This window comes from Ornithorhynchus anatinus, chromosome 2 (genome assembly GCF_004115215.2).
Source record: "Ornithorhynchus anatinus isolate Pmale09 chromosome 2, mOrnAna1.pri.v4, whole genome shotgun sequence".
In the NCBI taxonomy this organism is placed as follows: domain Eukaryota; kingdom Metazoa; phylum Chordata; class Mammalia; order Monotremata; family Ornithorhynchidae; genus Ornithorhynchus; species Ornithorhynchus anatinus.
The window spans coordinates 54,079,568-54,151,656 of NC_041729.1; the positions used below are offsets into that span (position 1 = coordinate 54,079,568).

Consider the following 72,089-nt stretch of genomic DNA (forward strand, 5'->3'; position numbering starts at 1 on the left):
GGGTGATTAAAAAAAAAAGAGAGGCCATGTGATAAAGAGGGGACCTGGATCCTAATCCCGGCTCTGCTATTTGTCTGCCGTGTGACCTTGGGTAAATCACTATTCTGTGCCTCAGTTTCCTCATATGTAAAATGGTGATTAAGGCTGTGAGGAAGCAGCGTGGCTCAGTGGAAGGAGCCTGGGCTTCGGAGTCAGAGGTCATGAGTTCGACTCCCGGCTCTGCCACTTGTCAGCTGTGTGACTGTGGGCAAGTCACTTGGCTTCTCTGTGCCTCAGTTACCTCATCTGTAAAATGGGGATTAACTGTGAGCCTCACGTGGGACAACCTGATTACCCTGTATCTCCCCCAGCGCTTAAAACAGTGCTGTGCACATAGTAAGCGCTTAACAAGTACCACCATTATTATTATTATTATGTGGGATAGGGACTGTGTCCAACCCGATCAACGTGTATCTACTCCAGCGCTTAGAATAACGCCTGGCGCCTAGTAAGACTTTAACAAATGCCACAATAGTTTTTGTTGTTGTTCTTCTTCTTATTATTATTATATCCAAATGGGCCCAACCACAGAAAAGTGCGGCAAAGAGAGCATTTTTCTCCCCCTGAAGTATTCTCTCTCCCCAGCATGTCAACTTTACAACTTTGTGCATCCCTGAAGTCTTTGCATCTTGCACTTCTTCAAGCAAATGGGGCCCTCTAATGGCAAACAGCAATACTTCCTTTCTCACTATCTCCCAGAAATCAGTGATATCGATCGCGCGCTTAGTGTGCGCGAAGCACTGTGCTATCCTCTTGGGAGAGGACCCAATCCCCCCTCCCCTCATGGCCCTGACCTCACTTTTCCCTGTGGGGTTCCCTTCCGCTGTAGAACGTGAGCCCCAGGATGGACAGAGACCGTGTTTAATTCCCACCTCTGGATTTTCTCTCAGTGCTTAGGACAGTGCTCCGCACACAGTAAGAGTTTAACTGACACTATTACTACTGCTACTGAATTTGTTAAATAATGCCACCCACTCTTGAGTAGAGTGGCACGATGCCATTTATTTGGGGTCTGAGTAGGTAAAATTCACTCTTCTGAACAGTTTAAAGCTCCCCAGCAGGAAATGTAAAACTCACAAGTCTATGGATATGATCTGATATCAGCTGTCTCCTCCCTCACCAATCAATCAATTAATCATTTTTTTATGGTATTTAAGTGCTTACTCTGTGCCAGGCACTGTTCTAAGCACTGGGGTAGATACAAGCTAATCAGGTTGGACACAGTCCCTGTCCCACATGGAGTTCACAGTCTCATCTCCATTTTACAGATGAGGAAGCTGAGGCCCAGGAAAGTTAAATGGCATGCCCAAGGTCATACGGCAGGCTGTGGCAGAGCCGGAATTAGAACTCAGGTCCTTCTGTATGTATCTGTGCATATCTGTATATCTATATATAGAGAAGCAGCGTGGCTCAGTGGAAAGAACCCGGGTTTGGGAGTCAGAGGACATGGGTTTGAATCCCGGCTCTGCCACCTGTCAGCTGTGTGACTGTGGGCAAGTCACTTCACTTCTCTGTGCCTCAGTTACCTCATCTGTAACAATGGGATTAAGAGTGTGAGCCTCATGTGGGACATCCTGATGACCCTGTATCTACTGCAGAGCTTAGAACAGTGTTCTGCAACATAGTAAGCGCTTAACAAATACCGACATTATTATATAGGTATATATCTATGTAGATAGATAGATATCTTTTATTTATATTAATGTTCATCTCCATGGCTCAGTGGAAAGAGCACAGGCTTTGGAGTCAGAGGTCATGGGTTCGATTCTCGGCTCTGCCGCTTGTCAGCTGTGTGACTGTGGGCAAGTCACTTAACTTCTCTGTGCCTCAGTTATCTCATCTGTAAAGTGGGGATTAACTGTGAGCCTCACGTGGGACAAACTCATTACCCTGTATCTACCCCAGCGCTTAGAACAGTGCTCTGCACATAGTAAATGCTTAACAAATAGCAATATTATTATTATTATTATTATCCCCCAAGAGTTAACGGTGCATTTTGGAAAGGAGAAAGACTCTGAAATGGGTGTCCTTTCCTGTGGGGATGTTGTTAAAGGACGTTCAGTCAGGGTCCTGTCAGTGCCTCTGACCCCTACCCCAGGGACCTCTCAACTCCAGGGAAAGGAGAATCTCACTCTTCACTGTCAACAGCTGGTCCGATGGTGAGATTCGGCATTGGGCATCCATTCTCCTGACATACAACCCGGCCTAGAGGAAAGAATGTGGGCTTGGAAGCAGCGAGAAGCTGCTCGAGAAGCAGTGTGGCCTAATAGAAAGAGCACGGGCCTAGGAGTCACATGACCTATGTTCTAATCCCGTCTGTTGTGTGACCTGGGGCGAGTCACTTGGCTTCTCTGCGCCTCAGATCCCGCATCTGCAAAATGGGGATTAATTCTGTGAGTCCCATGTGGGACTGTGTCCAACCTGATTAACTGGATGCGCTTAGTACAGTGCCTGGCAAATAGGAATCACTTAACAAATACCATAAATAAAAAAGAGGCCTGGGTTCTAATCCCAGCTCCAATCCTTGCCCGTTCTGTGACCTTGGGCAAGACACTTCACTTACCTGGGCCTCAGTCTCCTCATCTGCAAAATGGGGACTAAATATCCATTGTCCCTCCCGACTTGGACTGTGAGCCCCATTCGGGATGGGGGTTGTGTTCAATTAGAATGCATCTACCATGTAAGCACTTAACCAATGCCACTATCATTATGATTATTATTATTGTTGTTATTAGACGATTATTATGCTGCCTTCCCTCTAGCCGTGGTGGGACTTGCTTCTGGGAGGAGGCTAAGCCTTGTGCCTAGTGCAGAGTCGAGGCTCACCCCTCAGGAACCGGGCCCAGGTAACAAGGAAGCTACTTCACCCTGCCCCTGCTCCTTCCGAGAATATCAGGGACAACGGCCGTCCCAGCCTCGGGGCCTAGGGAAGAGGGCCGGCTGTCCACCTAACCCCCTCCCTTCATCCTTCATCCCCCAGGCCGCCCTGAGCCCGAGGGGATCTGTTGCCTACAGCGGCGGGGGTCTCTGTTGTTCCCCCGATTCTGAGGTAACAGCGGGCAGCTTTCCCAGATGCCCAGCTGACAACTACAGACCGACCGGGGCTTCGGCAGGGAGGCCCACGGAAGGCCCTTCCTCAGTCACTTGAGCCTCCTGAATCCTTCTGCTGGCTTTGGAGAGGGCGAAGGACACGGGGGGACTGCAGCCAGAGGGGTAGGGACGGGACCGGCGTGGGCCGAAGCAGCGTGGCCTACTGGAGAGAGCAAGGTCCTAGGAGTCAAAAGGACCCGGGTCCTAATCCCGTTTCCATCACTCGCCGGCAAGTGGTTTCACTTCTCTGTGCTTCAGACCCCTCATCTGTAAAATGGGGACTGTGACCCCCATGTGGGACAGGTACCGTGTCCAACTCAATTAGCTTGTATCTACCCCAGTGCTTAGAACAGCGTTTGATACCTAATGAGCACTTAACAAATGGCATTATTATTATTATAATCTGGGGCGTCCCGACCTCCAGGTCTCACCCGACGCTGGAACTGGGCAGCGGGGGAACAGTGAGCTGCCCGGAGAGGGAACCTGCCCCGGGGAATCCCGGGTTGAGAATCACACCAGGTCACGGTTGACGGCCGGCCGAGCCCGGGCAGGGTTGGGTGGGAAGCAGGGCCAGGTGGCAGAGGCTTGAATGGGGCAGGGCCTGGCAGGATCCCGCCATGCCAAGCAGGAGATGGAATTCCGCTGCCCTCTGCTGCACAAGACGAGGAGGAACAGGACCCCTCTCCAAGGCCCTCCTGCAGCAGAGATCTCCCCCATCCCGCTGCGGAGATCTCCCCATCCCACTGCAGAGACCTCCCCCCTCCTGCCCTACCTCCCCATCCCGGCTCGGAGCTCGTTTCTGGAAGGAGCGGACGTCTCCGCCATCCTCATCTACAGGACCGACACGGTCGGGGAAGACCAGAGGGCCTGGGAGACCCGTGGTAATAATGTTAATAATGTTGGTATTTGTTAAGCGCTTACTATGTGCAGAGCACTGTTCTAAGCGCTGGGGTAGATACAGGGTAATCGGGTTGTCTCACGTGAGGCTCACAGTCAATCCCCATTTTACAGATGAGGTAACTGAGGCACAGAGAAGTGAAGTGACTTGCCCACAGTCACACAGCTGACAAGTGGCAGAGCTGGGAGTCAAACTCATGACCTATGACTCCCAAGCCCAGGCTCTTTCCACTGAGTCTGGAGCTTCCCTTCCCCTTCAAGGGTCTTAGTGGTTAGAACAGTGTTCTGCATGTCGTAAGTGCTCAATAAATACCACAGTTTGATTAACTGATTGACAGAGACCCAGCCCCTAAAAACACACTCCCCTTGCATTGGCATGGCCTTTTGCTCTCTCTTTTTTTTTAAGGTATTTGTAAAGCATTTACTATGTGCCAGGCACTGTCCTAAGCACTAAGGTAGGTAAAGCTAATCGGGTTGGACACAGTCCACGTCCCACATGAGGCTCATGCTTTTTTTCCCCATTTTAGAGACGAGATGACTGAGGCCCAGAGAAGTGAAGTGAATTACCCAAGGTGTTGCAGCTGACAAGTGGCAGAGCCAAGATTAGAAACCGGGTCCTTCTGACTCCCAGGCCCGTGATCTATCCACCAGGCCACAGGGCTTCTTGGGCCCAGTGGATCTTAGGGCAGAGGCAGCTCATGCTTTGGAAAAGGCTCGGCCTCAAAGTCGGTTTCCCATTTGCAGCCTTCCAGAGCGGGACTCAGAGTTAGGGCCCAAGCTCCCGGATACACAGAGGCCCAGCCCCAAGCCCCATCTGGCCTGGGAAACCCCAGATCCCATGCGAGGCTCCCGTCTTTCCAGGGACCCGAGAAAGGTCAAGGACATATCCCGGTTCCACTCCCCTCATTGCTTTGCAAAGTAACACCAATAAGAGTATCAATCCTTAGGCCCTCTGCAGATCTTTGACCTTCCGATGTCCCTAAGAAAAAGTTGACCGCTTTTCTGTTCCGTGTGCTGTTTGCTCACAGTGTAACACGGTGATGTCATAGAGAAGCCAGTCAAACCTCTGTCAGTCAATCATATTTATTGAGAGCTTACTGCATGCAGAGCACTGTACTAAGCACTTGGGAGAGTACAATATAACAATAAAGAGATATATTCTGGGCTCACAGTGAGCTTACAGTCTAGAGGGGAAGACAGACATTAATATAAATAAATACATTACAGTGCTGTGGGGCTGAGAGGGGCGATGAATAAATAGAGCAAGTCAGGGTGACACAGAAGGGACTCAGAAAAGAGGAAAGGAGAGCTTAGTTGGGAAAGGCCTCTTGGAGGGGATGTGCCTTCAATAAGGCTTTGAAGGTGGGGAGAGTGATTGTCTGTTGGACGCGAGGAGGGAGGGCATTCCTGGTGAGAGGCAGGACTTGGGCGAGAGGTCGGCAGCGAGATAGATGAGATGGAGGTACAGTGCTTAGGTTGGCATTATAGGAGAGAAGTGTGTAGACTTGTAGAAGAAGAATCTGGACCTCGAGGAGAACCTGGACACTCTGGACCTTGGGGGTCTTTCCAGGGGATTCCTGCCCCGCTCCGCCCCCGACCCCCTCACAACCTCTCCTGAACAGTTCATCCTGAAGAAGAGATAGCTTTGCTCACTCCCCCCGTGAAGTCAGCCCCCTCCCTAGAGGAGACCTCAAACTCCGAGTCGCCAAACACCACCCACCCCCGTTACCGTGGACCAGCCCTTCTCCTCCTATTCCTTTGCTTCTCCTCCTCCCCTCCAGCTCCAGGACTCTTCAGCCCAACTCAACTGATCAATCAATAGCACTTACTGAGTGCTTACTATGTGCAGAGCACTGTATTAAGCACTTGGGAGAATACACAAGAACAGAGCTGGTAGTCACGTAGACACTCCTGGCCAGGTCTGCTCTGTTTCCCTTCCCCACCACCTCATCTGGATGCGCAGGATTGAACCCCGCAGGACCCGATGGGTGCAGGGAAGGAAGGGTCACTGTTCTATAACACCCACCACTTCTTCCCCACGATAGGGGGACCTGAACTACCAGAAGAGCCCATGTTGGACTCAGGGAAGAGAGGTCAGGCAGCCTGAATTTCAGGAACTCCTCCCCTCGGGGACAAATCCTGCAACCAAAATAATTTCCTGATTCATTTGTTCGTTCATTCAATTGTATTTATTGAGTGCTTACTGTGTGCGAAGCACTGTACTTGAAAGACAGACCACACTGGTTTCGCAGCCAGGAAATCATTTCTGAAGAGAAAGGGGGAATTCCGGTCCCCAGTAGGTGTCCAGAGTGAAGGATGGACATGTCTCCCCCGGCCCAAGCCTGGATGAGCCAGCTCCCTCACTGCAGTGGGAGACTTCTCCTCAGCACAGATCTCCTTAAACTTACCTCACATCACAGTCACTGGGAAGACTAATTCCCAAGGGACAATCATTTTTGTCTATATCTATAATTCATTTATTTCTATTAATATCTGTCCCCCGCCCTCTACACTGTAAGCTCATTGTGGGCAGGAAATGTGTTCATTATACTGTTAAAATTTGTACTCTCCCAAGTGGTTAGTACAGTACTCTGCATACAGTAAGCGTGCAGTAAATGTGATTCACTGACAGACTGAGATGGAGCTCACAGTTTAAGTAGGAGGGAGGACAGGTATTGAACCTCCACTTTGCAGATGAGGGAGCTGAGGCCCAAGAGAAGTTAAGGGACTTGCCAAAGGTCATACAGCAGGTTCAAGGTAAGTATTCTGATTCCCAGGCCTGGGCTCTTTCCATTAGGCCACACTGCTTCTCATTCAACAATAGACTTAGTGAGAGCTTCACCCCACAACAGTGTACAACAGGATCCAGGCAACGGAAGGGCAATAAGCCATTTCTCGGTTTATGCATCCTTCCATTGGCCCAACCCAGAAAGGAAGCATGATTGAATTTCCAGGGTCCAAGAGTGCCAGAGTTTCTCTCTCAGAGACAACTAAGCTAGACTTTAAGCTTGTGGGCAGGGAATGTGTCTGGTCTGTTGTTACACTGTACTCTCACAAGCTCTTAGTACAATATTCTGCACACAGCAAGCGCTCAATAAATACGATTGAATGAATGAATTGTGAATGAATGAACATGGATTGTGTCCAACCTGATTAACTTGTATCTTTGTATCTACCCCAGCATTTAGTAGTGCCTGGCACATAGATCACACATCCTCTCGGCAGCGGAGGTGAAATTAAGAACCAAAAGTAACTGAAACACACAAATCCTTCCCCAAAAGGCAGTGATAACGGGAAGGTACATGGCCATCTGGGAAGGAGCTTGCAAAACAATCCCCAGGCGAGAGAGCTCCAGCCAAAGCAGATCACATCTTCTACTTACTTATGGTATTTGTCAAGCACTTACTATGTGCCAAGTACTGTTCTAAGCACTGGAGTAGACAACGTATTCAGGTTTTTGGAGACAGTTCCTGTCCCATGTGGGGCTCACAGTCTTAATCCCCATTTTAAAGATAAGGTAACTGAGGCAGAGAAGTGAAGTGACTTGCCCAAGCTCACAGAGCAGACAAGTGGCAGGGCCGGAATTGGAACACATGACCTTTTGACTTCCAGCCCCACGCTCCACCCACTAGACCATGCTGCTCTACATGCCCAAGAATATAATAGAATCCATCAATCAATGGTCTTTAATGAGCATTTACTGTATGCAGAGCAGTAAGCCCTAAGGAGATTACAATACAAAAGAGTTAGGAAAAGTCACAGTACTTCTCAAGCACCCACTTGGTGCAGTGTGTCCTGAACTAGGCACTTAGCAAGTACAAAATCAAGTCCTGATGCTTTCTGTGCCCATAAGCAACTGACAAACAAAAATATTTTCAGAGTGGACAGTGATGTTCTCTTTGCAGTGGGCACTTTAATGTTGATAATGAATGAAGCTAAGGAGTATGTGTGTGTGTGTGCGTTTCTGTGTGTGTGTGTGTACACATTGGGGGGTGGGGGGGGGGGGGGACTGGAGAAGAGTGGAGAGTGGAGGGAGTGGCCTCCATTGAAGAGCAGAAATCAACTTAGAGACTGGGAACTGTCAGGACATCTGCACAGTCTGTGTTCCTTCTCACAGAACTCAGCTTGCCTTCCACCTCAGGGCTCACTCTTATTTCCCAGGAATTTAAATTAGAAGATTAAAACTAATTGCACCAAAACCCATCCCTAAAGTCATAGAATCGGTTGCAAAGCTGCCAAAAGAGCAGGAGGTAGAAAGCTAGACAGCCAGAAATGACCCACTTGTAAACTCCTCCAGAGGCCATGTGCTCTCCTGCCTCCAGACTGGACTACTGACCTGCTGACCCAGCCAGAAAAATGGAGTGGCAGCAATGGGCCCCTGTTCCAGGGGATCTTGGGGACCCAGGATTTCCAACCAGACTCCCTCATCCCACTATCTCACCAACCTCAGCCTCAGGACAAGCTCAGCCTGCTGGCCAACTTGTATTTTCTCCAGCAGAATTAAGGTGGATTCCTCTACGGAGTTGAAGAGCGAGCTGGTCAGCCGATAGGATAAAGGAATTGGAGCTGGGAAGGGTCATCTGGTCCATCCCCCTGCTGCTGGGCACGAGAAAGACTAACTCATTCAGGAAATATTTTTTTCCTTAAAAAAGGTCTCCAGAGAAGAAGAGTAGAGAAGGAGACTCCACAAACTCTATTGGTGGCCAAGAAAGCAGCATAGCCTAGTGGATAGAGCACTGCCCTGGGAGACTGAAGGACCTGGGTACTAATTCTGACCCTACCACTTTCATTCATTCATTCATTCAATACTATTTATTGAGCACTTACTATGTGGAGAGCACTGTACTAAACTCTTGGAATGTACAATTCAGCAACAGATAGAGACAATCCCTGCCCAATGACAGGCTCACAGTCTAAACGGGGGAGACGGACAGCAAAGCTAAATAGAACAAAACAAAAACAAGAGAACATCATCAAGATAAATAGAATCAAGGGGATGCACACCTCATTAACAAAATAAATAGGATAATAAATAATATATACAAATGAGCACGAGCTGAGGGGAGGGGAAGGGGGAGGAGCAGAGGGTGGGGGGAGGCAAGGGGGAGCAGTGGCAAAGGGGGGCTTAGTGTGGGAAGGCCTCTTGGAGGAGTTGAGCTCTCAATAGGGCTTTGAAGAGGGGAAGAGAGTTAGTTTGGCGAATGTGAGGAAGGAGGGCATTCCAGGACAGCGGTAGGACACGGGCCAGGGTCGACGGCGGGATAGGCGTGAACAGGGGACGGTGAGGAGGTGAGTGGCAGAGGAGCGGAGTGTACAGGGTGGGCAATAGAAAGAGAGAAGGGAGGTGAGGTAGGAGGGGGCAAGGGGATGTAGAGCTTTGAAGTTAAGAGTGAGGAGTTTTTGTTTCACGTGAAGGTTGATAGGCAACCACTGGAGGTTTTTAAGGAGGGGAATGACATGCCCAGAGCGTTTCTGTAGGAAGATGATCCAAGCAGCGGAATGAAGAATAGATTGGAGTGGGGAGAGACAGGAGGAAGGGAGATCTGAGAAGAGGCTGACACAATAACCCAGTAGGGATATTATGAGAGCCTGTACCAGCACGATAGCCGTTTGGACGGAGAGGAAAGGGCGGAACTTGGCAATACTGTGCAGGTGAGACCGGCAGGTGTTGGTGACGGATTGGGTGTGTGGGGTGAATGAGAGAGCAGAGTAGAGGATGACACCAAGGTTGCAGGCTTGTGAGACGGGAAGGATGGTCATGCTATCCACAGTGACAGGGAAGTCAGGGAGAGGACAGGGTTTGGGAGGGAAGATAAGGAACTCAGTTTTAGACATGTCTACTTGTCTGCTGAGTGACCTCGGGAAAGTCACTTCACTTTTCTATGCCTCAGTTATCTGTAAAATGGGGGTTAAGACTGTAAACCCTATGTGGGACATGTACTGTGTCTAAACTGATTAGCTTGTGTCTACCCCAGCACTTAGTACAGTGCCTGTAACATAGTAAGTGCTTAACACTATATATGTATAGTATTATATAACGTGTGTGTGTGTGTGTGTGTGTGTGTGTGTAGTTGAGCACTCACTGTATATATATATATATATATATATAGTTGAGCACTGTATATATATATATAGTTGAGCACTATATCTATCTATCTAGTTGTGCACTTACTCCCAATATGAAGTTGAGCACTTACTCTATATGTAGTTGAGCACTTACTTTCTATAGAGTGTATAGTATTATATAATATGTGTGTGTGTGTGTGTGTGTGTAGTTGAGCACTCACTGTATATATATATATATATATATATATATATATATATATATATATATATATATATGTATATATATATATATAGTTGTGCACTTACTCTCAATATGGAGTTGAGCACTTACTCTATATGTAGTTGAGCACTGACTTTCTATAGAGTTGAGCACTTTCTATATGTATATATACATAGTTTTAGATATATATAGTTGAGCATTTTCTCTCTATAGAACTATATATAACTATATATATACATATATATATACAGAGAAGCAGCGTGGCTCAGTGGAAAGAGCCCGGGCTTGGGAGTCAGAGGTCATGGGTTTGAATCCCGGCTCTGCCATTTCTCAGCTGTGTGACTGTGGGCAAGTCACTTTACTTCTCTGTGCCTCATTTACCTCATCTGTAAAAACGGGGGTTGACTGTGAGCCTCACGTGGGACAACCTAATTACCCTGTATCTACCCCAGAGCTTAGAACAATGCTCTACACATTGTAAGTGCTTAACAAATACCAACATTATTATATATAGTACATTTCTATACATACTACATATATAGAGAAAGTGCTCAACTCATGTATGTGTGTATATATATATATATGAGAAAGAGAGAGGGAGAAAGTATTCAACAAATACAATTATTAGTATTGTCCAACCAAATTCACCTTGGCTTCAAGGGAAAGAGAGTGGGCAGGCTCACTGTGGCCTGATGATACAAACCTGAGCTCTCCCAAATGGGAAAGAATGATGTGGGCCAGCCTCTCTATAAGCATTCAAGGTCATACTAGGCCAGAGAATGCAGGAGGACAGGGATAAGATAGTGTCTTTGTCCTCCCAGCTGAGGGCTCAGACTTCTTGGGGACAGGCCAAAAGGGTCACTGAGGAGATAAATCCTTGGCTGGAGCAAACTAGAGGAAATGAGCCAGTGGTGGCCCATTAGTGTCAATCAACGGTATTCACTGAGTGCTTACTGTGTGTAGAGCATTGTACCTGAGAGAATCCACTACAACAGAGTAAGTAGACCCGATCTCTACCTTCAAGGAGAAGCGGTGTGGCCAAATGGATAGGGTGTTGGCTGGGAATTGGGAGGACCTGGGTTCAAATCCCCACTCCACTTATAATAATAATGGTAGTATTTGTTAAGTGCTTACTATGTGCAAAGCACTGTTCTAAGCGCTGGGGTTGATACAAGGTAATCAGGTTTTCCCACATGGGGCTCACAGTTTTAATCCCCATTTCACAGATGAGGTAACTGAGGCACAGAGAAGTTAAATGACTTGCCCAAAGTCACACAGCTGGCAAGTGGCAGAGCCAAAATTCAAACCCATGACCTCTGACTCCCAAGCCTGGGCCCTTTACACTGAGCCACAAAGTGTTACTGTGATGAGCCCACAACAAGCAGCCTTTCTAGTGACTGTTTGTGATCCCGTGAACAACCAGGGAGAGATTTTGCAAAGGCGCTGATGGGCTTTACTTGAGGGCAGATGACTGTGGACCTGTGGGGGCAGAGCTTGGAGGGAGGAGTGGCTTTCTCTCCCTGTTCTACCTGGTAATGGGCCTGGATCAATCAATGATTGCCATTTAAAGCCCCAGCTGTGGTGCCTAAGCCAGATAAAAGGTGGTTGCTTTGAATTATTAAGGGAGGCACACCTGAGGGGGTCAAGCGGAAGCAGACAGAGGGATGTAGACAAGCAGCACTGAGGTGGGCTGATGTGTAGAGAGATGTAAGCAGTGGAGCAGCAGAAGCAGGAGAGCAGCAAGCATTGGAGCAGCAGAAGTAGAAGGTACCAGACCTTGGAAGCCGAAAGAAGCATTGGCAGAATGGGCTCCTTTGACCACAGATTGGTACTGGGCCCTTGGAGTGTATGTATGTGTCACTCCCTTGCATGCTGGTATAGCTAAGTAAAAAACTTTACACTCCCTTGGTGATCAGAGGTGTGGTTTGAACTCTACTATGTGTCACTGAGGCTTCCCTGATCCAGGAAGGTCCTGGTTGGTAAGAACTGGGGGCTTGTAACAGCTACCTTGGACACGTCATTTCTCTGGGCCTCAGTTACCACATCTGTAAAATGGGGATTAAGACTGGGAGCCTCATGTGGGAGAGGGACTGTGTCCAACCTGATTATCATATATCTATCTCAGTGTTTAGTACAGGCCCTGGCACTTAACCAATTCCATTTAAAAAATGCTCACAATCTAGGGTATAAGTCCTGGGCCCAGTCTTCATCACTGTTCTATGTAACCTCCATAAAGGCAGAGAACCTGTGAGCCCTATGTAGAAACAGCATGGCATAATAGAGCACAGGCCTGGAAGTCAGAAGATCATGAGTTCTAATTCTGGCTCCACTATGTGTCTGCTGTGTGACCTTGGGCAAGTCACTTCACTTGTCTGGGCCTCACTTACCTCATCCACAAAATAAGGAGTGAGACTGTGAGCTCCACATGGAATAGGGATAGTGTCCACCCAGGTTTCCTTGTATCTGCCCTGGTGCTTAGTACAGTGCCTGGCACATAGTGCTTAATGAATACCACTATTATTATTATGTAGGACATGGACTGTGCCCAACCTAATTAGCTTGAATCTTACCCCAGTACTTAGTCCAGTGCCTGGCACAGAGTAAGCATTTAACAAATGCCATTATAAAAAAAAAAAAGTTGGGGGACACTGGCTATGAAAAAACAAAGTCAACATAAAAATAAGATTAAAAAGTTGTAGGGTATTGTGGCTAAAAGAGCAGTTTGGGGCTTCTGGGAAAGGTCCAGAAGTTTTTTTTTTTTAGAGGAGGGAGAGGTCTACTGTTACTCCTAATGTTATGGGTGTCTTGCCTTAAAGAATGGCTGGAAATGTCACAATCACAACCTCAGACCCCAAACAGACTGAGAAGGCGAAGAAACAAAGTAGTCCCCAAGAGGCACGTTTTCCAGTGGTCGCTGTTAATGAGGCAGCTCCGGGGAGCTTTGAGATCGGAAGCTCCCTCCTATATTAGGATGCCACTATGAATATTGGACCGCTCAATCAATTGTATTTGAGTGCTTACTGTAATTAGACCACTGTACTAAGCACTTGGAACAGTACAATAGAAGAGGGTTGGTAGACACATTCCCTGCCCACAAACACTTGGCAGTCTAGACGGAATGTTCCCTTTCCAACCTGGAAGAAACAGATAAATGCTAAACACTCTATTGCAGGTTACAGAGAAGTGTGGCTTAATGGACAGAGCATCGGTCTGGGAGTCAGAAGGATGTAGGTTCTAATCCCTGCTCTGCCACATGTCTGCTGTGTGACTTTGGGCAAATCATGTAACTTTTCTGTCCTTCAGTTATCTCTCATCTATAAAATGAGGATTAAGAATGTGAGCTCCATGTGGGACAGGGACTGTTTGTGATTAAATTGTATCTACCCCAGAGCTAAGTACAGGGCTTGGCACATAAGAAGCACTCAACCATCGATTCTGGGTTCTCCTAAAGACTGACCTCATCTCTCTCAAGGACCCAAGGACAAAAGAGAGAGAGACCCAGGGAGAGGAGAGAGAGAAGAGAGGAGAAATGAGAGGGGGGAGAGAGAAGAGGAGAAATGAGAAGAGAGTGGAGAGGAGAGAGAGAGAAGGCAAAGCAGGAAGGTGTTTGAATGTGAACTCCAGCATCACTGCCTCTCCTGGAGTCAGAGATAGGCACTAAAGGATTGTGGATCTGAATTAGCTAAGTCCTAGGGCTCCCTCTGACTCTCACTGGCGAGGGGGCTCCTTCCTCTACTAAGAACCAGGAAACCCCCCAGGAATCACCCTAGATGCTCTGCCCTCAACCTTCCCGGGACGTCACTCCGACAGTCTGCCAGCCAGGGCCACAGAGTCACAAACGTTATGCAGGGAGAGCCTTGGCAGTTTCAGGGCCACCAGTGGGCTTGGTGAAACTCCTAGATCATGCTGATCGGCTGTCTGCTGAGGCAGGGCTACCAAATGTCAAAAGCCAGGAGACAGGAAGCTCGTTCTCTAAACTTTAAGCTTGTGGACAGGGCCTGTGTCAGTTTATTGTTGATTTGTACTTTACCAAATGCTTAGTATAGAGCTCTGCACACAGTAAGGGCTCGGAAAATATGATTGACTGACTTTCAGTGTCCCTGGCAGGATTTCCAGCCAGTTGGAGGTGGTCCCAGCCTGCCCAAGTTCTGGGCAATTATTTTGTATCTACCCCAGTGCTCAGTATGGTGCCTGGCACATAGTAAGCACTTAACAAATACCATCATTATTATTTGGGGTCCAGCTGAGTGGAAATACAAGTTTTGTTGATGTTGTTATTGTTTTAAAGGTATTGTTTTAAACACTTACTCTATACCAGGCACTGTACTAAGCATTGGGGTAGATACAAGGTAGTCAGATTGGACACAGTAAATTCATTGTGGGAAGGAAATGTGTCTGTTTATTGTTATATTCTACTCTCCCAAGTACTTAGTACAGTGCTCTGCACACAGTAAGCGCTTAATAAATACTATCGAATGAAGTCCCACTTAGGCCTTACAGTCTTAATCCCCATTTTAACAGATGAGGTAACTGAGGCACAAAAGTGAAGTGACTTGCACAAGGGTGGGGAGTCAGGATTAGAATCCAGGTCCTTCTCCCAGGCCCATGGTCTATCCACTAGGCCATGTGGCTTCTTTAAGTTTGTGGCCTCTTTCTCAGCTGTGAAGTTTCCCCAGCCCAATATCATCTTCCCCATCCCCACTGCCAACTGGGGCAGGGTATGGGCAGAGAAGGCAAAGTGTGGGTGAGACATGGCCACTCTGTTCTTCAACTGGGAGTTGCCGTCTCATTAATCATTCCAAGCTACCCCTAGGAGAGGCGCAAGGCACAACGTGGGCACAGCGTAGGCACTGAAAGCCAGCTGAGCCAACCCAACTATGAAGTGCCACAGTCCCATAATGAAATCACTGGGTAATCCAAGCTCGGTTCATTCGAAATATGATCTTTCCAGACCTCCTGCTTGAACCAACAGGGATTTTCTTGTTTTGTTGTTGCTTCACGAGAAGTTCTCACACACCCCTCCCCTCCCAGGAGGGCAGAAGCACTGTCGCTATATAACCAAGCTTAAAGGGGTCCAGTAACAGTTTTCCTCCTATGTGTGAGAAAACTATGTGGGAAGCTAAATGGGGGAAACTGAACATGTAAAATAATTGTGGCATTTAAAAATTGATAGTTGTTAAGCACTTACTATGTGCCAAGCACTGTTCTAAGTGTTAGGATAGAGTCCCAGTCCCAAATGGGGCTCACACTCTTAATACCCATTTTACAGATGAGGTAAATGAGGCACAGAGAAGTTAAGTGACTTGTCTAAGGTCACAGAGCAGACAAGCGGAGGAGCCAAATTAGAACCCAGGTCCTTCTGACTCCCGTGCTCTATCCTCGTTGCTTCCTAGCAGTGTGGCTTAAGTGCTTGTGCTTAAGTGCTTACCACATGTCAGACACTGTTCTAAGCTCTGGAGTAAATACAAGTTAATCAGGTCTTACATGTGACTCACAGTCTAAGTAGGAGGGAGACCACTGCGGATGAAGGAACTGCTTAGAGAAGTGACTTGCCCGAGGTCACACAGCAGGTAAATGGGGGAGCTGGCATTAGAACCCGGGTCCTCTGACTCCCAGCCCCGTGCTCTTTCCACTAGGTCATGCTGCTTTGTGGCTCAGTGCAAAGAGCCTGGGCTTCGGAGTCAGAGGTCATGAGTTCGACTCCCAGCTCTGCTACTTGTCAGCTGTGTGACTGTGGGCAAGTCACTTAACTTCTCTGTGCCTCAGTTACCTCATCTGTAAAATGGGGATTAACTGTGAGCCTCATGTGGGAAGACCTGATTACCCTGTATCTCCCCCAGTGCTTAGAACAGTGCTCTGCACATAGTAAGCGCTTAACAAATACCAACATCATTATTATTATTACCAATAGCAGACATAGAGACTTCCAGGGCTGAATCAGTTTCAGCCAAGGACAGACCAGCTGAACACGGGACAGATGGCCACTGTCCCTATAAACTAGGCAAGAACACACATTCCCTCCATTCTTTACATGGTGACATTACCAAAATAGTTTCCCAATCCACTTAAACAGCAAACAGACTCCCCCCACCCAATCATTTCCAGAGAACTGCCATCATAAACTTCCCGGACCTGGGTTTTTGGCCACAGACACTGTTTGCTTTCTGACTCAACATTCGACTGGGCAAACAAACAAACTGGTCTGGCCACTCCGGTTTTCATGCATCACTGCAGGGCACGGTAGCGGGGTGCCAAGCAGGAAAGTTCAATACGCACCACAGTATCCTCCTCCTTTCCCAGTGTTGCCCCAGATTTCAGTGAAGCTGCCCTCCACCTAACAGCTGAGGTGTCGCTTTTGGACAAATCCAATGAATGCGTCATAAGGCACAGCGACCAGAGTAATTAATTACCATATCTCTGTGTGTATATGTGCGCAGGGCCATCAGCCTTTGCAATATGACTGGGCAAACCATATGTTGAAAAGATGATTCAGAGTGTCGTCAGCGGGCAGAGCGCAAAGCCGCCAGCCTGCCTCATCAACAGCTGCTTCCTGGGAGTGTGCGTGATTTCCGCCGAGGGTTAGACTTTACCCTGTGTAGATTCTAGACGTGAGCAGTTTTTCCCCGGAAGATCCTTTCAAAAGCTCATTATGTGCAGGGAATGTGTCTAATAATTATAATAATGATGGTATTTGTTAAGCGCTTACTATGTGCAAAGCACTGTTCTAAGCGCCGGGGGGATACAAGGTGATCAGGTTGTCCCACGTGGGGCTCACAGTTTTAATCCCCATTTTACAGATGAGGGAACTGAGGCACAGAGAAGTTAAGTGACTTGCCCAAAGTCACACAGCTGGCGAGCGGCAGAGCCGGGATTAGAACCCATGACCTCTGACTCCCAAGCCCGGTCTCTTTCCACTGAACCACACTGCTTCTTGCTGTCTACCGACTCTGGGGCTCCCACTCTTAATCCCCATTTTACAGATGAGGTAACTGAGACACCACTCAGTAATTTCTGAATTTACTAACTTTTCAGTAACTGAGAAGTGACTTCTCCCAAGCACTCAGTAGAGTGATCTAGACTGTAGCTTACAGTAGTCTAGACTGTAAGCTCGTTGGGGCAGGGAATGTGTCTGTTATGCTGTTGCGTTCTACTCTCCCAAGCACTTAGTACAATGCTCTGCACACAGTAAGCACTCAATAAATACCATTGATTGATTGCTTTGCCAACAGTAAGTGTTCAAATGCAATTTTTGTTGTATTTTACTTTCCCAAGAGCTTAGTACAGTGCTCTGCACACAATAAGCACTCAATAAATATGAATGAATTAATTGAATGAATGAATGAATGGATTGCCATCTTGCCCATCAGTGATCCAGCCTATTTCTTTGGTTTCAGATGCTGTGCTTAAGCAACTATTTCAAAGCCAAAGCCCCTAGAATAGTGGCCGATAATCACACAGGTATACTACAGGTAAGTGTTTATTCATCCGTTTAATTGTATTTGAGCACTTACTGTGTGAAGCAGCATGGCTTAGTGGGTAGAGTCTGGCCCTGGGAATCAGAAAGACCATGGGTTCTAATCCTGACTCTGCCACTTGTCTGCTGTGTGACCTTGGGCAAGTCGCTTCACTTCTGTGGCCTCAAATTACCTCATCTCTAAAATGGGGATTGATCTTGTGAGCCCCATGTGGGACGGGGAATGTGTCCAACCCGATTTACTTGTATCCACCCCAGTGCTTAGTAACGGTGCCTGGCACATAGAAACCGCTTAACAAATACCATAATTATTTATGAGAAGCAGCGTGGCTTAGTGGAAAGAACACGGGCTTGAGAGTCAGAGGTCGTGGGTTTTAATCCCGTCTCCACCACTTGTCCCATGTGACTTTGGGCAAGTCACTTAACTTCTCTGTCCCTCAGTTACCTCATCTGTAAAATGGGGATTAAGACTGTGAGCCCCACGTGGGATAACTCTGTATCTACCCTAGTGCTTAGAACAGTACTTGGCACATAGTAAGTGCTTAACAAATACCGTCATCATTATTATTACTAAGCACTTGGGAGAGTACAAAATAGCAATAAATGGACACATTCCCTGCTCAGAACGATCTTATAGTCTAGAGATAACTATCCCACCTGCAACCTTTCCTCCTATGTGGAATTCTATCCCTGCTTCAAGGCCACTGACCCTCAGCTCTCTCCATCTTCTAATGCGAACCTCGCTGTACCTCGATCTCGTCTATCTCGCCACCGACCTCTCACCCATATCCTAATCTCTGACCTGGAATGCCCTCCCTCCTCATATTGGACTTAGATAACTGCTCCCTCCCACTTCAAAACCTTATTGAAGGCACATCTCCTCCAAGAAGCCTTCCCTGACTAAGCCCTCCTCTCCCAATCCCTTCTGCACCACTCTTAGTTGCTCCTTCATTCATCCTCCTTCCCAACCCCACAGCACATATGTATGTATCTGTAATTTTTTATTCTTTTATTTATATTATTGTGTGTCTCCCTAAACTATGAGCTCATTGTGGGCAGAAATGTGTCTGTTATTCTGTACTCTCTCAAGCGTTTAGTACAGTGCTTTGCACACAGTAGGCGTTCAGTAAATAAGATTGAATCAATCAATCAATCTTCAAGACCCTTCTGAAATCCCACTTGTACTTGGATCTGTGACCTTTGGGCATTTGCTCTTCACCCCACCCTCAACCCCACAGCACTTATGTACTTATCTTTAAATTATGTATTGTGAATTACTTCCTCATATTAATGGCTGTGTGCCCCACTAGACTACAAGCTCATTATGATTGGGGAATGTGTCTGTTTATTCTGCTGTACTGTACCATAGTCTGGAGGTTTTTTATGGTATTTGTTAAGCGCTTACTACGGGGCATGCCACAGTACTAAGCCCTGGCACTGGGCTCTGCTCATAAAATGCTCAATAAATACCATTGACTGATTGACCCCACCCACTGCAGGCTTTCCCAAAAGTGTTTTTTCTTTTAATATAGTATTTGCCAAGCACTGTTTTAAGTGCTAGGGGAGACCCAAGTTAATTAGGTTGGCTATAATCCTTGTCCCACATAGGGCTCACAGTGTTCCTGGGTTCATAATGTCCCAACTACTTCTTCAGCAATTTATGCACTCCACCCTCCATATGGATTTATGGAGTCTTTTTCAGCACTTGTTCTTCCATCTTTCTTTTTCCTCCAATTTGTAATTTATTCTACGTTTGTCTCCCACTTTAGATTGTACAGAAACGGCTTGGCCCGTGAATCAGTCATTGATCGAGTGCTTACTGTGTGCAGAGCATTTTATTAAGCACTTATTGAGTACAGTGTAACAGTTGGTATATCCCCTACCCACGAGTTTAGTCTAGAGAGTCTGATGGTTAGAGCACGGGCCTGGGAGTCAGAAGGATCTGGGTTCTAATCCCAGCTCTGCCCCTTGCCTGCTATATGACCTCAGGCAAGCCACAACTTCTCTGTACCTCAGTTTCTTCTGTTCTCTCTCCCTTAGGCTGGGAGCCCCATGTGGGACAGGGACTTTGTCCAACCTGATTATCTTCTGTCTACCCCATGCTTAGAACAGTGCTTGCCATATAATAAGCACTTAACACAAATGATCAGTATCATCTCCCTGAGGGAGAAGCAGCGCAGAGAGTGGATAGAGGATAACTCTGGCTCCATCACTGGTCTGATGTGCAACCTTGGGCAAGTCACTTCACCTCTCTGGGCCTCAGGTCCCTCATCTAAATTAAAATTGTGAGCCCCATGTGGGACAGGGACTGTGTCCAACCTGATTTTCTTCTATCTTTCTCAGCACTTAGAACAGTGCCTGGCACATAGTAAGTGCTTAATAAATACCACAATTAGTATTATTATAAAATGAGGATCAAGATTGTGAGCTCCATGTGGGACATGGACTGTGTCCAACCTGCTTAACTTGTATCTACCCCACCCCTTAGTATACAGTGCCTGGCAGATAGAAAGTGTTTAAATACCATTAAAAAAGAAGGCAAGAGCCATGGGTTTTACCTTTATTATACTCAGGTGTGCTTAGTTTTCTGCACAGAATAACTGTCCAATTAATAATATTGATTGAGCATGCATTAGGGTGGGCACCTTTGATGAAATGCAGAAGAACAAGGCTCAGGAAAAGTTGACCCTCCTGCTTGAGTGCTTTGAGAGAGAGGGTTTCACGTTGGGTCCTGTCCCCTGGTGGAAAAGCAGCCCTGAAGATCAGCTCCTCCTACGGCCTGTCCACCAGGAGTTACGAGCAAAGGTAAACCAAGTATGCAATTTCCAGCAGGCTCAGCTGAGTCTTCCCCTGTCCCCAACCCTGGTGATAAACCCAGCCCTGCCTGATAAGGGGAAGCGCATTGCACAGCTCTTACAGCACCCTCCAAAAAAAAAAAGAGAGAGAAGCACAGTGTCAAAATGTCTAAATGGCTAAGGAAATTCTCAGCCAGGGTTTCTGGACCAAGTCACCGGGCATCCTGGAATGAAAATAAAGGAGCGTTCCTCAGACTGACGCTGGCCACGGTGAAGCAGCCCCGTTCTGGAGACAGCTCAGCAGGCGAGGCAGCAAAGAGGTCCAAGAGATCACACCTGGGTAATAAATGCAACTTGAATCATACCCCAACCTGGAAGATATTGAGCAAGGTCACCTAACCACTTGGCCTGCTTATCATAACTGACCAATCAAAAAAAGTCCAGGTTAACAGCCAGTTTGATGCTAATGCAAATATCACTGTGCTTGTTTAAGTGGCCAGGTAGTTGGAAAGACTTGTGTTTCTAATCCTGGCTCTATGCCTGTCTGCTGTGTGACCTTGGGCAAGTCACTTCAGTTCTCTATGCCTCAGTTACCTCATCTGTTCAACAGTGCAATAGGGTAGTTCAGGCTATTAGTCCAAAGAAAATTTTAAACTATATCCAGGAATGATCTATCTATCCCTGATCTGGTTCTTAAGCTTAAATTAGCCCCTTGGCCCACTGGTCCACTTCCTTTAGCAGCTTCTCTCTTGGGCACCAGCCCTAGTAGTTCAAGAAGATTCAGCTTTTAAGTGGCAGGGCAACCCAACGTGCTGCCATCTGCCTATATTTTCTATACTTTCATTCCCGGAACATAAATGCTGTGCTATTCACAGAGCTATGGATAAGAGGTTTAGAGTCGTCTAATGGCAAAGACCCTGAAAATGGCACTGAACTTTACCTTTTAAAAAGCCATGTGGTAACTGATTTTCTGTCCAACTCCTTAATTTAGAATTGCCGAACCTCGGTTTCCATCATTTACTCAGGCAGGGAAACCATCACACAACAGGAGGCAACCGAAGTGAGCAGCGTGGCCTAGTGGAGAGAGTATGGGCCTGGGAGTCTAAAGGATCTGGGTTCTAGTCCCAGCTCTGCTACTCGTCTACTGTGACCTTGGGCAAATCACTTCACTGAGCCTCAGTTATCTGTACAATGGGAATTAAAACAGTGAGCCCCATGTGAGATGTGGATTGTGTCTGATTAGCTTGTATCTACCCCAGAGATTATTATAGTGCCTGGCACAAAGTACTTAAATACCATTTAAAAAAAAAATCACTGGTAGTCTGGTCTTTGAGGCCAGATTCAGTTTCTGTTGGGGGCCCAGTTCCCATGGAGCTCCACCACGATCCCCCCAGCTCTCCCATCCCAGTAATCAGTAAATACTTACTGAGCTCTTACTGTATGCAGAGTGGTTGGGAGTGTACAACAGAGTTAGTAAGGAGCTTATGGTCCTAGGAAAATCCCTAATCCACCTAGCACCTAATTTACTTACATAACTATATTCACACAGGCTTCTCATATGATGGGAGTAAATTTTCTAAATTCCCATTGTACAATGTGGTTCCGTGGAAAGAGCCTGGGCTTGGGAGTCAGAGGTCATGGGTTCGAATCCCAGCTCTGCCACTTGTCAGCTGTGTGACTATGGGCAAGTCACTTAACTTCTCTGTGCCTCAGTTCCCTCATCTGTAAAATGGGGATTAACACATGGGACAACCTGATTACCCTGTATCTACCTCAGCGCTTAGAACAGTGCTCTGCACATAGTAAGCGCTTAACAAATACCAACATTATTATTACATTATTATTTTCCAAAGAATAGACAGAGCTAGTAATAACTCCTAGTTTTTAAGTTTTTAAAAACTGTTCACAGTTAGCAAACTGCAATCTAATCTGTAATCTAAGATTACACTTAAGAGCCACCCAATAAATGACACAGCTGCTTTCCTTCCTTGAACTGATCATGTGATGTAAACCCACCAACTTCCAGCATCAAAGGTTCCATGTTACGGTACACGCTCAGGGTTGTAGAGGCTTCCAGTGGTGCTAGCCATCCTTAGTAGCCACACATCTACTGCTTCTAGGAACAATAATGGGATTTGGAAAGTGCTTACTATATGCCAAGCATAGTACTAAATGCTGGGGTAGATACAGGATAATCAGGTTCCACATGGGCTCAGTCTAAATAGGAGAGAGAAGAGGTACTGAATCCCCATTTTGCAGATGAGGGAACTGAAACACAGAGAAAAAAGTGGCTTGCCCAAAGTAATAATAATGATGGTATTTGTTAGGCACCTACTATGTACCAAGCACAGATCTAAGCACTGGGGTAGATACAACGTAATCAGGTTGTTCCACATGGGGCTCACAGTCTTACTTCCCATTTTATAGATGAGGTAACAGGCACAGGGGAGTTAAGTGGTTTGCCCAAAGTCACAGAGCAGACAAGCGGTCACGCAGGAGTAAGGGGTAGAACAGGGATTAGACCCAGGAAACAGACTATCTTATACACTGATTGAACCTCAGCTACGAAGCGCCTAAAGCAGAAGGCCATTTTTCCAACAGGATAGTGTTTAAGAGAAAAAGGTACTAACTCATACTAAAACCCAAAAGGCTGTCAGATTCTATGATGCGAGGTTTAAGAACCTAGACAAGGATATAAATCACAAAAGGCACCCACATTTTTAGTCTGCTTACTTTCAGGCCAGGCAACTTGTAGGTGCTCAGTGCTAATTGCCTAATGCCTAACTTATTGCCTAATTAATGGAAAATACCCTAGGAATATTCACTAGTTGCCAATGAACTAACAGGCAATGCTTTGCCCTTCTGAAGGCATACCAGGCCCCTGACATTTTGCGTAAAATACAATGGCTCTTAATTGTACCTCATTTATGTGCGTGTACACCTAACTGAAGACAGTGGGACAAGCCTTAGTCAACTTCTGAGACCAGTATTTACAGCTCAACACCCATGACACGGCCGTTAACTACAAAAAGTAAATGCTTGGTATTGTGTTTTGTTAACAGCAACTGAACAAATTGAAAATTGCTATAGTAAAATACAAACTTTGGAGTTCCGCTATGGGCCCTGAATTACACCTCTCTAGCTCTTATGATTGATGGTTCATATAGGGACAATTTCTTTAGCAGCTCTGAGGTCTCTGGGATTTTAGGAAACACATAAAACAAGATCGTAACTGGGAAAATTCTTATAAGGACAATTTCTCTGACGAGGAACAGCATAGCCTAGCGGAAAGGACCACAGGCCTAAGAGTCAGGACCTGGGTTCTAATCCCAGCTCTGCCACTTGCCAGCTGTGACCTTGGACACTTACCTTCTCTGTGGCTCCGCCTCCTCATCTGTATAATGGTGATTCAGTACCTGTTCTCCTTCCTGCTTGGATTGTGGATCAGACTTGGGTCCAACCTGATTAAGTTGCATTTACCCCAGCACACAGACCAGTGCTTGACACACTGCACATGCTCAGAACAACATTTGACACACTGTAAGCACTTAATACCCCTGACATCTTGGAATTTAGGAGGTTGATGCCTAACACTGACATATATTGATGGTTTTGAACTTTACAGTTTAAAAACCCTGTCCTTCCATACATGCCAGCCTGGTGTAGAGCATGAACCTGGGAGTCATAAGGTCATGGGTTCCAATCCCAGCTCTACCACTTGTCTTTACCCATTGTAAAATGGGGATTGAGACAGCCCCACATGGGACCAACCCAATTTGCCTGTATCCACCCCAGTGCTTAAAACAGAGTCTCACACAAAGTAAATGCTTAATACCATAATTATTATTATTATACCCAATCTATTAAGGCTGTGCTATTCACCCCCCCAAGCCAACTGTCTCCAGCAGTGACAGAACAGCATCAGAAAGGCACAGGTATAATTTAAAAATACTTATTTCTTAAGCTTGAAATAGAGCCTTGGACAAGACTCATAGGTCCTGTGCGCTACCTATAACAGGCACATTAAATGAGACCCTTTCTGATCTATTGGGAGGGGGAAGAAAAACCAAGAAAGTTCTACAGTTAGGAAACCCTCTGTTCCTTAAATATATTGGGATGATATTCCTCAAATGAACAGTTTGGGGGGGAAAAAATAAACCAACAAGATTTGGATTTCCTTTCAAAGATCAGCTTCAAAGGGCTAATTCCAGGGAGTAGAAAACTACCTGAGGCGGCCAAAAACAAAACTACAGACAATGCCTGTTAGTTTTTTAAATTATTATTTATTAGGTTTATGATTTAAGGTGTATATTACTCCAGTTGGGTAAACCACATTTAAAGAATTTAACTGCATGGCTTTAGTTTCAGCCAAATGAGTTTTCCATTAATTTTGCTCTATAAAACCTTAAATGTTATGATTTTAAATTGAATATTTCAGCCAAGCTCAGGTCGCTGCAGGTTATGATGTACTGAACCCACTCATGCCAAGTTAGCTTCCCACGGAAAAGGAACCGTCAGCTTATGGGGGTTAGAGAAGGATCAGAAGACCAAGCTACACGGAAATGAAAGGTTCTGGTTCCCCTAACTAAACTGCAAGTTTATATTCACTGTACAACTTTTCTGAAAGACAGAAAATGTCTTAAGAGCTAGCATTCATTTTGCAAACAAACCCCCCCGACCCCCAAGACAAAAATCAAAAGAATTCCACGCAAAAAGGCAATCTTCCCTACTTTATCTAAACTGGCACAAGAAAGGAAGGCTTCAGAAATGTAGGTGCTGGGCAATTTTTTCTTTCAAGAAATGATTCCCTTTCTGTTTGCTGGAGAAAGGTGCATCTCAAAAGTTTCTTTATTCTATGGTGAAAGAATGAGACTGAGAAGTGGAAGGAGAAAGAGGGAGAGGAAGAAGCTAAATTTACATGGACAAGTGGCATTTGAGATTAAATGAAATTGTAAAAGAAGTAGCCAATATTAAAGTTTTAAAAAGTTTAATGGAGCCTGACAGGCTTATAAATTGTGTTCCGGCAGACATTAAGACCTGCTTTCTCTTACCAAAGAAAATGGCACAAGTTTTATCAAAATTTGACCATTTCATGTAAAGGGAACTAAGACTAAGCTTCAGAGCACCAACTTAAAATTTTTTTTGTTTTTGTTTTTTTTTTTTCCTTCCAACTTGGAAAGAGGAGCTAGAACTAAGGCATTAACCAGGGATCGATTTAATCTATGTTCCTCTACTTCAAGCTCCCCTTAGACATTGGAGGGCCAACAAATCTGTGCAGTGCATCAGAGCAACACACTCCCATTTCAGCATTCAATTTACAAGCAATAGAAAAAAAAAACAAAGATGATCCTAGTGGCATTTTACGTATTCTGACTAGAAAGGGCGGCTGTTAAGTGTTTCACAATTCAAAGGCATTGTCCATTTCAGGTTAAATATGACAGCGTGCTAATATTCCACCTGCTTTTGTATTCCTTGTTAAAAGAAACGGCTAATAAATAAATAGATCACTTTGTTCACATCAAGAATTTCATTTTTTCCTCTAAACATTTGAGTTTTAAAATGTCAAGCCTAGATAGTAAAAACAAAGGCAAAAAATCATGAATCCAGGATTGAAGTCCTATACTTCCTACTTAGAGCATTCTGTTTGTACTCCACCAGATCAATGAACCCGAAAAGTTAATTTAACCAAAGTTTAGAGACTTCCCAATAGAGAGATTTTTAGATTTTTCAAGGATCGATAAATTGTAAACATAAGTACTGTGTGTTATAGTTAAGTTATTGGGCAGCCTAAAATTGACTTTTAGTCTTTACAACTAAAAAGGGGAAATACGTAACTGGTTAGTGGCTACTAGATTGCAAGAACGTTCTTAGTTTTTGACCTACTTTCTGTAGGGTTGCCAGTTGGTAAGCTACAGTGGGCTGGCAGGCTTACTCAAAATTCTTCATCAAAAGAATCACTACCATTAGAAGATGAAGAGAAAAAACATGCTTTAAAACATTGTGGCTATAAAGTTCTTACATTTATCAGGAAGAAAAGGCTATTCAGAAGAAACCTTGTTAGTATCTACTTCACATTTGTAGAACCTGCATGCGATTCCATCTCTCCCCAGGATGTTCCAATTGGTCCAAGCAAATTTTTGGTGCTATGTCTTGTTCATCAGCAGGCAGAATACACACCTTCACTCTCCTCTACTTAAGTGTTCACCCACCTGCACCATGGGTAGTCACTAGAAATGTCACACTGGATATACGATTGTGTACAATACCTACCCTCCACTAACACAGAACCAAAAAAAGAAAAATCTAGTCTCAAATTACAGGAACTTGCTCTAAATTTAGGTCACTTGGAGTGCAGTCCATTGGCACTGTTTTTGGTTTTTTTTTGGTTTTTTTTTCCATTTTTTGCTTTTTTTTTTTTTTAAACATTTACCACAAGGCTAATACCGGCATGTAACTAGTACATCCTATGGTTTGAAAACTGAAAATTTAACAGCCTAGGAGGTTAAATTGGGGAAAAGTTTTAATATTGCTACTTTTAGAGCACTAAAACACACAAAGTGAATCCAATAAAGATCCTTGTATTGATTCAATATTAAGTATTAATTGCATGACCATCATAGCACCTCTTTACATTATCACACAATCACCAGAATTATCAACTGCTTTTAAAACTAAAAAGGGTACAGTCCAATATTTATAACTTGCACACCGTTACTATATTGAAACTAGGTGCATGGTACAGTGCTGCGGAAATGGAAGCCTGCAGATTTGACAAAGATGCCAAGTCATGTTTTCGACAATTTCAGTCAAACTGGCAATACTGTTGAAGCAAAATACTCAACACAGCAGGAAATTAAGGACAAAAAAGCATTCTATAACCAAATAAACATCTGATATTTCCTTTCCCTTTAAGAATACAAGTAAGGTCACTTTTAGCCTTGGAACGGATACATGTTCGCCTATGATGATCTTGCTAACTACTACACAATATCTGATGTCCTCTGCTAGGATTATAGTTTAAGAAAGCCATAGTTACAAGAGGCATCTACTGGAATACCTAAAACTTCCTTTATGGCAATCATTATTGAATTCACTTGTCTTAAACAGTGAACATGGGAAGATGGCCTCATGTTTCCTTTTCAATAGTTATGTTGAGGATCAAGTGGCTTTCAAGCAGCATGGTGGGTTTGACATTTTTGCAGTTTAGATCATTCGGTTGCGTTTATGAGTTGGTGAGTCTGTGATGACATCGCCACACTGGGCTGAGGTACGCTTTCTAGTTCCACCATTGTCCAAGTGGAGTGCCATTTCTTCTGATATGAAAGTGTTCAAATCGACATCATGGAGTCCATTTCTCCTTCGACTAGCATTCGATCCACTGCTTACGTGAGTAGGAGAGCCTGGGGTACTTGAACGAACGCTTATACTAGCCATTGCACCACTAAGGCCTGGGGAAAGAAAAGAAAAAGAGGATTAAAACATGTTCAGTTATTTAGTCCTCAAAGCAAAACTCTGCATTTGGGCATGTGTACTGTGGTATGACGGTACTAGTTCACCCATGTTTCATTTTGTTTACGGTGACTGTCATGGGGAGCAGATAATAGTTTTACCCCTGCTAAAAGAAAAACACTATACAATTTCAGACCTTCACGGTATCTCTTAAATCCACCCCTTCCTCTCCAGCCAAACTGCTCCCACACTGATTATTCTCATCTCCCCTTGACTACTGAAGCAACCTTCTCGCTGACCTCGCTGCTTCCCCTTTCCACATCCAAGGCTTCACTCTGCTGCCTGGATCATTTTTCTAATAAAGCATTCTGTCCACATCACCCCATTCCTCAAAAACTCCGTAAGACACTCCACCAGCTATTCCCTTACCTGACCACAGTTATTACTATCTACTGTATCTACTATTACCCAACTCACACATTTCATTCCTCTAATGCCAACCTACTTATTGTACCTTCAATCTCCTTATCTCGTCTTGGACCCCTTTCCATTTGTCTTCACTCTGGCCTAGAATATGCTCCCACATTTATAACCAACAGACCACCATTCTTTCCATCTTCAAACCCCTAATAAAATCATATCTCCTCCAAGAAGGCTTGTCTACAACCTTTTATTTCCCCACCCTATTCAACCTTCTTTCTGCATCACTTATGTTCTTGGGTGTGCATCCCCTAACCAATTTGATACTCACCCCACCTCGAGCCCCACAGGTCTTATTATATATTCTTATATTGGGGCATTTCTGTCTCCCCTTCTAGACTGAAAGTTTCTTGAGGGTAGATGTCTCGTCTACCAACTCCATTGGAAGAGCGCTTAGACTGTAAGCTCACTGTGGGCAGGAAACGTATCTGCTTATTATTGTATTGTACTTTCCCAGGCTCTTAGTACAGTGCTCTGCACACAGCAAGTGCTCAATAAATACAAATGAATGAAAACAGTGCTCCACACAGGAAACACTCAAAAGATCACTGATTTTTTTTTTTCCAGGTATGGTTTCTCTCCCTGCTCCCTCATAGAACTGTCAGTGTGTTTTCCCTCTTCAGCCAACAGTTCCCATTCCAAAAGACGACAAGACCACTAACTCAAAGCCTCGTTCCCGGTCAAACTCCTAGCCCACAGATTTTCACTGCTACTGCCCTAGTGTGTGACTTCACATCCTGCTCCTTAATTCTGAATCCCTCAAGCAGCATCTTATATTTTTATAGTGCTCTCCTGCACATCCACTTTAAAAATGCAATGTTCAAGGAAGCAGTTAGAAGCTGGGGCCCAGCACAAAATCTCCTCATCCTCTCTGCACCATCTCCAAATGATTCTTTGGGGTTTTTTTTTTCCGCCCTGCCCAGTTTAGAGAGACTGAGAATTGACAAGTCTGAGACATACTCTAGATAAGTCAGTCACCCCCCCATCCTAGCTTGGGACTCTCAAGTCTAACTCAACCTGAAACTAAAAACTGCAAATTACTGGGGTCTCACCATGTCACTTAAGCCCGACGTGCACCGACTGCAGGAGATTCAGTAATACATCCAAAAACCACTCTGATATTTTTAAGGCCCCAGACTTCACAAGCATCTAAAGGGAACCCTACTAAAATATTCGAGCCTAGCCTACTGGCTAAAGTCTAAAAAGTCATCCTGGAAACTGGAGTGCGCCTGGGCTAAATGTGCCTTCAGTGGCTTGCTAACAACTCTGTGCAGATCGGTATTAAAACACAGAATCCCGGTGAACACTCCTGACATTAGTTACTGATGACTATTACAAATGGACTATCAAGCTTAGAAGAGTACTGCCCTACATACCGTAAGTCCTTGTGCACATACACCCACATAATCCATAATTGACTAGGCCACCACAATTCAGGCTAAAACATAAATCAATGTTTCTAATGATAACACCAAGCAAAATTTGTGCCAAAAACAAGTCTAGTAAGCTTGACTAGCTTCTACGTCTATTATCTGGCTTTACACTATAGCAAAATTAAATAATTGCCTTGGATACAGAATTGATACACAGAATTGTGTGCATGCAATTTCTAGGTTTCCTGTGGAAGTCTCCAAAAGGCATTTATCAGTTTTCAGACTTTAGCTATACAGAAGCACTAAATGAAAGGACAACTGGCTCTACACCACGAATACCACCAACCCTCAAGTTATTCAGAGGTGGACCATCAGGTTTGTGGATTTTCTAGGCCTTTTGTTTCTCTTCTCAGGTAGTTTACTCATCCACCATTTCACTATTCACTAGTGGGGAGAAAGCAGAGGAAGGAGAAAAAGCAAAATCGACTCAATCAGTAGCAGAATAATAACAATAATAATAATAATAAATGGTACTTGTTAAGCAATGTTCTAAACGATGGGATAGATGTAAGTTAATCAGGTTGTCCACAGTCCCTGTCCCTCCGTTGAGGTAACGGAGGCCCAGAGGTTAAGTGACTTACCCAAGGTCACACAGCATACAAGTGGCAGAGCCAGGACTAGAACCCAGGCCCATGCTCTATCCACTAAGCCACGCTGCTTTTCTGTACTTACTGAAGCTCATTCAGTACATTTTTTTTTGAGCAGCAAGGCGACTTATGCTTCGGTCCTTCTATGCAGTAACTGTGGTTTTCTCTAATATTCTATAATACATTTGAAAAAAGTTAACCTCTACGGGGTTGTAAGACAAGATAGTGACCATTTTGTTAGACATTTCAATACTTTATGAATTGGGGCAAACTTAATTATACCAGTTATCCAGTAATGTAACTTAAAGCCAGAATGCCCCAAGTACCCTGAACTGCTCTCCTAAGTTTACCTATTCAGAACTGCCTTACTACTGAAAATCTGATCCTTAGCATGGCTAAATTTAACCTGATCTTAAATGCCACAATGGCCAACTCAGGAACTGAAAGATGTTCAGTTTTATCAAGCTTTCACGTGTGCATGTAGAAAGTTGTTAAAAGAAATATTTCACAGAGCTCCATGGACTGATAGTGAGAAAGCAAGAAGTGACAAATTAGAAGACACGTTCGACTGTTTTGATAGGTGTCTATTACAAGCGGTGTTCTTAAATGACCAAAGCTGGGTTATTTAGTAGGGAGCAAACGTTAACGGACTCCATTTAACCCCACCCCTGGAAGACAATAATAATAATAATGTTGGTATTTGTTAAGCGCTTACTATGTGCCGAGCACTGTTCTAAGCGCTGGGGTAAACACAGGGGAATCAGGTTGTCCCACGTGGGGCTCACAGTCTTAATCCCCATTTTACAGATGAGGTAACTGAGGCACAGAGAAGTTAAGTGACTTGCCCAAAGTCACACAGCTGACAAGTGGCCGAGCCGGGATTCGAACCCATGAACTCTGACTCCAAAGCCCGTGCTCTTTCCACTGAGCCACGCTGCTTCTCTATGTCTTCTGAAGTCAGAATTACAGTTAAAAATCAAATCTACTTTTCAGTTTAAATTTGTGAACTTCAAAGTCATTTAATGAGAGTTACTTTTCTTTTAGAATTCGGGATTGTGAGCATGTTTCCTTGAGTAATATTTTCTCCAGAGGTTGACTCCCTTTCATAAGCCCCCTGTAGACTTGGACTGTATAGTGGGGGAGATGCCACTAGCTTGCCTTCACGGCCTTTTGGGCAAGAAGGGTAGCCATGGCAGGCCCTTTGCCCCTGCCCTTTTGGGAGGGAGGAGTCAGCGTGGCTCAGCGCTTGCTCTAGAGAATCTATTCATTTCCTTCTCCTACAGTGACCTGCCGCCCAAGCCCACCACTCTGAGTCACTGGCCGCTACACCATCAGCAAGCCACCGCAGCAGTGCGGAGGGAAACCAGAAGGGACACACCAGCCAGGGAAGGAGACAATTCACACGCTCTGGGGAAGGCAGCAAGAGCAGCAGTAGTAATAACAGAATTAAGCCCTTACCGTACTGTACTAGCACCGGGAAAGAATACACAGGTGGAAATTAGACTGGATCCCTGTACCTTAAGGGGTTTCCAGTTCCTATGATAGACTTGGCACACCGCTTGCAGCAACGCGTAAAGCCGTGTAGAAGACAGGGAAACACCAGCAGAGCAGCCGAATGCCGGGCCTGGGCCAGGCACTCATACTTACTGCCAAAGTGACGGGAAGCAATGACCTAGTAGAGAGTGCAAGTGCCTGGCAAACAGAAGGACCTGGGTTCTAAATCTGGCCACTTGCCTGTTGTGTGTCCTTGGCCAAGTCGTTTCACTTCTCTGTACTTCAGTTACCCTCATCTGTAAAATGGGGATTAAGACCATGAGCCCCTCAGGGGGAGATGGACTGTGTTCCACCCGATTAGCTGGTATCTACCCCAGTGCTTAGTACAGTGCCTGCCACATAGTGAGTTGCTTAAAACCAAAAAAAAGATAAATGAAACTACAGCTTAGCCTTTCACTCCCTTTTCTCCTCCACTATTTTCATTCATTCAATAGTATTTATATTATTAAATATAATATATAAATTTGTATTTATATATTAAATACCAATAGTATTTATTGGTCTGCACTTACTATGGGCAGACCACTGTACTAAGCACTTGTACTAAGCACTTGGAATGTACAATTCGGCAACAGATAGAGACGATCCCTGCCCAGTGACGGGCTCGCAGTCTAAACAGAGGCTCACATTTTCGTGGGCAACCCTGGTACACTGGCTTACCAAATTCTACATGCCACCATGGAGAACAGTATTCCAAAAAAAAAAATCAATCATGTTTATTGAGCACTGTGTACAGAACACTGTACTAAGTGCTTGGGAGAGTACAAAATAACAGAGTTGAGAGACATGTTCCCTGCCCATAATGAGGAGTTTATAGTCTGGGGGGGAGTTTACCGTCTAGAGATTGTTTGGCAATACATACATCTTCTCAAGATCATCCTTTCCTAACACTTCCATCAAAGCTTCAATAATTTAAGATAACCATAAATCTAATTCCTTTTGATGTATCTTTTCTTTCTTGAGGGTGTACCTAAGGATGGAACTAGAAGTTTGTCAGCATAGTCAGATAAAAAGGGTCATCATATTGATGACTGCCTATGGTACCAGACGATCAATTCTCTAAGGTATCCGATGACTAATATGAATTGGCCCAAAGTCTTGTCAAAATAAATTAAATTTACGCAAATCAATATCATAACTGTCAGGTTCTCCCATGTGCCCACACTATTTAGTGTTTCAAAAAAGCCAAAGGACAAGATAAAATTGCATTAACACCCATTAACACTGTAGCTCCAATCACACATTCCATAACCACTTCAGCACTCTGCTCAAATAAAAGCTCACTGAGGGCAGAGATAAGCATGGCTTAATGGAAAGAGGACTGGCTTGGGAGTCAGAGGACCTGGGTTCTAAACCCTGCTCCACCACTTGTCTGCTGGGTGACCTTGGGCAAGTCACTTAACTTCTCTGGGCCTCAGTTATCTCATCTGTAAAATGGGGATTAAGACTGTGAGCCCCACGTGGGACAACCTGTTTTATCTTGGATCTACCCCAGGGCTTAGAACAGTGCTTGGCACATAGTAAGCACTTCAATACCATCATCATCAATGACTACTAACACAACTGTACTCTCCCCAAGTGCTTAGTACAGCTTTCTGCCCAGAAGACACTCAAAAATTAGAGATGACTTTTAGAGCTAGGGAAACAAGCAGAAAGTTTACACTCAAGTTCCATGGTTGTCAATTAAAGCAGGAGGTGGAAATTCTATCCCTAAATCTCAGCCCAGCAAACCAGCCCTCAGAGGTTCACTTGCCTATCAGCTATGTGTTGCTACTAGGTGATCATGCCATTATATGCTATCGCTAGATGAGAGCATATGCCCCAGATTTCCTGGGAAAGTCCCACATATTTGAAAACTACTTTGAAGTATTGTAAAGAAGGAATTGCGACAACTGGGATCGCCAAGGTTAAATCTGACTGCTTACCTGGTTTTGAAATTCAGCTGCTTTAGCTCCCTTGTTTAATGCCTGGATTCCTATAATCAAGCTGGAATACACTATTCAGTCACGATCCCAGTCATTTCGGACCTGTGAGATGGAATGCTGAGACTGCTTTCTTTCACCCCAATTTTCACAGTTGCCAAGTGAGAAAGCTAGGGCACACAAGATCAGGGATGATCATCAACTAATACACATGGTCACCTAGAAGAGGGGCAAACAATTAACGGCCACGGGTACACTAAAGGGACTGAGAGACTTATGGCAAGTTATTCAAAGTCTTCCTTGCCCTCTGAGCGAATCCATTAGCGGGCCTGCTTCCAGTCTACCTGGTTAAGAGCCAGAGCAGTTAACGTGTTGGGGTCTTGGCTGTGGTGGGTCAGAACCACAAGGGGTGTAAATGGCCACACTTCTAAAAGCTTAGCTTTTAGACCCCGATCAAGCTTAATGACCCAGATCAAACCCATTCGTGGCCGAGCACAGCAGAGGCAGGAAAAATGGGTTCTAGTCCTAACTCTGCCCCTTGTGTGCTATGTAACCTGGGCCAAGACCCTTAACTTTCTCTGTGCTTCACATTTCTTGTCTGTAAAATAGGGATAAGACACCTGTTTTCCCTCAAGCTGTGAGCCCCATATGGGACAGGAACTGGGCGCAATCTGAATATCTTGTATATGCCCTACTTCCAGGCACACGGTAAGTAATCTATTATACTTCACCCAACTCTTATTACTTGCATGAACAAATGTGTAAGGCTGTGGCAGGCATATTTTAGGAACAGTATTTTGGAGGTTTGAATTTCTCTGGATCATGGGATCATGAGATGGTAAAATAGGTTAAAAATAATACAAAAGTTTCAAATCCTTTCTCCCTTTCAAAATCATTTCTAAAAGGCCCCTAAAATGCATTCTATGCCAGTGGCCCATTGTTCGATCTGTTACCCTGGATATGCCTCTAAAATAATTGGTCACAGATTTCAAGCGAAAAGCTGTTCATTCATTCAATTACATTTATTGAGTTCTTACTGTGTGCAGGACACTATACTAAACACTTGGGAGAGTACAATCCAAACACATTGCTGGCCCACATCGAGCTTAAAAACTGTTGTTTTGAACCCTGGTTTGCAGGTATCTGCTGAGGGGTGAGACAGAGAAGAGGAAATGGTATGGCAAGTGAGAAATAAGTCATCAATTTCTAACTATGGGTGCTTGGAGTTTAACTAGTGTGCCTTACAGGCCCCTATCAAGCTAATCTAGTAGTTTCAGTTCCTTTCTTACTCCCAATAAAAAGTACTGGTATAAGTGTGTTGCTAAGTGCATATTCCTATACTTCATCTTCCAGCATTGAAAATGGAAGGGGACACACATTCCCAGCACCATATTTAGAAGCAAACTGTATAGCCCTAAAACCAAGAATTGGCTGGAATCCCTTCCCAAGATGTAAGTATATGTACTTAGGGGGGAGAGGAGATACCAGGGGCACACACCAGGCATGAACCATTAAAAGTAATTCTGGAGCACTCATTGGTCCAACTTTCCTAAACCTCCCTCCCACCAGAGGGTTCTACCAGCACGCAGAAGTTAGACCAGCCTACAGCAAGTTTTAAGGGAACATTAAAGCACTGTGAAATTAAAGATGGATCCACATCACAACACTACAGGTGGAGAATGCTAGAAGGAACAAGGAAAAATGAATACTGGAAAAAATAACATTTCTCCATGAAATATAATTGAAAAAAGCAGTTTATTATTTTTAACTGCATCATCAATGTGGTGAGCATAAATTAGGGCACAGAAAAACCTTGAGGCAGACTATCAAGTACTTCTAAATGTGCTCATGACTAAGTTCATACTTTTATATACAGGACAGGGAATGTGTCTGTTTGTTATATTGTACTGTCCCAAGTGCTTGGTACATGGCTTTGCACACAGTAAGCGTTCATGAAATACAACTGAATGAATGAATATATAGGCCACTTATATACAGCAAGGCTCCAACCCTTGCAACCAAATTGAATTCTCTCTCCTGCACCTTCGTTTCACCCTTTTCTACCTTTTTCTTCTGTACTACCCATTCCAGTGTGCCACAGTACCTAAAGGAAGCTGTGTGGCCTGATGGTTAGAGCACAGGCCTAAGAGTCAGAGGACCCATGTTCTAATCCCTGCTCTGCCATTTGTCAGCTGTGTGACTTGAGCAAGCCACTTCACTTTTCTGTGCCTGTTCCTCATCTGTAAAGTGAGGATTAAGACCAAGCCCCATGTGGAACAGGGACTGTGGCCAACCCCAGCAACCTGGCACACAATAAGTGCATAATACCACAATTATTATTCATTATTATTGCTTCAAACAGTTCAGGCTGAGAGCTGAAGAGTCACTGGCCCCTGGATAAAATATTCTCACTGATTGTCTTAACATCTCCAGCGGGAAAGTGATCTTGTCACTTGAGGGCTGTCTACAACATAGTGGCAGCATCATTTGAAATGGCAAAAGGAATTCTATGAATGCACAGTTCTGAGGTGATGGGCTGGTCCAAACCCAAGCCCAAATGGGTTGTCTGCGGGCTCTTTAAAATTGATTTGAGGACGATAAAGTCACGGCATGGGAGCTGGGACACTGTAATCCCTGTAGCATATGGTTGGTCCAGTAAACAAAGATACTATTGCACAAGCTTGAATATTCAGCACAAGCCAACTCAGATCAAGAGGACGGAAGGCCTCTCTATACGCCAAGCCTGAATCTAACCTTGCCCCCTGCATCACCCGCTTCTCCCCACAAAAAATTAGGTAGATGGAATCCTTCCCATATACATTTCATTTGTGCCAAGCCCTGACTACAGTTAATTTCATAAACATGTGGGTGCCATTTAATAGAACTCTTCTTTCCAGTTAAGCCTCTGATCTAGATATAGGTCCAAATGGAAAAGAACCCAAAAACCCAATCAAGATAACAGTGCAACAAGCATAGGATTAGAGAGCAAATCAAAGAAACTTTACCCAAGTTAATTAACTTAAGCACTTTTTGGAAATGGTTGGTGGTGCTTAGAGGCTTTTCCTATGGTCTTTAGGGTACTACTATTGGGGATCTTCCAATTAAAAAGTTCACAAAAAAATTAGGAAGAGATGAATTCTCTGTGCACGCCTCTGAATCAAAAGCACTTCTCTGTGCCTCAGTTTCCTAAATCCTACTCCCTTCTAATAAAACTGTGGGCCCCATAAGGGACAAGGACTGTGTCCAGCCTGATCAAGTTTGAATCTACCCCAGCACTTAGGACAGTGCTTGGCACATAGTATGCACTTAAATTTAATTGGGGCAGTGGGGGAGAGGAGGAGAGAGAGAAACCATACACACACACAAAAAAAAAAACCCACAAACCCAACAACCTTGGTTCCAGGATGTCAAGACCAAGAAGCTGCAAAGAGGAATTGATTCTAATGTAAGTGCATGGCCCAGTCCCACTCACACTCTTATGTTCCTACCATCCTCTAGACTGTAAGCTCACTGTTGGGAGGGTATGTGTCTGCCAACTCTGTTTCAATGTACTATCCCAAGCTCTTAGGACAGTGGTCTGCCAAGTGCCCAATAAATACAATTGGTTGACTGATTAACTCATGTTCCTGCTGGGCATGGAGTGCAACCAACAAGTAGGCAGGCAGAGGTGCAGCACACTGCAAAACCTTCTACCACATTAGTCAGGTACAGGCAAAACTGGGACAAGAACCCAGGCCTTCTAATTGCCATACGGATGTTCTTCCCATTGGACAAAAAGAAGGGCTTGATAAGTACTAAGATATAGCCAAATTATCATTTTCCAAAACATAAAGGGGCTTTTTCTAAGAAGGGCATCCTGTGACGAGCAAGATCTTGTGGAAAAGAGACTGAAATATTTCATACTGATCTTCAGTCCAATTGGCACTTCTACATGAGGCAGCAACTCTACCCAAAAGTCAAATGAAATCCGACGGATACCCTCCACAACATTTAGTTCCAATCCTTTACCTAGGTCACTCTGGACAGGCAAGACGAAGGCATAAAAATCCAGACACATCCCTTAAAAAAAATACATCTCTATACACTTATACAAAGAAATGGCTTCTCTCAATAACTGAATACAAGTTAGTAGCTCACTGCTGACAGATGACTTCCAAAAATGCACCCCAGTTCTCGACACATAAAAAGGAAACCCTCACAGTGCAAATATTCTTTAGTATATTACTAATTGCTAACCAAAAATGGCCCAAATAAATTGGAAGCCTGAAATTCTATTGGGAATATGCAGGTTTAACATAGAGGCAGTTCTCTTAAAACATGGTGGTTTAAATTCATCAAATCCTGCCTTAAGGAAAATGTGTGCTACACTGTATCTGACACCACTTGCATGCAACACAATTTCAACACTGCACTGCATCCAGAACAGACGCACATTATAAGACCATTCCCAAGCTCTGACATCACATTCTATGCAAAATACAGTGAAAACATACACTCTAAAACTGGATTTCCCTTTTACTAAGCCAACCCCAGTTCACAAGTTCACACCAACTTCCGTTTTTCATCTTGTGGTGAACTCCATGTGGAGGCAGAAGTGTCTGCCCCAACCCACAGTAAAAATAATAATGGTATTTGTTAAGTGCTTACCAAGTTCTGTGCCAAGAGCTAATCTAAGCGCTGGGGTAGATAGAAAGTAATCAGGTTGTCCCATGTGGTGCTTACAGTCTTAATCTCCATTTTACAGATGAGGTAACTGAAGAACAGAGAAGTGAAGTGACTTGCCCAAGGCCACACAGTGGACAAGTGGCAGGGCAGGGATTAGGACCCACGTCCTCTGGCTCCCAAACCTGTGCTCTGGTCACTAAACCAGGCTGCTTCTCTAACCGATCCAGGTCAGGTTTTGACTCTGAAACCCAAAGCTGGTCCAGACCAAAACCAGACATAATGTAAGTGCGAGCCCCACCAAGTGACCCAGACTTCTCATTAGACGGTGAGCCCTTTGTGGGACGAGGGCCTGTTCGTTTTGAATCTTACCCCAGCACTTTAGTACAGTGTTTGGAATGTAGCAAGCACAAATACCAAGATCATATTTCTATTTCTGGGTTATTTGGTTTTACATAACAAACTGCCTGTTCTGGTCCCAGTGACAGCCCAAGGCATAACGGTAAAGGCCACATCTGGTTCAGCCGGAAGAAGTGCAGAGGGTTGGGGCAGAGGGTTTCAGAGACACCTCCAAATCTGATTGGATTTGGCTTTGTATCAAAATGGTCTGCTGTGTGACTTGGGGCAAGTCACTTAACTTCTCTACGCATCAGTTACCTCAACTGAAAAATGGCGAGTGCAACTGTGAGCCCCAAATGGGACAGGGACCGTGTCTAACCTGATTTGCTTGTATTGACCCTAGTGCTTAGTACAGCGCAATGACCTTACACTCTAGAGTAGGAGACAGACTAATATAAATAAATGAATTATGGAAGTGTATACAAATGCCGCAAGGCTGAGGGGTGAATATAGGGAGCAAATCTAAATGCCACATATAAAATAAAAATACCAATTCTGTTATATTGCACTCCCCCAAGCACTTGGTAAAGTGCTCTGCAAATGGTAAAAATACTCAATACATCTGATTATCCTGGGGTTACTGGGACCTACACGTGAATGGCTAATTTTGCACAGTAAAAAAACCAAACACGTAAGATCAAAGGACAAGTATCGGCCTAGCCCAAAACAGAATTTGTTCTCCTTTTCTTTGAAGGCAGCTTCATGTAAAGCTTCGTAATGGTAAAAAGATCCTGGTTGTGAGCACCATGAAAAAGCATGATATGGACCTTCCCACAGGAGAGAACTTTAAGGCAGGGCAGGTTCCATGCAGCAAACTATCACGCCATATCACGCCATGTGCTAAGAGCATGGACCATCTCAGGTTCTGCATTTCCTGCTAGAGCCCCAAGCTTCGAAGGGGGAGAAAGGAGGGTGAGTGGGTGAGCACTATATGGGTGGCGAAGGTGCAGCAGCTAGTCCCAATCCACTTCAAACACCATCTGATCTAAGCACTTATCCTTTCCCACCTCGATTACTTCATCGGGCTCCTTGCTGACCTATCCACCTCTTGTCTCTCCCCACTCCAGTCCCTACTTCACTCTGTTGCCCAGATCACTTTTCTAAAAAAAACGATTCGGCCCACGACTCCCCATTCCTCAGGAGCCTCCGGTGATTGCCCACCCACCTCCCCCCCGGCTCTAAAGCATTCTCCCCTTGCCCCCATCTTACCTCAATGACTTCCTACTACAACTCAGCGCACTTGTTTTGCTCCTCAGTGTACCTCAATCTCAGTGCCGACCGCTTGCTAATGTCCTACCTCTGGCCTGGAACTCCCGTCCTCTTCATGTCCAACAGATTGATCACACTACCCACCTCCAAAGCCTCATTAAACATGCATCTCTTCCACGAAGCCTTCCCTAAGCCCTCATTTTCCCTACTCCTCCCATCTACATCCCCCTTTACCCCTGGATTTGTACACTTTACGAACTTGATTTTCACCACACCCTTAGCCCCACAGCACTTATGTATATTTTTATAATTTTAATGTCTGTCTTCGCCCTCTAGACTGTAAGCTCCTTGCGGTGAACACACGTATTAACTCTCCTAAGCACTTACTACAGTACTCTGCCCAGAGTAAGTGCTCTATAGATACAACTGATCGACATTCCTCTCTGGGTTAAGCAGAGCACTGAGAAAGTGCTGTTGAAACTCAGCGAGTTATATGCAGTAGACACAAAAGTGCTCTAGCGAGCACAATGGAAAGACATTTTACTCTACCGTGGTGCTTTACTGAATCCCACTGAAAGAATCTCCAAAGTGGATAGAGGGTGTTCCCTCCTCATTCCACTGGAATCAAGAAAGTAGAAAGTTCCAAATTACTGCATTACGGTGCAAGGTATACTATTCTGTTGGGGAAAAGGATACAAAGATGATTGTTGGATTAGTGTCTTCCAGGGATTTATTTCCCAGATTTAGAGAAGATTGGCAGCCAAACTAAAACAAATTGTTCTAAAGATTATTTGGCTTTCACTGGCAAGCTTCCCTTCAAGACACACTCCAAACCATTAACTTAATGCAGGCCAATCTTCTGAACAACAGGGCCCAGAGACTTGGTACTTTAGGGACAAGGTAAAGAGGCAGGTCGGGCTCCCTCCCGGCCCCGACCCCCTTGTTTCCACCCCTTTCTGATTATAGCATTAAAGTCACTGTAAGGCTAAGGCAAGATTCCAAGTGACTTCTCTAACACAGTTCCTATCACCTATCTAAAGAAGTACAAGGCCTATGGTACACTTTCCCTCTACTTGCTCTTAGTAAATCCAGTTCTATTAATTTAAGGAGTCCCATCACTGTTAAAGATAGCTAAGGAATCTCCCACTTTTGATTTCAGGAGAAGCCCCAGATGGGTAGCATTTTCAGGTACAATAAGAATGTAAACATAAAAAACATTCAAACTAGAGCATTTAATAAAAGAAATACAGTCTGATATATCATCTTCTAGGAGCCCAAAATAATTAATGCGGCATAAAGGGAGTATGGAGTAGCTTTAAATTCTATCGGCTTGTGGTAGCCGAGAGACACTTGATACTACTGTAAAAGAAAGACAGGCATTTCAGATCTTAAGCTCTTGATGAAAATAAGACCCCTCAAATACACATCTTTAGCAAAGAAAATATCAAAAAGACTGTTACCATGCAGAGCTATGGCTTCACGGAAGGGCTGCAAATCAGTCTCTACAGATGAGCTAGTTTCTGTTGAAGTAGCTCGATTAGGGGATACTACAGTCAGTCTGGGGGGAGCTCTAGAGTTTCGTGGAGGAGGAACTTTTCCACACAGGAAGCTGATCAAATCTTCTCTGCGAATAGTTCTTCTGCGCTTTTTAACCCAAGCTAACACATCCTTATTGCGACGCTGATAGCCGATTTGAATTCCTAGATCAAAGCTCCGCTGATGAGCATCCACACTCTCTGCAAGAAAGAAGAGACAGTTCGATCAGTTTTACTTTTTACATTAAGTGAGTTACAAGCTCTACTGTTGAGACTGCTGAGAATTACGCTATTTACCAGTGAGCTTAAAATTCTTTAAAATGATTAAAATGAAATTCGTTTCAAGTTGGAAGTGACATTTAATCTAATCTAGTTCCAATCATCTTAATTGCCATACATCTCTTCGTTCTATTTCAGAAGATAACCAACTTAACAGGTACGCCGGCTTGTCCAAATACCGCGACTTATTTTGCTCTAAACACCATCAGAAATCTAACTGAAATAGGGTTATCCAGAGCAGGAAGAAAAAATTAAATTAGTCAATTTGATTAAGTTGATTCCATTTGGGACAACTTCCAGACAAAACTGGAAATAATTAAGTGGCTACATGGAAGTCTGGCAAAATGTTCAAGATTACAGGGTGAACACAAAGGAGGAACAGAGCAGTACAGAGTGCCATTGGGTGTGCAGTGAGGACTGGAGTTTGACACACCTTGGGCAGTTTCCACAACTCTGGAAAAAGTTCAACACTAGACTCCATCTTGAAAGTCAAGGACAACCATATATTTGTCAGGGTAAATGATAAGCCAGGGCACAGCTAGATCTTGGATGATACCCCCCCAGCCATGAGAATGTTCACATTCCTCTCAAGCATCTTCTGGTGCTACGGCCAGACACACAACACTAAGTTGGAGTGATCAACCGTCTGGCCTATTATGATGAATCTTATCTTACAGTCCAGTTTCAGTGGCTGAAGCCAGCAGTGTGCCTGAAACAGTATTCACAGGCCCTCTACTATCACACTCCTTCCTAAATCTTGACTTAATGGAAGGCTTCCCTAAGTGTGAGGGATTTTTTTTTAATCAAAGGAAGAGGGTGAACCATGTTTTCAACTGAGGCAGAGGAAACATTGGGTTACTGAATAAGAGGACAATACATCTGCCTGGGATGATTTACAGTGAAAGTGGCCTATAAGCAGGAGTTAGATCACCTCGGTAGTTCCTTCCAATTGTATTTTTTCTTCTTAACATTTGGCCATTTTGAACAAAAAGGTTAAAAAGACTTTAACCTTTATAAAGTGTGCTAGCTTTAGAAGTGTGTGCTAGCCAAGCACAAAATGAGATCATTGCAAGGAAAAACAGCATTCAAAATCCCTTTTGGTGGCTAAAACAAGACACAAATAAAGTAGTGAAACAATGAGTTAGAAGTCTGAATAGGATGCAAACGGGCATAAGTAATCCCACTAAGTGTTACCACTTGGGTGAATGTGATTTACTTTTGCAATAAAAGGGGCTGTTTCTGTCAACAGGACTAGGGGAAACAGGAGGCTTGCCACCGGAGTCTCAATTATTTCATTCATTCATTCATTCAATTGTATTTACTGAGCCCTTACTGTGTGCACAGCACTGAACTAAGGGCTTGGAATGCACAATTTGGCAACAGATAGAGGATCTCTGCCCAACAGGCTCACAGTCTAAAAGGGGGAGACAGCAAAACAATTTATCTGCCCTTCTCCCCCTTCCCATTCAGCAATGGGACCAGAAGGCTTAAGGGGAGAACAAGTATTTAGGAATATTACAGAAGGTGCTTAATGGTGCAAAGAGATTAAAAATCAGCCCAATTCAAAGGGCCGTAGCTTGGCCTTCCAAGTCTCCCTCCAGCCCACTGCCCTTCAACCAGCATATCTGGATCACCAACCATGGGCTAACATATATTTGCACTGAAGACTTTTCAGTAACCAGAGTGGGTGCTTCCTTGCCTAGCCATCAACACCCACCCCCACCCAATTCCCCATACAGGAGGCGAGTGATGACGCAAGTGACAGAGAGGATGGCCGACAGTGCCACCAATAGCAGTGCGATGCACATTAGTCCAAAAGAACTGTGGCCTCTTGAACTCCTCCCTTCTATGCAGCTCCAATACTACTATCAGAAACAAAAGGAAAAATGAACCTAGCAAAATCTACTTTTCAACAAAAGCAAAGCTTTTGCCATGAAGATCATTTTTTTCTTTTATTTCAAGCTAAAGCTCAGAAGAGTTTGGCCTTCAGAAAGGGGGTTAGGACATATCAAAAAACACCTTTTAGGGGGCCAAAAAGTTGGAATGGAGGCGGCCAGATGAACTCATGAAATGCCTAAGTTACACCAGGAAAGGGAGTCGGAGAAGGCAAATACACAGCAGGTAGAGATTGGGTGGGGGGGGAGAGCAGAAAACAAAATATGCACCCACCTAAAAGCTGACAGCAAAAACTGGACTGTTTCAAAAATAAAAACCAAAGAAAATGGGAAAATAAGACATTGCCAGTTCTAGGCAAGTAAATATCCTGGCAAAGGTACCTAGCAAATCCTATACAGTTTGGAGGTCTTCATAGATTTCCAAGGACCAAGTGATGATGGAAATGCTAAGGGGAGATAAAGTGGAGCTAGGTAGGACTTTGTAGTAGATTGGTTTTGGGCAAGAAAATTAAAATTTTGAAGCCTTCACACACTGTACTGGGGCACTTGCACCTTAGCTTTACAAATAAGCTACGTTTGGGATCCTCAGCTCTATGTTAACCAATATGTACTGAGCACTTACTGTGTACAGAGCACTGTACTAAGCAACTGGAAAGTACAATACAACAGAATTGGTAGATGTGATCCCTGCCCACAAGGAACTTACTGTCTACAGGGGGAGACAGTAAAAAAAGATTTTGGATAGGGGAAGTAGAGGAGTATAAGAATGCTTACATAAATATTGTGGGGCTGGGCTAAGTGCTTACCTTGTATCAAGCACTGGGATAGGTATAATAAAAATAAGTAGATTAGACGATCTGGGTCCCATAATGGGATCTATGTAAATTACTTGGCTAGGCCCGTCAAAACTAAATCCCTCAGAGCAATTCCTTCTCCCGAAAGGTAGCCAAGGCTTAAGTATCTAAGCTTAGAAATCAAAATAAAAGGCTTGAAAAGAGTTTGAAAGTCAGGGAAATGGCATGACTGAAATTTTTGGGGGGTATGACTTGAGAGCACAAGTAGCAGATCCATGTTCTCCCCCCTCTAGTGTGTAAGCTAGTTGTGGGCAGGGAATGTGTCTATTGTTGTATTGTACTTTCCCAAGCACTTAGTACAGTGCTCTGCATACAGTAAGTGCTTAATAGATACGATTGAAAGAATGATTTTTCTTAATTAGTGCTGGCAAAAGTGCCTGCCATTATAAGAAGTATGGACATTTAAGACCTCCAAATTGAATAAAATTCAAAGGGTGCCCGGGGGGTGCAGGGGAAAGCACGTCAAATCTTTAGAAAAGCACATGAGGTCTAGGGAAAAAAAAGTATGTTCTTATAAGTTGCTTCATTAGGATCTTAAAGTTCACAACTTCTAGAGCAAGATGGCCCTGCATATCATATCTGAGTGCAGATTATTCCTTAAAAACAGAAACATGAACCAAGTGGTAAGCAAGCCACATAAAATACAAAAGCAGTCTTTCAATCCCTCATAGAGGGACAAGAAAATTGTTTTAAGAATAAAAGCTTGGCTTTTAACTCAGGATTATTCTGGGAATGACGTAAGCTAGTTGCCCCTTTTTCTGTTAAAAACATTACGATACTTCTAGGTAGCAAGCCCCTAGTTTGGAATCTAACAATTCCAATCAATACTACTCATCCAAATAGCATAAAAAGTCTTCAAAATGACTTTCCGGCCAGACCCAGAAGGGAGGTTTGCTATTTTTGTTGGACAATACAGATACTATAAAGCATAGTGCCAATCTAACATTTCTAAAAAGTTCTTACTAAAGAATCACTAAAGCCTTCCTTTAATCAAGTGCTCCAACAACAGTTGCTTTCATATGAAAACAAAAGCACCAACTCTTCAACGAAATAAAAACTTAATATGGCAAACAAAATTATCAAAATTAATGCCCAAAATACTTGGTGTGATTGAGGAAAAAAATTTCAAGTTAATAAAAAATAAGTCACTAAATAAGATCCTTGAGGACAGGGATCATGTCTACCCATTTTTTTTTTTTTTTTTTTAATGAGCAGCAGCAGGGCCCATAAGCCTCGGGAGTCAGCTCATAAGGGCTTGGGTTCTAATCCCAGCTCTGTCACTTGATTGCTGTGTGTCCTTGGGCAGGTCCCTTCACTTCTCTATGCCAGTTACCTCATCTGTAAAATGGATATTAAACCTGGCTCAAAATGCCTTGAACCTTACAACACAAGTATTCTGGGTAAGGTTCACTGTACCTTGAACCAAAAACTTCTTCACCGAAAATAAAAATCATCCAAAAAGGTACTCCACTGAAAAAACTCCACAAAAAACATTTAATAAGGATAAAGGAGGCCCTTACTCTAATCTTATCAGTCATTTCAAAACTTACTATTTTATAAATTGAATATATGCATTTGGGGTCTGAATTAGACATGGAATGCAGATGTTATAAAGAAAACAAACTTCAGTGGTCCATTAATAAAGCCACTTGGTCTAGGGGTAAGAAAAAAAAAATTAAATAAAACGGGGGCCCGCCAAGTTAATCCATGTAACCAACTTATCTAGCACTCTCATACTATTGGTATTTTAAGGTCCTGATAAGGTTCTGGTTACTTCAAGCAAAAGCTTCTAATTTGATTTTATTATTTTTTAAACTATGGGGTTTTATGTCAAGGCTTCATTTAGCTGGTTTCAAAAAAGTTTACCAAAGACAACTGGTGCTACATCTGGCCTGAGAGAAGGGACAGAGAGGAAATCCAGCATTCTGGACACCTTGTCCACAAAAACACCTAAATAGAGGATCACAACTGGGTGTGCTTGGTCTGGCCACCTAGATTTATTCCTAGTCTGGCTACCACTCTGACCCACGCATTTGTAATTGGCTGATAGATCCACTAGGACCAAAGAACTCCAGAGTTTACTTGTTTTTGGTATTCCAGAAACTAAACAAGCAAAGTGATACCACAATATTCTGGGTAGGGTTCATGGCGCCTTGAAGACAAACATTTTACGTGCCAAGTTTGCTCTCCCCTTCTATAATTTACACAAAATGTGAAGCCCAAAATGGCAGAACTAATCCAATTAGTCAGCATAAGGTGAATGCTGGTCCTCCTCTGCCTCCCCGCTTCTGAAGGGAGGGTTCCTTAAGGCTCAGTTCTGGGGGCCTGTTTTCCAACTATATCCACTCCCTTGGAGAACTCATTCGCTCCCATGGCTTCCGCTACCGATCTCTATGCAGCCGATTCCCAAATCTGCATCTCCAGCCCTGACCTCTCTCCTTCCCTGCAATCCCTCACATTTCTTCCCGCCTTCAGGACACTGCTATGTGGATGCCCCAGCGACACCTAAATATGCCCCAAACTCGACTCCTTATGGTCCCACCCAAACCCTTTCCTCCCGACTTTACCCATCACTGTAGATAATACCACCATCCTCTATCTCACAAATCCTTAACCTCAACTCACCTCTGGACTGCAAATTCCTTGTGGGCAGGGAACGTGTCATACTCTACACTCCCAAGTCCTTAGTAAGCTCTCAGCACAATTGATCTTATGTGCACAGCATTGTACTAAGCGCTTGAAAGAGTACAACCCAAAAGAATTCCACCCACATATTCAACCTGTCACCACACCCCATCAGTTCTACCTATACAATATTGCAAGAAAATCCACGCTTTCTTCTCCTTTCCAAACTGCTACCATGCTGGATCCCAGTATTTATCTTATCCCACCTTCACTCCTGCATCTGCCTCCTGCATCTCCCTCTCCAATCTGTACTTCTCTCTGATTTACAGATCACCTTCCAACAAATGTTCAGTCCACGTCTCCCTCCTCAAACACCTCCAATGTAGCCCACTCGCCCCTGCATCAAACTCCTTACCATCGGCTTTAAAGCAATCAACTCCTGCCTCTCTGGTCTACTACGGCCCAGCCTACACACTCCATTCCTCTAGCACCAGCTTACTTATCTCGTCTCTCTCGATGCCAACCCCCTTCCCCACGTCCTCCCCCTAGTTTGGAACTCCCTCCCTCTCCATATACACCTGACCACTACTCTACCCACCTTAAAGTATTACTGAGGTCACATCGCTCTATGATGTGAGTCACCTGCATCATCTCTGCACTTGGATCTGAATCTTTGGGCATATGCTCTGCAACCTACCCTCAGCCCCACAGCACTTATATACAGTTCTTTAAGATAAAGATTATAATTACTTATTTGTTTTCATTCTCTGTCTCCCCCTCTAGACTGCAAGCTCCTGATGGGTAAGAAATGTGTCCACTAATTCTGTTGTGTTGTACTCTCCCAAGTCGTGCTCTGTACACAGTAAGCCCTCAATAAATACCATTTAAAGAAGCCCCTTGGAAAAAAGTCAAGGGGAATACAACATGCAACTCATTAACACCACTACCAAAGGTCAATAAGCCAGCTCCTAATTATAAATACAAGATCCTGTACAAGGATGTGCGATCCCTCAAAGGGCAGGGACTGCCTCTATCTGTTACCAATTTATACATTCGAAGCGCTTAGTACAGTGCTCTGCACATAGTAGGCGCTCAATACTATTGAATGAATGAATGAATGAATGGAAGGAAGGAAGTGGAAAATAACAAAGGAAGCCATCAAAGTACTGCAGAACAACCTGTTTTTATCTAACCTGGGATTTGGCAGAGTTTGGCACAAAATAAGTGCTTAATAAATGATAGAAAATGGTCCAGTGCCAAGGGCTGAAAGGGAAATTGGTTTTCTATTATCAATGACACTAAGGACTCAGTATTAAGTATTAAGTACTGGGGGTGAGAAGAGAAGCACAGAGAATATAGGAACGGTCATCCTCCACTACAGGGGACAGGAGTCTCGAGGCAGCAGGAGAGGTTTCAGTTAGCTTTCCAGTAATGGCTGTTGTGAGAAACTAACGGGTTACCAAGAGAGATTGTGGAATCCCTTTTCCTCCATGTAAGGAATGGTTCGAGTCTTATCCTCTAGAGGTCCTTTCCAGCCCAAGAACATGAATTCAGCCGGACATACAGTGCAGAAAGACATGATCATAGGCCCCTTGCGGACAGCTGATCCTATTAGTAGGCCCTTTTTCTTTAGCGGAATTATTCAGCTTTACTGGACTTGACCTAGAGAGATGACAGGACCGAAGGGAAGTGAGGGCAGCGAGTAAGGCAGACCGAAGACCAAACGCAGCAACTCCATGCTAAGAGACAGGGCACCTGCTCTTCCAGGGAAGGGAGAAAAAGCAGGATTTAAACTCATACTTCCCAGCTTTTCCTTTGGTCTCTACTGCTGTCTAGGATCTCAAGTGCTATCAAATCAATTTCATAATCCATTCAAGAAAATTAACTTTGAGCTGGCAATGATAGTATGCCAGCTCCTCTATGATTTTACTAACTTTAGTCTATGGGAAACTAACCCCATTTACTTTTCTTGGCAGCCCGTCTTTTGAGAGTTCTGTATCCATCAAATTATTTTTGCCTGCAGGAGCATCTTACGTTTTCTTGTCACTCAGCAGTAAGACAGTGTCAGGGAACAGTCGTAAAGGTCACCACTAAATCAGGCCACTCAAAACTCATCTGCATTAAAAAAAATTTACATGTCCTTTAATATTGACTTACTCTCCCTGCTTAAGTTTTGTCTGATGCTGGTTTAGTCTTTCACTCAACTCCGCATTAGAACTCCAAGCTCTGATAGATGTCGGAACAGGACACTCCCGGCTGCTTGTCAGAAAAGCTCAAGAGGCCAAGTATACCCCAAAATACATGAGTTTGTCAAGTGCATTTTTTCTCCTTTGAACCTAAGGCACTACACTTCATGTGAATGCTTGAAGTACTGATATCACAACTTTGTGATACAAGAAGAGACAGTAGGAAATCACCTACTTGCTCATCCTTAAATCTACCTTCAAAGGAAACTGCAAGATACAAATTAATCTTAAAATGGCTACTGCCACCCCAAAAAAAAAAAGGAGGCTAACAGAATAAAATTCAAAATCTGAGAACCAAGTGTACTGGTAATAAAGCTTGAAATCAACCACAATATTTACAAGGTAACCATAACAACAGATACACAAGGGGAGGTTGCCGCTCTGTGAAAGCAACATCAAAAATTATCATTTCGGGCGTCTTGCTAGTATCTTGGAGCACAAAACCCTGAAATTTGTGTGTAAACTACACGACCAGAATTGATAATGTTTAAAAAAAAAAAACACCAATTCCTTCACTGCTCCTTTTGCAGCAGTATGCCGTGTCAGCCTGATCAGGCCTGCCCAATTATCCTAAAGCTGAAGTTTAGGAAGACAAGGACGCCCAGTCCACGTCCAAGTAAGTGTTAACAGATTAGATCAACAATGGGATGACCTTCCGAAAGTGTACTCTTTGTGGGTTTGAAGCAAACAGAGGAGGGTAGGTGGTTAAGGGCAGAAGCGTTTGTTAAAAACGTCAGACACGTGATCCAAACACACCACACACGGAAGTGTGAAAAAAAAGCTCCAAAAGAGGCTGGGGAGGAGAAGAAGAAGGAGGGCTAATTCGCCCTCCTAGTTGGGGAACCATCCCCACCCACTGCTTAAGGTGGGGATGAAGAGAAAACGGTTTGGGCATCGCCGACCGACCACTCCCCAAGGGTTTTGTCCCCGGACAGTTTTCCATCGGTGGAGGGGAGGAAAACGCCCGGCCACGGGACATTTCCGGGAGAAATAGTTTCGACATGTCCGGCCCTTCGTCATCGGGCCGATTATCCCCGGGGGCCGGTGGGGAGGGGTGGTAAAAGCAGGGTGACTCGGTGGCAAGAGCCCGGGCTTGGGAGTCAGAGGTCGTGGGTGCTGATCCCAGCTCCGCCACTCGTCAGCTGTGTGACTTTGGGCAAATCACTTCCCTTCTCTGGGCCTCAGTGACCTCTTCTGGAAAATGGGAGCCTGGGAGCCCTGCATGGGACAACCTGATCACCGAAGCGGCGTGGAAAGAGCCCGGGCTTGGGAGTCAGAGGTCAGGGTCAGGGGTTCGAATTCCCGGCTCAGCTGCTTGTCAGCTGGGTGACTTCGGGCAAGTCACTTCTCTGCAATTCAGTGACCTCATCTGTCAAAAGGGGATGAAGACTGCGAGCCCTATGTGGGACAACCTGATCCCCTGGTATCCTCTCCAGTGCTTAGAACAGGGCTTGGCACACAGTAAGCGCTTAGCAAATGCCCTATTTATTACTGTATTTCCCCCCGCCCCCAGCGCTTGAGAAGCAGCGTGGCTCAGTGGCAAGAGCCTGGGCTTGGGAGTCAGCGATCATGGGTTCGAATCCCAGCTCTGCCACTTGTCAGCTGTGTGACCGTGGGCAAGACACTTCACTGGGCCTCCGTTCCCTCATCTGTAAAAGGGGGATGAAGACTGTGAGTCCCACCCGGGACAACCTGATGACCCTGCAGCGCAAGCCCGTCATTGGGCAGGGACTGTATCTGTTGCCGATCTGTCCATTCCAAGCGCTTAGTACAGTACTCTGCACATAGTAAGCGCTTACCAAGTACCAACATAGTAAGCGCTCAATAAATACTATTGAATGAACAATGCTCTGCACGTAGTAAGCGCTTACCAACTACCAACATAGTAATCGCTCAATTAAATACTACTGAATGAATGAACAATGCTCTGCACATAGTAAGCGCTCAATAAATACTACTGAATGAATGAATAATGCTCTGCACATAGTAAGCGCTCAATAAATATTATTGAATGCACAATGCTCTGCACATAGTAAGCGCTCAATAAATATTGTTGAACAATGCTGTACATGTAGTAAGCGCTTACCAACTACCAACAAAGTAGGCGCTCAATAAACACTATTGAATGCACAATGCTCTGCACGTGAGTGCTTACCAAATACCAACATAGTAAGCGCTCAATAAATACCATTGAATGAATGAACAATGCTCTGCACAAAGTAAGCGCTCAATAAATACTATTGAATGCACACTACTCTGCACGTAGTGAGCGCTTACCACCTACCAACATAGTAAGCGCTCAATAAATACTACTGAATGCACAATGCTCTGCACCTGGTGAGCGCTCATCAATACCAACATAGTAAGCGCTCCATAAACACTATTGAATGCACAACGCTCTGCACGTAGTGAGCGCTTACCACCTACCAACATAGTAAGCGCTCAATAAACACTATTGAATGCACAATGGTCTGCACGTAGTGAGCGCTTACCAACTACCAACATAATAAGCGCTCTATAAATACTATTGAATGCACAACGCTCTGCACGTAGTGCGCGCTTACCACCTACCAACATAGTAAGCGCTCAATAAATACCATTGAACAATGCTCTGCACAAAGTAAGCGCTCAATACTATTGAATGCACAATGCTCTGCACGTAGTGAGCGCTTACCACCTACCAACATAGTAAGCGCTCAATCGACACTATTGAATGCACAATGCTCTGCACGTAGTGAGCGCTTACCACCTACCAACATAGTAAGCGCTCAATCGACACTATTGAATGCACAATGGTCTGCACGTAGTGAGCGCTTACCACCTACCGACATTACCCTTATTACGAGTGCTTGGAAGAGGGAGCGCTTAAGCAACGCCATCCTTATTATTACAAGAGAGCGACCCGCGGGGAGGGAAAGGGGGGGGGGGTTGGGAGGCGGCCTTACCTTTGTAGAGGTTGGTGACGGCAGTGGCTGCGTTCTGGAAGGGAACCCAGAGGGAAAGTCCTTGCTGCTGACAGACGCGGTCTGGAGGGGAGAGCAGACGGGGGGCGGTGAGAGGGGGGCTCGGGGGAGGCGGCCAACGGCCATGTTGGCTTTCGCCATTTTGTGCGGGGCTCCGCCGGGAAGGCGGGGTAAGGGGGGGGGGTCCCCGGGGACGGGCCACCCTTGGTGTGTCGTGTCCCCCAAATCCCGCCGTCGCCTCGGGGCGGGGCCGAGCCCCCCCCCCCCCCCCGCCTCCTCTCCCGGGGAGCGGCCGGGACACAATGGAGCCGGTCCTTAATCGCCATCTTGTGGGTGTCGTCGTCGCCCCCGGCCGGGTGTGGCCTAAAAATCAAAACCCCCCGCAAAAAGGATCCCGGCCGAGGGGGGGGCCCTCCCCGCGCCCCCAGCCGGCCGCCATCTTGGGGTCCCCCCTCTCGTGTGGGGGGGAGGGACACCCCCTTCTTTATGAGGCGGGGGGGGCCGAGCGGAAGTGCCACCTGCCGCCATTTTGTATGGTCAAGGGTGGGGGCCCAAGAGGGGGCCCCAACCGGAAGTGCCACCTGCCGCCATTTTGTATGGTCAAGGGGGGGGGGGCGGCTCACCTTTGTAGAGCTGGGCCACGGCGGTGGCCGAGTTCTGGAAGAGGTGCCACAGCTTCTGCTGCTTGTGCTCGGGCTGCGCGGCGGCCGCGTCCTCCTGCAGCTCGGGCGGCAGCTGCTCGTCCTGCTCCGCCTCGGCCAGGCACTGCCGCTCCCACTTGGTGAACCAGTGCTCGGGCCCGTGCTCCTGGATCTCGGCCTCGCCCTCCTCCTTCTTGTCCTCCATGGCCGGGGCCCGGCGACCGGCTCCTCGGGCTGCCCTCCGCAACGGCCGCCGGGCTGCTCCTACCGCCCGCCCATGGCGTCGCCGGGCCCCGCTCGCCTCCTGCGCCGCCGACCCCACACTGAGGACTGAGGCCCGACGCCGCCTCCCCTCCCTCCCCCGCCCGGCGCCTGACAGGCCGAAGCCCCGCCCCCGCGCCGCCCCGGACGCCCATTGGCCGCCCAGGCCGGCCCGCCCACCGAGCCCGGCTCCTCATTGGTCCCGACGCCCGTCCGTCCCGAAGAGGGCGGGCGGGGCCACTGTCATAAAGGGGGAGGAGCGAAGAATGGTTGCATCCGCGGGGGGGGGGGAGGGAAAATAAAGGAAGGGAGGCGCTCGTACGCATGCGCAAGGAGTCGGCGTGACCTCGCTCCCGGCCCTGCCTCCGGGAAGGCCTCCGGGCTTCCCCCATCCGGCCCAACTGCGACTCCCGGCCGCCCGCCGCCTTGATTCCATTTATTGCTATTGTTCTTGTGCGCCCGTCTCCCCCGATTAGACTGTAAGCCCGTCAAAAGGCAGGGACTGTCTCTATCTGTCACCCATTTGTCCATTCCAAGCGCTTAGTACAGTGCTGTGCACCTAGTCAGCGCTCAATAAATGCTATCGAATGAATGCGTGGATAATAATAATGATAATGCTGGTATTTGTTAAGCGCTGACTAGGTGCAGAGCACTGTTCTAAGCGCTGGGGGAGATACAGGGTCATCAGGTTGTCCCAGTCTTCATCCCCATTTTACAGATGAGGTCACTGAGGCACAGGGAAGAGACGTGACTTGCCCACAGTCACCCAGCTGCCATGGGGCAGAGCTGGAATTCGAACCCATGACCTCTGACTCCCAACCTTACATAGCGCTATATTGTTGGTATACAGGATGATCCTGTATCTACCCCAGTGCTTAGAACAGTGCTCTGCACATAGTAAGCACTTAACAAATACCAACATTATTATTATTATACAGGGGAATGAGGTTGTCCCACGTGAGGCTCACAGTCTTCATCCCCATTTGACAGATGAGGGAACTGAGGCCCAGAGAAGTGAAGTGACTTGCCCACAGTCACACAGCTGACAAGGGGCAGAGTGGGATTTGAACCCATGACCTCTGACTCCTAAGCCTGGACTCTTTCCACTGAGCCACGCTGGCATCACTTTAGAGCCTGGAGGAGGGAGAAGAGGTGGATGGCAACAGGCTGCCTGCAGAGGGGCATGGCGTGGCTCAGGGGAAAGAGCCAGAGGGAGTCAGAGGTGGTGGGTTCGAATCCCGGCTCTGCCACTGGTGTCACTGAATAATAATAGGGCATTTGTGGGAGAAGCAGCATGGCTCAGTGGAAAGAGCCAGAGGGAGTCATTCATTAATAATAATGGTGGTATTTGTTAAGCGCTTACTATGTGCCAAGCACTGTTCTAAGCGCTGGGGGAAATACAAGTTAATCAGGGTGTCCCTCGTGGGGCTCACAGTCATAATCCCCATTTTACCGATGAGGTCACTGAGGCACAGAGAAGTTAAGCGACTTGCCCAAAGTCACACAAAGTCACACAGCTGATAAGTGGCAGAGCCGGGATTAGAACTCACGCCCTCTGACTCCCAAGCCCGTGCTCTTTCCACTAAGCCACGCTGCTTCTCTATGAATTCATTCATTCAAGAGTATTGAGTGCTTACTATGTGCAGAGCACTGTACTAAGCGCTTGGAATGTGCAAACTGGCAACAGATAGAGACAATCCCTGCCCTTTGACAAGTTTACAGTCTAATCAGGGGAGACAGACAAAAACAATAGCAATAAATAGAATCAAGGGGATGAACATCTCATTAAAACAAAAGCAAATAAATAGAGTCAGAGGTGGTGGGTTCGAATCCCACCTCTGGCACTGGTGTCACTGAATAATAATAATTAGGGCACTTGTGGGAGAAGCAACATGGCTCAGGCAAAAGAGCCCAGGTTTGGGAGTCAGAGGTCATGGGTTCAAATCCCGGCTCTGCCCCTTGGCAGCTGTGGGACTGTGGGCAAGTCACTTCTCTGGGCCTCAGTGACCTCATCTGGAAAATGAGGATTAACTGGGAGCCTCACGTGGGACAACTGATTACCCTGTATCTCCCCCAGCAATTAGAACAGTGCTCTGCACATGGTAAGCGCTTAACAAATACCAACATTATTATTATTATTATTATTAAGTGCTTAACTGTACAAAGCGCTGGGGTGGGTATAAGCAGACCGGGTTGGACACAGTCCCTGTCCCACGTGGGCCTCACAGTCTCAATCCCCATTTTACAGATGAGGGAACTGAGGCCCAGAGAAGTGAGGTGGCTTGCCCAAAGCCACACAGCTGACAAGTGGCGGAGTCGGGATCAGAACCCATGACCTCTGACTCCCAAGCCCGGGCTCTTTCCACTGAGCCACGCTGCTTGTCCTGTGCCTCAGTGACCTCATCTGTAAAATGGGGATGAAGACTGGGAGCCTCACATGGAACAACCTGATGACCCCGTATCTCCCCCAGTGCCTAATAATGTTGGTATTTGTTAAGCGCTTACTATGTGCAGAGCATTGTTCTAAGCGCTGGAGTAGAGACAGGATAATCAGGTTGTCCCACGTGAGGCTCACAGTTAATCCCCATTTTACAGATGAGTCATTGAGGCACAGAGAAGTTAAGTGACTTGCCCATAGTCACACAGCTGACAAGTGGCAGAGCTGGGATAGAACAGTGCTCTGCACATAGTAAACGCTTAACAAATACCAACATTATTTCTCCCTGCGGGGGAAGTCATCATAACAGCAATAATAGTGGGGTGCATGGTGGAGCGCCCAGAGCACTGGACTGGGTGTCAGGTCATGGGTTCTAATCCTGCTCCATCAATTCCTCTGGGCACGTTCTCTCGGTCAGGGAACCCCAGACTTGAAGCTTGGCCTCTAGTCACATGGGAGACTCGATCACCAACAGGACTTGTTCATTCAATAGTATCTTTTGAGCGCTTACTATGTGCAGAGCACTGTACTAAATGCTTGGACTGTACAATTCGGCAACAGATAGAGACAATCCCTGCCCAATGACGGGTTCACAGTCCTAGGAGTCTCCATCACAGGATGTGAGAACGGACCTGTTTTATGTCAAATAATTTTGGGGAATGTTATTCATTTACCAAAGAGGATGATGATTTTGTCTTGTTTTGTTTTGTTCTGTTTTGCTTTGTTGTCTCCCCGGTTTAGACTGTGAGCCCGTCATAAGGCAGGGATCGTCTCTATCTGTTGCCGAATCGTACATTCCAAGTCCTTAGTACAGTGCTCTGCACATAGTAAGTGCTCAATAAATACTGTTGAATGAATGAATAATGCATGACCTTGGGCCAGTCGCTTCACTCCTCCGGGCCTCAGTTACCTCGTCTGGAAAATGGGGATTGAGACTGTGAGCCCCATGGGGGACAGGGACGGTGTCCAACCTGATTATCTTGTATCTGCCCCAGTGCTTAAAGCAGTGCTTGACACATAATAACAATAATAATGATGATGATGGTATTTGTTAAGCGCTTACTATGTGCAAAGCACTGTTCTAAGTGCTGGGGGGGAGGGGGATACAAGGTGATCAGGTTGTCCTAGGTGGGGCTCACAGTCTTAATCCCCATTTTACAGATGAGGTCACTGAGGCCCAGAGAAGTTAAGCACCTAACAAATACCATGAATTATGAAGTGCTTCCCATGTGCCAGGCCCTCTAAGCCCTGGCCCGTCGCGTTGGCCGTCCAGCACAGAGCTCAAGGCAGATGAGGTCATTGAGGCACATAGAAGTTGTGGCCAGGGAATGTGTCTGGTTGCTGTCATAGTGTTCTCTCCCAAGCGCTTAGCACAGTATTCTACACACACTAAGTGCTCAATAAATACACTTGTAAGAGTGAAAGTGACTTGCCCAAGGTCACCAAGCAGGCCAGCGGTGGAGTCGGCCAGGTCCTTCTGACTCCCGTGGCCACTAGACCATGCTGCCTTTCTATTGGAAACCATCCAATCTCCTCACTCACTGGTCCCCACAGTTTTCATACCTGTCACCTGCCCTGCCTCATTGGTCATCTCGGTCATGGGTTCGAAACCCAGCTCCGCCACTTGTCAGCTGTGTGACTGTGGACGAGTCACTTCACTTCTCTGTGCCTCAGTTACCTTTCATTCATTCATTCATTCAATAGTATATATTGAGCGCTTACTATGTGCAGAGCACTGTACTAAGCGCTTGGAATGAACAAGTCGGCAACAGATAGAGACGGTCCCTGCCCTCTGACGGGCTTACGGTCTAATCGGGGGAGACGGACGGACGAGAACGATGGCGATAAATAGAGTCAAGGGGAAGAACATCTCGTAAAAACAATGGCGACTAAATAGAATCGAGGCGATGTACATTTCATTAACAAAATAAATAGGGTGATGAAAATATATACAGTTGAGCGGACGAGTACAGTGCCGAGGGGATGGGAAGGGAGAGGGGGAGGAGCAGAGGGAGATGGGGGGAAAAGAGGGTTAAGCTGCGGAGAGGTGAAGGGGGGGTGGTAGAGGGAGTAGAGGGAGAAGAGGAGACCTCATCTGTATCTGTTACCGATTTGTACATTCCAAGCGCTTAGTACAATGTTCTTCACATAGTAAGTGCTCAATAAATTCCATTGAATGAATGAATGACTAAAATGGGGATTGCCTGTGAGCCTCACATGGGACACCCTGATGACCCTGTATTATCTACCCCAGTGCTTAGAACAGTGCTCTGCACACAGTAAGTGCTTAACAAATACCAACAATATTATTACCTTGGCATAGTGGATTGAGCATGGGCCTAGGAGTCAGAAGGTCATGGGTTCTAATCCCGACTCTGCCACTTGTCTGCTGTGTGACCTTGGGCTAGTCACTTCACTTCTCTGTGCCTCCGTTACCTCTGTAAACTGGAGATGAAGAGCCCTACGCAGAACAGGGACTGTGTCCAACCCGATTTGCTTGTATCCCAGTGCTTAGTACAGCGCCTGGCACATAGCACTTAACAAATACCAGAATTATTATTATTTATCTTTCCCCCCTAGTTTCTCGAGGATCCTACACTATTTAAAAAAATTAACAATTATTCCTTTTCCTTGTTTGCAGCAGCAAAGATAGATGATATCTGGAAGCTAATCACGAAGCAAGCTGGAGGAGGTTCACAGAGGCAGAATCCCAACATTAAGAGGAACAGGGGAATAATGACAGGAGAGTCCAGGAAGGGCAAGGCACTTCCCAGAGGAGGCCAAAGAGCAAACAAGGCTATTTTCCTCCAGCCCGGATGATTTCCTGGGCTCCACCCCTCTTGTCTAACAATTGCTTGAAGGAATTGATCTCCCTGACTCACCTGCTCCACCTGGAAGGGGCAATAAAGAGAATAACCACCTGATTCGTCTAAAGGATCCACACCCAAGTGTGCAAGCAATAGAAGCGGAAACTCCTGGGTGTGTGCTCACCCATCCCCCTACCTGAGTTAAGAGGGTTGAACAGACTGTAAACTCGTTGTGGGCAGGGAATGTGTCTTTTTATCATCGTATTGAACTCTTCCAAATGCTCTGCACATCGTAAGCGCTCAGTAAATACAATTGAATTAATAAACAGCTTTGCGAAGCCGAGTGGGCAGGGAATGTGCATATTTTTATATTGTACCTTCCCAAATGCTTAGTACAGTGCTCTGCACACAGGAAGCACTCAGTAAATACAGTTGAATGAATGAACGAGTTAAGTATAGTGAATAATAATAATAATAATGTTGGTATTTGTTAAACGCTTACTATGTGCCAAGCACTGTTCTAAGCACGAGGGTAGATATAAGGTAATCAGGTTGTCCCACAGAGGGCTCACAGTCCCCATTTTACAGATGAGGTAACTGAGTCACACAGCTGACAAGTGGCGGAGCAGGGATTAGAACCCATGACCTCTGACTCCCAAGCCCCTGCTCTTTCCACTAAGCCATGCTGCTTCTCTAATCACGCTTGCCACCCATTCAGGGCATAAAAAGGGTCCCTTCTCCTGCTGAGGGAAAATGAAGAACAAACCAGTAATGAGAGGGCTTTGGGTATAATAATGAAGGTATTTATTAAGTGCTTATTATGTGCCAAGCACTGTTCTAAGCGCTGATCTGGACAGAGTGCACAGTAAAAGTACGACTGGGAAATTGACAGAAACCACTCCCCTGTCTCAAATGCAGGTATTGTCGATCACTAGAGCAAAGGATGAATCGTATTTATTGAGCGCTTACCATGTGCAGACCACTGCATTGAGCACTTGGGAGAGTACACTATAACAGAGTTAATAATAATAGTAATAATAATGATGGTATTTGTTAAGCACTATGTGCCAAGCACTATTCTAAGTGCTGGGGTAGATGCAAGGTAATCAGTTTGTTCCACATGGGGCTCACAGTCTTAATCCCCATTTTACAGATGAGGTATTTGAGGCACAGAGAAGCCAAGTGACTTGCCCAAAGTCACAAAGCTAATAAGGGGTGGAATCAGGATTAGAACCCACGACCTCTGACTCCCAAGCCCCTGCTCTTTCCACTAATCCACATTGCTTCTCTTTGGTAAACTTGTTCCCTGCCCACAATGAGGGTATAGAGAAGCAGCGTGGCTCAGTGGAAAGAGCCCGGGCTTAGGAGTGAAAGGTCATGGGTTCTAATCCTGGCTCTGCCACCTGTCAGCTGTGTGACTTTGGGCAAGTCACTTACCTTCTCGGTGCCTCAGTTACCTCATCTGTAAAATGGGGATTAAGACTATGAGCCTCACATAGGACAACCTGATTACCCTATATCTACCTCAGTGCTTAGAACAGTGCTTGGCACATAGTAAGAGTTTACCAAATACCAACATTATTATTATAATCTGAGGGGGTGGCAGACATTCACATAAATAAGAATAATATATAATTATTGTCGATTAATATAAAAAATGTGAAGGTAATTTATGTGATGACTACTGTCAAATTTCTTGTATCTGTCATGGGGCTGAGAAGTTTCTGAATTTATGCCCAATTCATGCTTCAGTTCTAGGCAGCAAGCCCAAATATTTTCCTGTCATGGTATTCCCAAATGGTTCTGCCTAGTTAGCATTCCCTGGTTTGGCTCTTCACTTCTCAAGATGCCTTGTGCACATTCTTTAGATCTATTCATACAGAAGTTTTCAAAACGGTGTTCATTTGTTTCAACCTTTTTTTCTTCGGTAGCTCAGCTTGTATTCTCACACACACACACATAAACACACACATTGATGACTATCTCATTTGAAAATGTGTGTGGGGGAAAAATAAACATCATGCCACAGAAAAAAAAAAATTACATCAACGGAAAAATAACAAAGTACCCAACCTAGTCTAACTAGTTTAACATCTAGTTAGGTCATAGGATAGCATAAAAAATGCTTCTTCACACTGAGATGTTTTTAAACACGGAGACCTCCCTAAACAATACTAGTGATAACAGTGCTTGGCACAGCGCTTGACACAAAACATTATTATTATTATTATTGTTATTAAGCACTTACTATGCACCAGGCACTAGGTTAGTGCTAAGCACTAGGATAGATACAACACCTAAATAAAGTAGTGTGGCCAGGGGGTGGCTAGTGCCTTGAGAGGACGCTCAATGGCTGGCTCTAGGGTACTGTCCTAAACTGTCCATTTGCATTCACTGTTCTTTACCTGGGAAACAACGTGGCCTCTTGGAAAGAGCACGGGCCTGGGAGTCACAGGTCTTGGGTTCTAATCCCTGCTCTGCCACATGTCTGCTGTGTGACCTTAGGCAAGTCACTTAACTTTTCTGGCCTTGAGTTACCTCATCTGTAAAATGGGAATTTAATCCTACTCCCTCTACTTAGGCTGTGAGCCCCATGGAGGACCTGATTATCTTGCATCTTCCCCAGCACTTAGAACAATGCTTGGCACATAGTCAGCGCTTAACAAATACTATTATTATGATGTCAGTGTACCCCCACTGCATCCCAAACAGATGCTGTTTTGCACACAGTAAGCACTTCATAAATGCAATCACTACCACTTTATACAGTCTTGCCAGCCTGAGCTACATCCCACCTTGGCCCATTCTCCATTTTGCAATCTAGCCACCAGGGAAGCAGCAGGGCATAGTGGACAAGAGCGCGGGCCCGGGAGTCAGGTCATGGGTTCTAATCTCCGCTCCACCACTTCTCTCCTGTGTGGCCTTGGACAAGTCACTTCACTTTTCTGTGCCTCACTTACCTCATCTGCAAAATGCGGATTAAGACCTTGAGCCCTATGCGGGACAGGGACTGAGTCCCACCTGATTTGCTTGTATCCACCCCAGCGATTAGTACAGTGTGTGACACATAGTAAGTGCTTCACAAACACCATTATTATTATTATTATTGTTACTATTTGTCTCCTCTATCCTCTTAAATCAGTTCCACTTTCCATTTATGGATGAGAAGCAGCATGGCCTAAGAGTATAGGCCTGGGAGTCAGAAGGACCTGGCTTCTAGTTCTGGCTCTGCCACTTGTCTTCTGGGTGACCTTGGACAAATCACTTCACTTCTCTGTGCCTCAGTTCCCTCACCTGTAAAATGGGGACTAAGGCCATGAGCCCCCTGTGGAACAGGGACTGTGTCCAACCTATTTACCTTGTATCTACCCCAATGCTTAGAACAGTGCCTGGCACATAGTAAATCCTTAACTAATACCATAAAAAACCCAAAAAAACAATGATACCCTGCAGAGCCCACTTCCAAAAGCAGCTTGCAAGAACCAAACGGGCTTTGGCTACTTATGTAAATTAAGGTCATTTGTGGAAAAGGCATTGGTATCTTCCAAGAACGTGCAGATATTTCAGATTTCCCTGCAGCTTTCTTGAAAAACCAGGCTAACTTGATATGTGACAATAGGCAGAAGTCATCTAGCTTCCCTGAGCCTCTGCTTTCTCTTTTGTAAAAATAGCTGAGTGGTCATTTGTCTCTGTGCTCTCCTGGATGACACTGCACCTTTCAATATGCCCAGACAATGATAACAATAATAATTCTGGTGATTGTTAAAGCACTTAATGTGTGCCAGGCACTGTACTAAATGCTGGGGTGGATACAAACAAATCGGGTTGAACATAGTCTCCGCCCCAAGTGGGGCTCATAGTTTCAATCCTCATTTTACAGAAAAGGTAACTGAGGAACAGAGAAATGAAGTGACTTGTCCAAGGTCACACAGCAGCAAGGTGGTGGTGGGGACCCCCTTCTTTGGTCACACTTTAAAGCTAAGTTATCCTCCTGCTTGAAAGCCGTTTTCTTTCCTGTTTTACAGAACATTTATATAATGTGGTCCCAAATTCTGTTGGGACCATCCATGTTCCTTTACTGTTGCAACACTTAATCCGAACATTTATTTTGGGAATAGTGAAAAATACCACCACTGCAGGCTATTGAGCAAGGTTTGTTTTTGTTTTGTTTTCTTTATTTCCTCAGGTTAAGCATTTACCAAGCACTGAACTAAGTGCTGGGGTAGTAGATACAAAATGATGAGATTGGACACAGTCTATTTCCCACATGGGGCTCACAGTCTTAATCCCCATTTTGCAGATGAGGTAACCGAGGCCCAGAGAAGTCAAGTGACTTGCCCAAAGTCACACAGCAGACAACCGGTAGAGCCGGGATTAGGATCTGGGTCCTCTAACTCGCAGGCCTGCGGTCTTTCCACTAGACCACACTGCTTTTCATTACAGTGTTCTAATCGTAATCCTTTGCTGCCCACCCCATAGCAAAGGAGGGATGATTTTCTTCTTAGACTCATCGAGCTGGAAGGTGATTAGAGACCTGAGATATCCAAGTCATTCTCTGATGGCAGTGTAAGAAGATGCTAAGCATTCTCAGGATAGTTTGCCATACTTTGCTGTCCAAAAGTGTTTGAGATCCGTAATGTCATGCGTTCTAGTTGATTCCCCTTTAAGAATAGACCAGTTCCTTTTTTTTCCATGATCCCTTACTTACCTCATCCTCCCCACTTCCTATTTCATCAGCCATTCCACAGAGAATGAAGTGAAAAAAAGTCTAGCCTTTAAAATCTTCCTAAGCCTAGTGGCCTAGCAATCAGGCAATCATGTTTATGGAGCACTTACTGTGTGCAGAGCATTGGACTAAGCGCTTGGGGAAGGAAAACACAAAGATATAACAATAATGAATAATTGTGGTATTTGTTAAGCGCTTACTATGTGCCAGGCACTGTACTAAGAACTGGCGTGGATACAAGCAAATCAGGTTGGACATAGTCCCTGTCCCGCAGGGCTCACAGTCTCAATCTCCATTTTATAGATGAGATAACTGAGGCCCAGAGAAGTTAAGTGACTTGCCTGGGGTCACACAGCAGACAAGTGGTAGAGCCGAGATTAGAATCCATGACCTTCTGCATCCCAGGCCCATAATCTATCCACTACCCCATGCTGCTTCTCATAACAGACAGATTCCCTGCCCAAAATGAGTTTACAGTCTAGGGGGGAAGACAGGCATTAATAGAAATGAATAAACTACAGATTTGTAAATAGAGGTTTCGAGGACCTACTGAAAAGAGCATAGGATTGAGGGTCAGGAGAACTGAATTTTATTCCCAGCTCTGTCACTTATCTGCTCTGCAATCTTGAGCAACTTGCTTGACTTCTCTGTACATTGGTTTCCTCATCTGTAAAATGGAGATTAGACAACTACTCTCCCTCCCCTTTAGACTGTGTTGCCTCAGGTTGGACAAGGGCCGTGTCCGATCAAATCCTCCAGTGTTTGCACCCTGGGCTTTTGTACATAGTCAACATTTAACAGCTACCACTGTTATTTAATAGGTCAGTTTGCAGGCCTAAGAGCTTTTCCCTGGAATACTTCACCTCAGCAAAGTTAACAAATAAAATAATGCTACTGGGTCTCCAAATCACTCCAAACTGAGGAAATCACATCTATAATTATCTCTGAAATTTCAAAATCATTCATTGCTCCTCGAAGTATTCTTCTGATGAAAATGATAGAAGTCCTTAAGTGGGACTCTTCAGTTATGTGACTCAACCTCCAAGTCACATTCCAGAAATTCATCAAACTGATTCCTACTGAGAAGAAGCAAAACCAGGACTTCCTAGATTATTTCAAACAGAATAAGTAGAAATGTATTCTTTGGAGAAATTTTTCTTCTAAGTTACCAAAATAAAAATGTATGGGTTTTTTTGGGTTTTTTTGGTCTCTTCTGTTCCTCTGAGTGGCTTTAATATAGTCAAACATTTCCTCATAGCCATACTTCTGTGTCATACAGGATATGCATTTGCTCATAATCACTAGTGCTGATCTGTAGAGAAATATGCAAAACCAGAGCTGCTTCTGGGTTTGTTTAATATTTTAAATGTTTTACTGTACGTTTGGTTTGAAATGTTCTTCTATGTGATTGACACACAATATCAAAGTGCCCCACTGCTGTTTCTAAATCATATCCTAATTGTGTTGCTGAAATGGAGCCCATAATGCTTCTGAAATTCCAAACTGTAAGATGATCATTCTGCTGTCACCATTTTACAAACAAAGCTGATTCAATTCTAGTTCTTGATGTAAGATATTAAAAGAAAAATAAGTCTATCATGAACGTATTTGTCCTTCTCTGAACAGATAGCTTCTAAATGCAATTTATGCACTACATACTGAAAAAAATGCTAATCAAGTCCAACCTAACCTACCGAATCTTCATTTCAGTGTCCCAGCTTGCTTATTCTCATAAGAAATACCAATTTTCCTTTTGCTTGTAGTAGGCAGTTTTGCGTGTTCATATTTGGTTAATATGTTTTAGTTTATAGAATATTGTAGATCAGAGAGGATAATCTTTATAACCTTTATAACCTTTCCAAATGATGGAAAAACTATATTGGATCTCTTTTTCCCCTCTGCTAATCTACAGAGAGATTCAATTATTTCTGTCAATGAACCCTATTCTGTTGTATTTTTTACGTCCATGTCTTATTTCAACTGCATAATTTGCTTCTAAAATGTTCACCCTAAGATTTAGATTGGAATTCTTTACCATCTTGAAAAATAAATAATTCATAATAATAATGGTGCTTATTATGTGCCCAGCACTGTATTGAGTGCTGGGATAGAGACAAGATAATCAAGTACAATATGGGGTTCCCAGTCTAAATAGGAGGGAGAACAGCATATTTCATCTCCATTTTTTTAGGTGAGGGAACTGGGGTCCAGAGAAGATAAGTAACATGCTCCAAAGTCAGACAGTGGGTAAGTGGCAGACCCAGAATTAGAACATAGGTCCTCTGACTCCCACAAATGGTCTCCTTCCAGTCTTTTGTTTAGTTTTGTTTTTTACGGTGTTCACTATGTGCCAGGCACCATGCTAAATCCTGAGATAAATATAAGATAATCCACTATGCCATGCTGCTTGTCTAAAGAACTCAAAGGGAAGATAAAGGGATTCATCCAGGGTCACAGAGAAGCAGAGTTTGGATTTGGACTCAGGACACCAGGTTTCCAGTCCTAAACACTCATACGTGATTCATGCGAGATTTGACACTTTTGCTCTTTAAATAAATCTGCTTCATATATAGAAGTATTTTGAACAACCAAGGAGTGATTAAAATCCATGACATCACATATTTCAAAATCCCTGTGCACTTTACTCACTTTAAGCAGCTGCTTATCCATCATGACTCATTAAGTACCGAAACTTCAGCTAACCAATAGTCTCTCACACTATTATGACTTATTTCAGGGTTTTTTTTAACAATATTTCATAGTTTGGGACCAATTTCTGGGGCATCTACACTTTATCTTGGATTAATTGTACAGCCCATATTCAGTTTATAGAATTACCTCTTCTACATCAATGGGGCAGATTGCTATGGATTCACTTACCGCCGATATTTACTCATCTCAAAATGTTTATAACTCCTATCATCTAAAATCATTTTGATTCTCTCCAACTCTACAGAGCTCCCTCTATTTTGTGGATTTTAATTTAACTGGATTTTTCTGCATTGATTCAATTTATATGGTTTTTCTTGGGGCCACTCTCTGGGGGTGAGCAAACACCTCAGATTCTTGGGGTAAGTTTAAATGAATTCCATGTTTGTTCTTTGGTTATCCAGCTAATACCCTAAAATACTGTTTCCTTTCCTTCCTCCTAAATTCCAGTAGAGATCACTATTCCCAATCCCTGTTCCATCAGAGACCCCAGGAAACTTGGTCATTGTTGTTTTTGAAATCTAAAGGCTCTGGGAACATAACCCTTCATTTTCCAGGTAAAACAGGATTCACTTTGCACTGCTTTGTTTCATAATACCATTTCTCAGAAGAAAATCTGGGTAAAATCTATTCTTGGAAGTGCTAGGGTAATGATTTATCCATAGATTTTAAAAAAAAATTTTTCACTGAGTACCTGCAAAATGTAAGGCACATCATGGAAAAGAGGGTTGGAACATTTTATTAGGCTCAAAAATCTAAACCGATAGGAAACAAGCTTAAGAACAATAGAAATAGTGTTCTTTCCAAGGAAAGGTAGATGACGATGGAAGAGGAGTGTGTATTTCATTCCATTATGGATTTGTGAACAAAAGCAATAAATTTCCTTTCAATAATTTCACTGGAGACCCAATTAGAGAGGTCAACCTTAGGACAGTGTAGAATTAATTGCACCTGTCGGTATGCTTTTTGCTTCTTTTGACATTTTCTCTTTCTAATGCTTATTGCCTTGTCTTTATAAATTACTCTTAATATAGCGTAGATGAATTTTTGCAGATTACTCAACACACAAAGATAACCAATGAAGAACTGGTCTAGCTTACAAAAAAATGTTCCTTGATTGTCAGATAATCTGTTAGTTTTGCCATTAGGTCAGATAGAAAAAATTGTATCTCCTCACTATATAATCAGCAAATCCTAAAAAGGCAATTAGCTGTGCCGAAGTGTTTTATGTGTCGGTGAAGGTTTGGCAAGGGATGCATATTAACTGCGTACCTTTGTTCACTAAGTGAATTGAAAATCCACAATGAGCTTTTATGTGACTTCCTTTGAAAGAAAAATACTGCTTACCAATTGCAGAAAACTCCATTGAGCTCTGGACTCTAAATTATCCATTCATGCTTTTCTGAATCAATCAGGTTTCAACGAATTGATTACAATCCATGTAAGAAAATAAAATTCATTCATTCATTCATTACTCTGTGCAGAGCACTGTACTAAGCGCTTGGGAAAGTACAATACAACAATAAACAGTGATAATCCCTGCCCACAACTAGCTCACAGTCTAGAGGGCGGGGAGACGGACATTCTTGCAAATAAATAATATTACAGATATATACATAAATGCTGTGGGGGATGGGGTGGGTGTGTAGATGAGGGGAAATGCAAAGGGAGCAAGTCAGGGAGATGTAGAAGGGAGTGGGAAATGAGGAAAAGTGGGGCTTAGTCTGGGAAGGCTTCTTGGAGGAAATGTGTCCTCAATAAGGCCCTGAAGAGGGGGAGAGTAAGTGTCTGTCGGATTCGAGGAGGGAGGGCATTAGAGGCCAGAAGCATGATGACGTGGGCCAGGGGTCAGCAGCTAGACAGGCGAGATTGAGGCATAGTGAGAAGGTAAGCACTAGAGGAGCAAAGCATGAGGGCTGGGTTGCAGAAGGGAAGAAGCGAGATGAGGTATGTAGGGATAAGATATTGGAGTGCTTTAAAGCCAGTGGTGAGGAGTTTTTGTTATCTATTTTTAATTTTTTAATGGTACTTATTAAGTGCTAACTATGTGCCAGGCACTGTTCTAAGCATCGGGGTAGCTTACAGTCCTAATCTCTATTTTATGAAGTAACTGAGGCACAGAGAAGCTAAGTGACTTGCTCAAGGTCACATTTATATATATATGTACACATACACAATTTAATCACACTAATTATGTATCAGCAAGAACACACCTATGCCCAAAATAGATTTGGATTATCCCAGGAAATTTATATTTATGAATATCCTATATCAGTCAGTGAAGAAGTAGATTTTGAATGTTTCTCACATTTAATAAAATAATAGCAGTTTCAGGAATGAAGAATATGGTACCACAGTCTATTTTGGTAGCTATTATGTAGTAATTGCAGAATTCTAAAAATATAACAGAAAGCTTAGCATTCACAACATTGTGTGATAAAGCATACTTTTGTATGAATCCCAACATACTTTCTCAAAATATTTCACAAATAATTCTTTTTGACATTCCTGACAGACAAATAATAATGTTAGGAAGTGGTATCTTCACAATTAAAGGGAGGTTTTAGCTAGCATATTTATCTATTGAATTCAGGATCCATACAACCAACCTAGATAATTCACACCCAAAAAAATTGTATGTGTTTTTTATTATTTCATATAACATATATACATATGCTGCAGGAGTAGCCAGGATTAGCTTGCCTACCCCGATTTTATAGACAGGAAAACTGAGAAGCAAGTGACACATTTAAATCACATGATATGTCAGCCATAGTGCTAGGAATAGCAACCAGGACTCTAATTCATAGTACTTCGTCCTCACCACTAACAATTCTTCCTTCCTCTTCAGTTGAATGTACACCTTTGGCATTTCTGAGAGAGGCAAAATTGGATGATTTTCCTTCATTACCAAATGAGTCTTCCTCAACAGTTGACTCACACATGCATCTCTCAAAATGTTCATCTGAAAGAGAATCCATTATCTAAAAGAAACTCCAGACTTTGGGTTTAAAATGTTCAAATACCAGCAAATTTTTTTAAATGAGATTTGTTAAACACCTACTATGTGCCAGGCACTGAACTAAGCACTGGGGTAGATACAAGATAATTAGGTTGGAAACAGTCCCTGTCCTACAAGGGGTTCACAGTCTTAATCTCCAATTTACAGAAGAGGTAACTGAGGCCCAGAGAAGTGAAGCAACCTGCAGAGAGCAGACAAGTAGTGGATTTGGGATTAGTAAAACCAGGTCCTTCTGACTCCCAGGCCCATGCCCTACCCATTAGGTCACACTGCTTCTCAACCTGCTCTGAAATATGTAGGTTGTTCCATCCTCGATTTTTCAGTCAATTAATTATATTTATCGGGCACTTACAGGGTGCGGAGCATTGTACTAGCACTTGGGAAAGTACAATTATAACAGTAGGTAGACCTGTTCCCTGCCCCCAAGGAGTTTATAGGGTGAGATAGTCATCAATAAAGATAAATAAATGATAGCTATGTACCTAAATGCTGTGGAGCTGAGGATGGGGTGAATAAATCCAAGTACAAGGGAAATATTGAAGGGAGTGGGAGAAAAAGAAATGAGGGCTTAAATTAGGGAAGGGCTCTTGGAGGAGATAAGCTTGTTTCAAGTAATAATGATACTGTGATAGATGTGCCAAGCACTAGAGTAGTGGCAAGGTAAATTTGGTCTGACACAGCCCCTGATCTTCACTGAGGCTCACAACCTAACTAGAACGGAAAACAGGTATTGAATCCCCATTTTACAGATGAAATGAGGAAACTGAGGCGCTAGGAAGTTAAATAACTTGCCTGAGGTCTCAGTGGTAGGGTTGGGATTAGAACCCAGGTCCTGTGACTCTTTAGGCTCAGGCTCTATCCACTGAGCCATGCTGCTTTTTATCAGTATGCAAACAGGAGATAAAAGTAGGGGGGAAATACTATATTGCTTTCTCCAGCTTCTCCCTCCCCTCCTCACCTGACAAGCGTTCCCTGAGAGACCTTATATTCATCCATTCATTCAATCATATTTGTTGAGCGCTTACTGTGTGTGCAGAGCACTGTACTAAGCATTTGGGAGACAGAGGCCACAGTGACTGCTATGGACACTCCCACAACCTCAGTTATGAACTTTAGCGAGATCCCTTGAAACGCCCCGAAACCTCTGTTTTGAAATTATTCAAGTGAATCCTCAGAGGATTGTAACCACAGGCAAATGAACAGCTCAAAATTCTCATTTTGTGTGTTTACAGAATTCTTTTTTTTAACCAGTGAATGTAAAAATAAATATTTACCTCCACAAAAACTAGGTCTATGTTTCATGGGACAGCTGACTCCAATTTTTCAGCTAAATGGGTACGTTGATAGAATGATATCAATCTATCACTCAATCTTTTTTATTACTACTACTAATAATAGTATTTGTTAAGCACATACTATGTGCCAGGTACTCTTCTAAGCACCGGGGTGGAAATAAGCAAATCAGGTTGGGCACGGTCTCTGTCCCATGTAGGACTCACAGTCTCAATCCCCATTTTACAGATGAGGGAACTGAGGCCCTGAGAAGTAAAGTGACTTGCCCAAGGTCACACAGCAGACAAGTAGGCAGAGTCAGGATTAGAATCCACGACCTTCTGACTCACAGGCCTGTGCTTTATCCACCTCACCATGCTGCTTCACCTGCTGCATGTTAGAGCACTGTACTACATGTTAACATTAGCACAATACAATTACATGATCCCTGCTCTAAAAGAGTTTACAATCTAGCAGGGACAGGCTGACACGAAAATAAATACAGAGAGGAGGAGGAAGAACCAGGGGATATTTGCATGAGTTAGTGTTTAAATAAGAGTGAGATACGTACAAAAATTCTAGAGGCGGTTTGACTATTTAGTGCTTATTTTGCCTGAAGAGCTGACGTGGTAGTTGTGGAAGATGTAAAATGGGGAGATTAGAAATTAATCAAAAAAGGCTTTTTATTTTAAAAATGGCATTTGTTGAGCACTGGGGTAGATACTAGATGCGCATGAACACAGTCTTACTCCCCATTTTACAGAGTTGGTAACGGAGGCACAGAGAAGTTAAGTATTTGCCCAACCAAGGTCACACAGCAGACAAGTGATGGAGCCAGGATTAAATTCCAGGTCCTTCTGATTCCCAGGCCCATGCTCTTTACACTAGGCCACACTGTTTCTTACTAGAAGAAGTGATTTCAGAAGGGCTTTGAAGGTGAAGAAAACTGTGGGCTGCTGGATATAAAGGGGGTGGGAATTCCAGAAATGGGGGAGGGAATGAGAAAGAGGTCATCAGCAGGGGAAACAAGAACAAAACAAAGTGAATAGTAAACTAGACTTGAGAAGAGTGGAAATTGAGAGCTAATATGTAGCAGCAAAGCCTAGTGGAAAAAGCACAGGCCTGGGAGTCAGAGGACCAGGGTTCTAATCTCGGCTCTGCCATTTCAATTAATCCACTAATGGCATTTATTGAGCACTCACTATGGCAGAGTACTGTACTAAACACTTGGGAGAGGCCAATACAACAGAATTAGCAGACATGTTCCCTGTCCATAACAAATTTACAGTCTAGAGATGAGTTTATAGTCTAGAGACAAGTCTACAAGAGTCACTTTTCTTCTGTGTGACCTTGGACAGGTCATTTAACTTTTCTGGGCCCCAGTTTCCTCATCTGTAGAATGGGGATTAAATCCTGCTCCCCATACTTAGACTGTGAGTCTCTTGTGGAAAAGGGACTGTGTCCAATTTGAATATCTTATATCTACCCCAGCGCATAGCATAGTGCTTGACAGATAGTAAATGCTTAACAATTACCATCAT

General features: G+C 44.5%; 1 protein-coding gene across 1 annotated transcript; it reads right to left on the minus strand.

Annotated features, from left to right (window-relative positions):
• Nucleotides 1-24,844: 24,844 nt before the first annotated feature.
• C2H16orf72 (chromosome 2 C16orf72 homolog) lies at nt 24,845-53,650 on the minus strand. The gene is made up of 4 exons (XM_029051792.2): nt 53,297-53,650; nt 52,656-52,736; nt 41,737-42,012; nt 24,845-28,029 (listed from the first exon to the last, which is right to left on the minus strand). The coding sequence occupies exons 1-4, from the start codon at nt 53,517-53,519 to the stop codon at nt 27,785-27,787; spliced, it is 825 nt and encodes a 274-aa protein (XP_028907625.1). The 5' UTR covers nt 53,520-53,650; the 3' UTR covers nt 24,845-27,784.
• Between the last annotated feature and the right edge of the window lie 18,439 nt (nt 53,651-72,089).

Bases quoted from the DNA above. Each gene is read 5' to 3' on its own strand.
- C2H16orf72 (XM_029051792.2), bottom strand. From the start codon at position 53,519: ATGGAGGACAAGAAGGAGGAGGGCGAGGCCGAGATCCAGGAGCACGGG. The intron at 42,013-52,655 runs GTAAGGCCGCCT...TCTTTCTTGCAG, and splicing joins CGTCACCAACCTCTACAAAG to AGAGTGTGGATGCTCATCAG. The intron at 28,030-41,736 runs GTAACAGTCTTT...TTCTTTCCCCAG, and splicing joins TGAAGCCATAGCTCTGCATG to GCCTTAGTGGTGCAATGGCT.